Source organism: Dermacentor andersoni, chromosome 2, assembly GCF_023375885.2.
Source record: "Dermacentor andersoni chromosome 2, qqDerAnde1_hic_scaffold, whole genome shotgun sequence".
Classification (NCBI taxonomy): domain Eukaryota; kingdom Metazoa; phylum Arthropoda; class Arachnida; order Ixodida; family Ixodidae; genus Dermacentor; species Dermacentor andersoni.
This window is the reverse complement of record NC_092815.1, coordinates 29,014,755-29,086,367: the sequence shown is the minus strand read 5'-3', so window position 1 is coordinate 29,086,367 and position 71,613 is coordinate 29,014,755. Positions and strand designations below refer to the sequence as shown.

At 43.2% G+C, this 71,613-nt stretch overlaps 4 protein-coding genes across 7 annotated transcripts in view; 1 reads left to right on the top strand and 3 right to left on the bottom strand.

Moving 5' to 3' along the window:
• LOC126542502 (lamin Dm0-like) overlaps positions 1 to 13,934 on the bottom strand; it is a 27,065-nt gene extending 13,131 nt beyond the window's left edge. The window contains exons 1-5 of the mRNA XM_050189602.3: positions 12,749 to 13,934; positions 9,912 to 10,023; positions 8,973 to 9,122; positions 6,812 to 7,108; positions 6,151 to 6,388 (exon numbers count right to left, since the gene is read on the bottom strand). Coding sequence (XP_050045559.2) covers positions 6,151 to 6,388; positions 6,812 to 7,108; positions 8,973 to 9,122; positions 9,912 to 10,023; positions 12,749 to 13,209 — 1,258 coding nt within the window. The 5' untranslated portion in view covers positions 13,210 to 13,934. The remainder of the gene's footprint in view (positions 1 to 6,150; positions 6,389 to 6,811; positions 7,109 to 8,972; positions 9,123 to 9,911; positions 10,024 to 12,748) is intronic.
• Positions 13,935 to 17,489: 3,555 nt separating this feature from the next.
• LOC126542500 (DNA polymerase kappa-like) lies at positions 17,490 to 33,759 on the bottom strand. Of its 3 annotated transcripts, none has more exons than XM_072286373.1 (12): positions 33,656 to 33,759; positions 33,015 to 33,229; positions 32,339 to 32,491; positions 29,028 to 29,159; positions 27,431 to 27,599; positions 27,223 to 27,347; positions 26,873 to 27,039; positions 26,309 to 26,438; positions 26,000 to 26,174; positions 23,759 to 23,975; positions 22,387 to 22,728; positions 17,490 to 18,629 (listed from the first exon to the last, which is right to left on the bottom strand). In XM_072286373.1, the coding sequence occupies exons 2-12, from the start codon at positions 33,069 to 33,071 to the stop codon at positions 18,518 to 18,520; spliced, it is 1,779 nt and encodes a 592-aa protein (XP_072142474.1). In that variant the 5' UTR covers positions 33,072 to 33,229; positions 33,656 to 33,759; the 3' UTR covers positions 17,490 to 18,517. The 3 variants fall into 3 exon arrangements, with proteins under 3 accessions (XP_072142474.1, XP_050045557.1, XP_050045558.1); XM_050189600.3 differs by having other exon boundaries at positions 33,561 to 33,747; XM_050189601.3 differs by having other exon boundaries at positions 33,015 to 33,226; positions 33,561 to 33,747.
• A 109-nt stretch (positions 33,760 to 33,868) lies between these two features.
• Positions 33,869 to 50,835, top strand: LOC126542510 (uncharacterized). 2 transcript variants are annotated; one of them, XM_050189615.3, is made up of 7 exons: positions 33,869 to 33,992; positions 34,485 to 34,612; positions 37,892 to 37,958; positions 41,602 to 41,655; positions 46,022 to 46,248; positions 47,525 to 47,672; positions 49,540 to 50,835. In XM_050189615.3, exons 2-7 carry the CDS (start codon positions 34,511 to 34,513, stop codon positions 49,581 to 49,583), a joined length of 642 nt encoding a protein of 213 aa, XP_050045572.1. In that variant the 5' UTR covers positions 33,869 to 33,992; positions 34,485 to 34,510; the 3' UTR covers positions 49,584 to 50,835. The 2 variants fall into 2 exon arrangements, with proteins under 2 accessions (XP_050045572.1, XP_050045573.1); XM_050189616.3 differs by having other exon boundaries at positions 33,869 to 34,042.
• Positions 50,825 to 54,189, bottom strand: LOC126542513 (U6 snRNA-associated Sm-like protein LSm6). Its single transcript, XM_050189620.2, has 4 exons — positions 54,081 to 54,189; positions 53,839 to 53,948; positions 53,653 to 53,766; positions 50,825 to 51,282 (listed from the first exon to the last, which is right to left on the bottom strand). The coding sequence occupies exons 2-4, from the start codon at positions 53,927 to 53,929 to the stop codon at positions 51,248 to 51,250; spliced, it is 240 nt and encodes a 79-aa protein (XP_050045577.2). The 5' UTR covers positions 53,930 to 53,948; positions 54,081 to 54,189; the 3' UTR covers positions 50,825 to 51,247.
• Positions 54,190 to 71,613: the final 17,424 nt, after the last annotated feature.

Below are 71,613 nucleotides of genomic sequence, written 5' to 3'. Positions count from 1 at the left end.
CTTGTCCTCTGGTCCCGGCAGGCATATGCATTATTTAATGGCATCAAACTCTTGTTCATTTGGCCAAACTTGGAGTGCAGGGAAAGTGAAGTGCTACAAATGTGCGACCCAAAAGAGCAAAAGTGGCACTAATGTCTGACGTAAACTAAGCGGCAGAGTTTGCATCGCCATAGTCATCAGCAGAAAGTGCACAGAAATGACAGGAACACCAGACTGCTTTGTGCCTTTTTGTACCTTTATAATCTTTATTAACGCATTTACCGCTGGGTATAACCTCGCAATGCTCGCATGCTTTCAGAACTGTACAGTTGCGGCAAACAGCATCTTTGTTTTGATACAATGCATGCGTTGGTCACGCGCTTTTAACACTGCGTAGTCGTCATCCATAATCCGGTTGATGTTGTCGTTTCATCTGCAGCAGTTGCGGCACACAGTAGTTATGTTCGGACTCTGTGTGCATGTTGGCCGCTTGTCTTTAAAACTATGTGGTCTCCATCCGCAATCCGGTCAATAGCCCTTTCAGTCATGATGTCTCCATATAGAGAGGCGACTTTCTTCGTTGCATTTTTCATCAAGAAGCTGCACACTGGTGCGACTAATATTCAAGATACAAATAAATGTAATTAGTGCCATATGATATGAAGAGGCAAAACACTAAAGATGTTTCAAGATGGATGCCTCCACGTTTTGCGGGAGCTCTGGTGAGTCGCTGTTCAAGTTTTTCTTTTAACACAGCCTCAATCATTCAGAACAGCTAAAAACCCCTGTCTTATGTGAAAAAAGAGCTAAATTTAAAGAAACAGTTACAGTAAAACCCTGTTAAGCCATATCTGCTTAAACAGTAGTTTCGTTTTAAAAGTAGTAAAGCCAAATTTCTGACTAGCAGCCATTGAATATAATGTGTTTTGTATCCGCGTAAACCGTACCAGCTTATTGCATTCGTATCGGTTAACAAGTAGTGTTTCCACTTTCCATCACGCAAGCACGGCGGCGCGTCGTCTCCATCGGGCAGCTCGGCCGAACAAGCCTCAGAGATCATAACAATGGCCTCCAAGCGCCCTGCGCATTTGCGCGTGAAGCCACATCAACATCATTTTGGTGCCGTGCCAGAGTGTTGTTGGCGTCGTGCAAACAAGGACTCGCATCATGCCAAAGCTCGGATAAAAAAGACGCCAGATGCTCAGCATAAAAGAAAGAAATGCTGTATGCTTTGATTGAGGATAATTAGCGATGCTGTTGACGGCTAAAGCTTAATTTCTTCAATGTTTAGTCTAACATGAGAGTGGCGAGTCAATGTTATATGTTACCTTGCGTGCACCACTTCTGTTTGTATGCGTAGTACACAGAACATACAGGGAGAGGTGTTTGCTTGAAGCGTTGTTGAGCGCCATATTTTATAAATTCTGAGAGGGTTGAGCGTTGTCATTTCCTCACATGGAATATTGCATTATGGCAGAATTACTGAACTTGAATTGGATTATGGGGCTGTACGTGCCAAAACTACACTCGGATTATGAGGCAAGCCGTAGTGGCGAACTCCAGATTAATTTTGACGCTGTGATGTCCTTTAATGTGTCTCAAAATTTAAGTGCATGTGTGTTTTCTATTTCGCCTTCGTCAAAATGCAGCTGCCGTGATTGGGATCCAATCCACGACCTCTAGCAATGCCATAGCCGCTAAGCCAATGTGGCGGGCATGGGCACAGAAGTGTTTATTTGACAATCAACTGCTTCCGTAGTGTCTCCTGGACCCTTCGATGCACTTTAATTAATGCAGCTGTGCTTCTGCATTACTGCGCAAGTTCCCCGCTTGACATATTTGCATGGCGTTTATTTTTCAGAAACACCAGTAATTTACTGTACCGCACCTTGAAGTTAAGCTTATCCTGTTTTCCTGCAACCGCTGTCGTATAGTAGTGGGGTTTCCTTGCCTTTTCACGTCACCTCCCCCAGCTCACTTATATGGGAACTCTCCTTCTCTTCTTCTCTAATGCGGCAAATGTGGTGACCGCCAGGGAGCTCCAGAGGGCACTGTGCACATCCGATGCGGTGGGGTGAAAACGAGTTCCACCCATCGCCTTTCCTCTCCTCTTACTCGCGCCTGTCATCTACATACAGGCTTTGAACCAACGACCCCCCGAAAGCAGCAGCAGCAGTGGGAATGTCGAAGGAAGAAGCAAAGAAAGCTTTGCTTTAAAATTAGACATTGTTCGTGCTATCGAACATGACATGAACAAGTCTGCGCTGGCACGAACAGGGATCTACTGTTGACTACGGTGTGTGGCATTTAGAATGTGAAGTTGCTCGGCAGCTGTGACCGCGAAGCGATGTCGGCTACGAGGTTCGACTTTTCACCATCGTTGCCTCTGTTGTTGCGAAGTGTCAACTAGCGACAGTGATGAGGACGACACAGAAAGCGCCAGAAATGCAGCGTTGTGTATCGCAGCTGAGGACTGTTTCTTACAATATCACAACATGTGCACTCGTTGATGCATCATTCGCACAACCTTGAATAACTAATTTCTCTCCTAGTAAACTGCCAAAGCATAATTGCAAAATAAAAGTTAGTATTGAGTCACGATGTCTCCATATGAGGACGCAACTGAATTTGCATAATTGTCCTAGAGAAGTACATTTTTTCTTCGCACTCTGGACACCTACAACATCAATACCTGCACGCTTTAAATCTTTCCCTGCAAAATATCATAATTAGTGACTGAATGGGATAGTGACCATGGTTTCAGCCACAGCGGTTGCAGCAAACACTAGGTTTTTTTTTTACTCTATCCAATGTACACGCAATGTCGCAAACCCGGCGGAGGCTGTCGAGGAAGAAGGGTGACTCTTCCATAGTCCACACACTGGCATCAAACATGTCAGCTACATTGCGATGGGTGGACGATTTGTTACCGACCAGCTCAGTTGCAAAATATTAAAAATAAATAATAGAGATGTGTACATGGTAGCAAGAAGCTACACAGATAAAGATGCTGGACTTGTGTCACGGCTGCAATGTGAAGGGAGTAGCGAGGCCCTCGCCATTGTGAGCACTAATCAGTCACAAGATGACGAAAATTGCAGCTTTCACATTGACTTTGTGCCAAATAGAAGAAAAGGTTGCAGATTTATTTGGTAAATAAAGGCAAATTGATGTAGTAAGCATTTCTTTGTGGTTATCTTGACACCCTCAATAATTTGACATTCAGTTGATTCAGACATTCTTTTTCAGTCCTGCGAAATTCAAATTAATTTTGTTTTACTGTATATATTAATGTTATGGATGTGAATATGCAACAACTTGTTTATGTACGATATCTAGCTGCTTACGTAGGGTTAAGCCTAGACAAATAAACAAGCAGATGTAGCCATTAGTAGCCCACTTGTTTATGCAGTATTTTGGGGTGGTATTCTAAGGCAATCACCTTCATATAGTTTCACTCTCGCGGAATTTTACAAGACTTGGCACTGCACGCATTTATAATAATACTGTCAACAGCGCTCGTAGCACTGTGCAAAGATAGTGAAATTGGCACAGTGCCAGAAACGCTTTTGGCAGTATACGCAAACATATTCAGTGCCGACTCACATGAAATCTAGCGAAAGTGGAACTGTCCGCCAAAGTGATCGCCCGAGAATACCACCACTGGTTACATTTGATCATGGTGACCACAGGTCATTCAATTATTGTGTAATCGTATGGCATCCTATATTATCATTTTATGAACAGTATAGTACCACACATTTATTCATGTCTACAATGCTTTGTGTACAGTTTGCTTTGCCATTCCCATGCTGTGCACAACATTGAAGTCACTATGCTGTTAGTGGCCAGTTATACTAACGAAAAAAATAAGTGGAAGCACATTTCCTCTCGCATTATTCTCGCAGTGCAGCACCATGCAGTTTCCAACTGCACTTACAAGGATGGTGAGCAGCAGAAATATAATGACATCCCTGCATGTCTCTATCACTACAGAAAAACAGCGTGCAGTATACTAAATCACGAGCAAGTGACAGTATAGTGGAACTTTGCAATAACGAAATTGGTGGGGAGCGTGAAAAAATTCGCTTTTGCAAGAATTTCGTTGTTGCGAAATGGCACAGAACAGATAGGTAATGTGTCGCAGAACAAAACTTTATTGTCAAAATTCCGTTAGCCAACTTTCGCAAGCTTTGCTCGAGGATTTAGAACTGCATTGCCGACAGTACAAAGTGGGCCGCATGCGTCCATCAGTAGTGGCAGCACTGCGATGGACTAGTATTCTCGGTAAATTGCTTTTGGAGTATGATCAATTTTGCGAGATTTTGCGTAACTTTGCACCTGAAGCAGAGCAACAGTGCTCTGTGCATGTAACAGCATTTCTCCAGCGCATGCTGTCACCTGTAGATGCCAACGCATCCCGTGTTGAGCATGAAAGTTGATCGTATCTCATATACCCAAAGGCAACCAATCGAGATTACGGCCCCTTCGCACAAATATATGTTTGGTGCTAGATCCACACACGATGCCTGTCAGTGGCACGTGGCACCAAAACCAGTGTTCTTGAAGCAAGGGATGTGTATTCCCGGATGATTGCCCATTCAAGGCCTGATACGTGCAACTCCATACTGCAACCGCCATTTCAAGTGCCATAAACAATTCCACATCAGTGGCATGTGGATTTCCCTGTTTCTTCTGCATTTTTATCATCAGGCACTGCACTAGGTGTGCAAAAATCATCATCATATGTCGGTAGCAACATGCGTGGCGCTTCAAACGAGTGATCAACAAGCAAGATGGTGGCCATGACATGTTTCCAGTGCACGCAATCACTTCCAGAGCTTGGTTGTTTTTGTAAACAAAAAATGGCTGTGCCTACACAGTGTAATGCGGTGGCATCTCACGCAATTTTGGTTCAAAGCAGTCACAATTTAGCCCATTTTGGAGCCTGCTAGCCTTGTGCAAGTATGTAATAGATAGGGTTACGTTCTGCCAAATTTCGTCGCTGCGGGATCGTAGTACGGTGAAACCTCGTTAAACCATAGTTGGTCGGAGCTCAGAAAAAAGTATGTGCTAAATGGTAGTACTGCTTAACCGAAATAGCGTGAGACAGCCCACTTACCTGTGAAAAAAAAAACAGAACTACGATAGAGTGCAATGAAAGGGCAGAAAACATGCAGTATTTATTCACTTAACATGACAAAAGTATGTTACTTTCATTTGATGCCACGGCGGGCTAGCAGCAACAACGGCGGCCTCAAACTCGCTCAAGCTGCGAGCCAGCTTTTCTGCCAGCCCTTTCGTATCTACAAACACCCGCATAAGGCTGACGTAACGCGCAGCATCTGCCACTTACAGGCCTGAATTGCCTGTGCTGTCACTTTCCATGTCGTCCTCATCACTGTTGTTAGGCGACACTTCAGCAATAACGTAGGCAATGATGGCGAAAAGCCAAACCTTGTAGCCAATGTATTTTCGCAGTTGCAGCAGCATTTCCGACAAACTTCTTCGCATTCCAAATGCCACGCACCGCAGTCAACAGCAGATCCCTCTCGCGTGCCAGCACTGACTTCATGCCACATTCGACAGCACGAACGATGTCTAATTTTTATTCTATGCTGAGCACCCAGTTTTTGTCCTAGCTTGCACGACACCACAACACGGGCCACAACGCTGCGACTCTGGCACGGCGGCGGAATGATGCTGGTGTTGATGTGGCTTCACCCTTCCCAGCACCCTCTGCGTGCTTGGAGGCCATTCCGCTCTCTGAGGCTTGTTGTTCTGCCGTGCCGACGTACTACAGTGATTTTGCGACGAAAAGCTATATGTGTTAATCGATACGTGCGCAATAAGCTGGTACGGTTTATGCAGATACAAAATGCATTATGTTCAATGGCCGCTGAGTCAGAGATTTGGCTTGACTACATTTAAAACGAAACTACTGTGTAAGGGGGTACAGTTTAACGAGGTTGTACTGTACAGCAACATTTCGTTGTTGAGAGGTATGAAATGCATTGAATCCTAAGGCTATTCGCCGGGAATATGAAAATATTTTGTTTCTGTGAGAATTTCGTTGTTGCAGGATTTCGTTATCACAGGTTTTGACTGTATCACCGAAGGTGATCAGTTATGCACGCAGCTTTTAGGGAGAGGAAAACCTGAAGCACTTACTTGGAGTGATGTTGAGGCGTGTCTCTTCTCCCTCAAGCAGCTTACGGTAGGCAGCAATCTCGAGATCGAGTGCTACCTTAATGTCCAGCAGGTCTTGGTACTCAATCAGTTGCTGCTCCATCTCAGCACGCAGGCGGTGGATCTCCTCATCCTTCGCAGTCAGGGCTCGGGTGTGCCAGTCACGCTCTTGCTCCAGGAGCCGCTCCAAGTCCCGCACACGGGACGAGAGAGATTGGTTCTGCACGTGCCAAGTAGAGAACAAAAGTTTAGGAATTTCATTGGAGTGAACTGGTGTTACCATTCCCTACTCTGCAAAAAACATTACACATTTTTCAATTTAAGTTGGTGTAACTGCATTTACACTATCAAATAAGTGGAATGCACTCTGCATTATCAAGAAAAATTTATATATGCTTTGGCTGAACACTTCACACCAAGATGTCACCACTGGCATGACTACTCACCTCTACATCTTTCCCCATACATCTAGGCTATTATGTCAACATCATTCTAAAGCTTCATTGTATGCCAGCAGCAGCCCTTTGTGTGATATTACATGCACAACTCCTACAGCTGCTAGCATGAACAACCAATTGGAAAATTAAATGATAGCTGCCATGTGTGACAGCCGCACTGTGTGAATCCTGCCTCAGTGGCTTACCAGTGATTCGAGCTCCGAGATGCGAGAGTTTACACCTTCCAGGCGAGTCTTGTAGGTGTGCAGCTCATCACGGGTCACAGAGGAGTCGGAAGAGCGTCGGTCCAGCAGTTCCTGAAGGTCATGCATCTTGGTCTCGTAGATGCTCTGCATTTCCTCCCGGTTCAGCCGCATCTGTGATTCGTACTGCTCGCGAAGCTCCTGCAGCGTGTCTGCCAGTTTGCGCTCGTAGTTCTCTTTCAGCCTCCCGTCAATTTCCGTTATCTCAGTCTGCTTCACAATCCGCACTTCTTCCAGCTCCTGGACCAACAAAGTGGGGAAAAAGGGACGAGGCCGAACAAAATAAAGTTAAGCCAGTGCATCACACTCAAGGAAAGAAGTCAGCAGCCTTATCTTACTGGATGAATGTGAACATTACAGTGATTCTTCATAGCATGGCTGTGATTTTTGATGAACATAGGCACTACAGCAAGAAGCACCTGCCTCATGCTCTGCACACTCTTTTGCCACTAAAGGTATGTGTGGCTCAGCGTGCTTGCAATGTTTGTGATAACTGGTTTAGCCACACAAAAATTTGCCACAGGCATGACAATATGAATCTGCAAAAAGCTAGTTCTCCGTCTTTTAAAGCTTACAAAACATATTGCTGTGAAAGCTGCACTAAGTATTACAAGGCGCACATAAAGGAGCACATGCGTTACATGACGAGTGTTGAATTACTAGCGTCATTTTTTGTTCTAAGTCTAATTACAAAATATATCTCACAGCCTGGCTATGGACATTCTTCTGCCGTATGGTTCAGCCTGCTTGCAATATTTTGTAATCACACCTGATTTAGTCACGCTAAGAAAGCAAATGTGTGAAATGCATGCAGCCTGGTAAGACCACATCAAAGGGCCTCTCCCCTTACCAGGTTTGGGCATTGCAGACAAGTGCGGCACAAAGAACATGCAGTGGACATTTCGTCAGCAATGTATCAAACAGCTTCACAGCACTAAAATGTTTAAAATTTCAAGCAGAAGCCAGCGCGCTCTTCCTCTTGAGGGAGCCTTGCTTCCAGCCAGCAAGCCAAGGTTACATGCACAAAGCCTTCTACACAATGTCTTCTTGCAGCATCACTGATCACAGCACATGATTTCGGCAAATAACCCAACATAGAGCCCATGACACACACACTGCTGATGTGTTATGAAAAATTGCCAGGTCATTTTATCATGCCAACTTTTCCCTGGCACACAGTAGTTCTGCTTTAACAAACTGTTGACTTCTGCTAATTTGGCTGCGGTTAACCCAATTTTTTACATTACTTCAACCCCGACACCGAAGGTTCCGGACGGCGCCCATACATTTCTGTGGGCCCAAACTTTAGTTATTTCGATCCTAAAATTGGCCTTCTCCAGATAATTCAAACTTGATCAGTCAGCACACATGCTTCAGATTCCTGTGGTGACCCCAATAGTGAACCCTTAAGTGGCAGTGTCTCAGCAGAGCTTAGGGGACAGTGATTACATTGAACACAAGTAATCTCCTGTCGAAAACGGCTATTTTTGGCCTGCCCTAGGAAGATTTTCAAGCAATAACCATAGCTCACAATATCTGACTATAGGATTTACCTGATTTTAACGTGCACCTATCTTTTCTCTGTTTGCTTTTTTTACAAGAAAATTGTGCCGAAAATTGCTTGCACAGGAAACTGAAACTGCCTTCGAGACATTTATACGCTTCATGACATTGAAAAAATGTGTTACAGCGAAGCGAACTTTAGGAAATCGGCCGCCATTGTACAACACATTACGCCCTTGTCCATTTTTCTTGCTAAAGAATAGTGAGCGTTAAATTTCTACTTTGTTTAGGAGCTCTAATGTCATTTCTAGTTTTCTACTTTAGACTCATAAACAGTGAGCGCATGTTTGATTCGGGGCGTGTTACTCGTGCAAATACTGCCAAATGAATCGGCGGTGTCCTTTGGGCGTTTTTTTTTCTGCATCTTGTCTGATTTGACCTGCCAGATAATCAGATCAATTTCACTGGTCCCGTCATGGTCGAACTAATGGAAGTTGACTGTACCAATTACTCCACCGCATGCAGGCTATGCAGCTCTTGATATGTCACATGTATTCTATGTTTGGCATTCACAATGTTTGACTACAGCAAATGAATGCACCTTTTCATAAAGAGACCTCTGGAAGTCCAGCTGCTCATTCAGTGTTCTGGCTCGGTTGCTGAGTTCTGTGTTACGCAGGATCTGATCTTGCAGTTCTTTCTTGACTCTCTCCAGTTCTTTTGCCAGGGCATCCCGCTCGTTTTCAGCGTCCTGCAAATACATGCACAAGCATCTTTTCAGTATGGCAAGGCAACAGTATAAATGCCTCAATAAAGAGAGGTGTACCTTGAGCAAACGTGCTACTCAATTTTTGTTAAGTAATACCGAAAAGTACACTGAGAAATACTTTATAATGCCTCTTCTTCTCTGTTCCAGGCAACATCAACTGATGGATTCAAGAAGCTTTACAAACCAAGGCAATACCTGGGCCATGTGAGATGCCATGGTAGACAGCTTCAGAGAAATTTTTGCCATCAGGCCTTTTTAACAATCGCAGAGGCCATGGCAAACAATAATTTTCACATTTCATCACCGGGGAAATGTAAAGCATTGTAGAACACCATTTTTATGTTACACCAACAAGGAATGCAATATATGATCATGACAAATTGCCTAGCAGAACATCCTGCTTTCCTAGAAATATTCCTGTAAACATTAATTGCACCACACTGGTAATCTGCTGCTGAATGAAGCACCCCCGGTGACAGAACTGACACTATAGTTATAAAAGAAATTAATATTCTGACAAGCAAGTTAGCTCCTTTCATGGTACTGTAGCTGCTTCTGTTAATCAAAATGTCTATATTAAGAGCTAACTTTTATGCATTTCAAGATCAAAACTCTTTTTCAGCGTATTTTTTTCAAGCTGCCACTACTTTGATTTACATTCGTACATTCTGTTTGCAACTACAGGATTTCCATAACAATTAAACCTTTTGTATGATTTTTATGAAATTACCATGTTACTGAGCCTAAGATAAGACATTCCAGGTTTCTCACCTTAAGTTGTGACAATGCCTGGTTCAGGCGCCCTTGCACATCCACAACTTGAGACTCCAATGACGTTGCACGACGCTCTGCTGCTGACCACTCACGTTCCCGTTTGTTCAGCCTGTACATATAAGAGATTTCACACATTAGTAACGTAGAACTATAGATGTTTGCCAAGCAGTAATATCTTAAGAGTTGAATTAGTACCGTAAGTTGATATCTGCATGTTAAAACAACCCAAGACTACAAGCTGCAATGTTCAAACCAACAAATAGAATGCAAGTTTTACCCTGAACTCCTTATTTTTCTGCAAGGTACACGGTCAATACCCCAGGTCAACATGCTATACACGTCTAACTTCGGCCGCAATGAACCTTCAGTGCACTACACTGTTTGGCAAGCAAAAATATCTACCATAAATAACTAAAGCAACAACCTACTAACTGCTATGCCTTGTATTTATATGGAGTTATTCTGCATTTTTTTTCCCACTTTACCATTTGTGTGCAATGAGACTAAATTAGTCTGAAATGACTATATATTAATAAGCTACAATGCCGCATTCAGAAATACTACTGCGGAGACCCACAAAAGTAATATGCAAAATACTACAAACCTGCTTTACATTATTTGAATGCCTATCTGGAGCAAAAGTTGTCGCCATGCTAATGTCCTCTGTAGTGGCACATGCACCATATCAATAACAACAAAAGCCAGCCAGTCATTGCCTTCAACAGCCAGCTGGCTTTTATGTAGTTGCAGCACGCTGTACAGTGTGTTTTGTGTGCCTCCTGGTTGTTGATAGCACAGTAGAAATGAAAGTTTAAAAGGATGACTTTATGCTGCTTACTCAGAGCACATTCATATTTAATTATGCATCTGAAAAGCAACATGGGCTCAGAGATGCATGTATCATGCGTATAAGGTCAGCTGCACTGACAGGTATACCTTGTGCACATTTTTTGCATCAATGCAGCGAGTGTTTTCCAGTGTTCAAGTAGGAACAGGCTCACATCTACTGGACACTTAAAGGTTAATTCCATCTATCATTCTCTATTGCTCTGACATTGAGAATGCATTGCGTGCCAATTTCACCAACTACAAAGTATTTGTAGTTCTAAGACAATTTTTTGCAAACATCAGTGCAACGCTGCACTTTTTTTTTTCATTATTTATAGCAGGGCAGTTTTGTCTTTCCATGGCACATTTAGATTTGTGAAATCGGAGCTTGCATTCAAGTATTTGACTATCTGCTCCAAATGGACGAGTGGAATTCAGCAAGAGCTGTAGAGTTTTGCCCAATGACAAGCAAAAATTGCATGTGCTTAACAGCAGGCCTGAACCAACTTGTGTTTTCCATGGAAGAGGTATGCTGGTCTCTATCAACACACAGTGCAATATCCTTGATGTAATCCACAAAGCAGCATAAACTGAACCCCATTTATACTACTGAGCCAAATATTGACATCATATGAACCACTTCTAGCTTGTTGCAATTTTGCAATATTTGGGCTACAAACTCCTGAACAAGATGAGATGAATAAGTGAGCAAAAGCTAGTAGTTCAACATTCAAGCCTGTCTCTACCTTTCAATCAGAAAACAAAGCTCCACACATGTAGTACAAGTGTTGAAGCTGAGGAGATACGGTAACAGATCATTTTGTTGTTTACAGTGCCCACATACTAAGGCCTTTGTGTATTGCTATTTCCCTTTGGCTGTCTTTTTTTCCTTAGTATGTGTGCAATGTGAACACCATCGAAATCTACAAATGAGGCTAGCTCGGGCTCAACATTTCAAGCAACTTGTGTGGCTTCAACCATTAAGGTGCATAAGATGAACGCCGATTTGCCTTCCAAGTTAGAATGTCCAAATATAGAACACGTATGAAACCATTCTTTCATGCTAGGCACCTATATTTGTTTCATGAATCTGCAAATTTCACATTGGGACAGAAAAAGCACTTTTCAGTGCAATTCAAATGTTTCAGTTCAGGAAAAAAAAGTGTTATAGAATGTTCAATGCAAGCAGTGCGTTGCACCAAACAAATGTGGTGGTCTTGTCTTGGTGAGCAGAGTTCAATGCATAGAAAGATGTAACTGTTTTCGGCTTAACAAATCATAGAAGCTAGATTTTCTGCATGTGTAATCTTTCATGAACTCTGATATGGTAGCACCTAGAAGTAAACAAAACTAACAGTTTGGCAAGAAACACGTGTTTTCCGCAATTTAACATATTGTTCCACGTCTACTTAGAGCGCCAGGAACGAAAGTTGAAAATTTTTCTGCCTCTGCTCCTGCCTCTACAACAGAAGTGACTAGCTTTTGGCTCTTATCAGTGACAAACCAATCGGGCAAACGATCCGCAGACAGCAGATACGCAATTCTAATGCGTTTTGCCAACTTTGAGTTCGCTATGGATATGATGTGCAACATGCGATTATCGTTACAGTCCGCTGCAGTCAATCCGCTCGTTTCAGATACAAGCAGCGCGCGCTGCTCAAATTTGAAACTCTGCGGCTTCCCCGCAACGCGCGCCGCTCCGGAAGCGACGTCGTTTCATTTCCGGGACGATTTCTGCGGATCCTGCCTGGACGCTCGATCAGCGGCACTAGGAATGCTATAGGAAGCTGGCTCAGCCCCTAAAGGAGTACAAGTTGCCAAACGCCCACGCAACCGTATCTATTTCCAACTAGACTAACAAGCCAGGCCCGACTGCTCAAACAACCAAAATCCTTAAAGATGGCGCAGGAACCGACCTACTTGGATGCCTCCCAAAATAACGGTGAAGCAAAAATACAATAAAGGAGAGGACCACACATGGTCGACGAAAACGGCGGCATACTCACTTGGCCTGCAACGCCTCGGCGTCGGTCTGCCATTTCTTCGCTTCCAACTGAAGCTTCGCCCTTTCGTTGGCTGTATCGTCGACGGCCCGTCGGGCCTCGGCCAGCTCTCTCTCGTATAGATTCTTGACGCTGGTCACTTCACGAGTGCGGGTCTCTTGGCTCGTCTCTATCTGCTGTGTGAGTCGACTATTCTCGGTTTCCAACTCACGCACTCTGTCGATGTATGCAGCGAGCCGGTCGTTGAGGTTTGCCAGTTCATTCTTTTCCTGAATCCGGGTAAAGCGAGACTGACTCAACGGCGAACGTGAGCGCCGGTCGTGCCGCCCGCGCCCACCATCGGCCGGAGTCTGAAACCCGGCCGCCGGGTTCTCCTCGTTGTCGCCGCGATCCTGCGACGACGACGCGCTGTGAGAAGATGACGTGGTGGTGACAATGGTCTTACGAACGCTTCTCGTCGCCATCTTCACTGGCCGGTGTCACGGCTCGAGTGCTCTGCTGCTGTTCACGTTCCCAAAACGTCGACGGTGTACCTTTGCCTCGCCCGAGTACCGGCACCACCAAACACAAGATGGCGAACTGCCGCCACAGGAACGGCTTGTAGCACGCGAAACGTAGCACCCTCTCTCCACTTTCGACGTGACGTCGGTGACGTTAATGATGACGTTTCCTGCCGCGAAATTTGGCTTACCAGCGTGCATAATGCACAGCCAGTAACGTTGATCGAAACGCTTCTGACCTGTTCTAACGATTCTGACCAGATTGTTTCGCCGAGATTCAGGGCCGACGCCACGAGCAAGAGGAGAGTGAACAAATTGATTGAACGTACACCGCCAAAATGTAATAATTGTCTCACATGTGCGTTTGCAGCAGCAGGCTGCTTTCCTCGACGGTTCCGAGATTCAAAGTCTGCCCCGGAACAACTCACATCTATTTTTCCGGCATAAAAACAAAAAAAAAACAAAAAAGAAAAGCACCAATCTCATCAACGCTTTCATTAGCTTCATTGTATGTTGACTTCGTATTTTTAATCATTACTAAAAATCGAACTTGATCCTCAAGTCTACGGTAAGGGAATGAAGTAAAAATTTATCTCCGTTTTCGTTATCTCCGTTTTCGCCAGTAAAGCCTTTGAATAACATTTATTTCTCAGGGGACTTATTCCCCAATTATTCAGACACCTTATTCTCCAGTGCACATGGTTAAAGGCGCCCTCTAGAATCCAAGACAATGTAGGCGCTGAAGCGCGGTGAAATGAACATGACATGACGTTACCGTGTACTAGAAGGCTTTGCTTCTATACGCCCACCCTACGTATAGGGTGGGCGTGTCGCCGCCCGAAGTAGCGAGGAATATCACGTGGCTGCTATCATGGTCCGTTAGTTGCGGGTCGTCTACGACGCGCGCTCTTTTCACCGATATAGAACTACCAAAGTATTAACGACCAGGAAATATAGTTTTCTGTCCGACAGCAGATGCGCCAAAAAGTTTCAATACCTTTGCAAAACCCGAGCCATAGCCCGAACTGTCTGCAGAGACCCCACACACAGCTAGGCTGGGTAGGACGTTTCAGTTTCGCAACTGCGTAGCAACATGAAGCGGATTAAATTTGTAAGGACTTAATTACGGGCGCACAGTGAATGCAGAATTAACAACACGTCCTCTGTAAGAGCCGCAGTTAAATGATCACCGTTTCTTCTTTTTTAAACAGGCACAACTTCGAAAGCAATGAACCGACACATGTGGCCCACTAACCTAGGCCATGCCAGGTGCCCGAATAAATTGCCACTTGACCTTACGCGCCGTCAGTGCTCATGCGAAACCGGTATCTCTCCTTGCAGCAGTAGTCGAGCATTCGGTCGTGGTAGCTAACTTTTGACGCAACAGCTAAAGAAAAAGAATAAAAGAAAAGCAAAATCGAAGAACAAGCCAACTAATGCAGTCACGCCGTCTACCGGTACGTGATGTCATCGCCGTTCGTATGACGTCTCGGGCACGGCGCGCAGAGAGGAGAGGGAGAAATGCGCTTGGAAGAGTAGAAGCGGTAGAAGGCGCGCTAGGAAATGGGGGAAAGAAGTAGGCTCGCCATCGAGCGGGGAAGGTGTGGCACTTCAAGGCTGCGTCGATGGAAGATACAAATAAAAAGGAGTGGAGAGAAGGCTCAGCGCGCGCGCAGACAGCGGAGCCCGGGTTTCGCAAGCGCGCTCGCTGGCAAAAGCCGCCGAGAAAGAATAATTAATAAAGGCAAAAGTTCGTCCGCGCCAACGGCCGGTTCAGTGTTTCAAATCACGCATGCTTTCGCAGTCATTCCTTTCCGCCCTACACAACGCCATGGCAACAAGCATAGGGTGGATAAAAAAATGTAACTTCCTTGGGGTGAACACTTACGCAATGCACATATATCTTCCCGCGGCGCTCAGCGTTTTATATATTGTGTACTTGGTGTCAGCGTAAGAAGCCAAGGTCAAGCAGATGGTAGGGACGCGTGCCGACGGTGCGAGTCCGCTGCACACATTGCGACGAAAGCACCACACCCAGATCGTTGTATGGCGTGCACCAACGTACGTCACGACGCCTTCTTCGTGGTTGCTCCACTTTCGCAGAGCTCTGCAGGCCATTGCACCGGCGTGCGTTCAGTGAACACGCACCGTGCAATGCTGAACACATGCAAAGCGCACGCACGGAAATAAGTGATTGTTACGAGCTTAGCTGCACGCATAATCACCTCTTCATTGACTTTTTTAGGTAATGTCACATGATGGAACACTGCACTGCGAAGCAATACTTTCTATATGCACATAAAGAACTAAGACATTAGACACACATGAAGCGCAGCACTCAAGAAACTGTGCCTCATGTGTGTCGAAGTCTCCTTTACGGCTGTCAAGAGTATTGCTTCGCGACACAATGTTCCATCATGTCACAGTACCAAATGGCCCACTACAAAGCATTATTCGGTAATGTCATTATCATGCAGATGAAATTTGACACATTGATGTCGTATAACTTCAGCACATCTTGTATGGTCTTGAGGCTTCAATTCTTTGAGCACCACTCTAGCTGTACAAATTAACCTGCCTTCAGTTCTTTGGATTTTTCTAAGGTTCCCCAAAAATTTAATCACGCAGTTTAGCAGCTCCTTGTGCAGGACTGTTCCCAGTGCACATCGAAATAAATGGACTGAAATTGTACTGGTACTTCATTGAGACAACAATAGCACTTACATGAAAATTTGCCAGCTGCCCACACTAAGTCCCAGCCTAATTGCAGGAACCAATCGAAGGCTCATTTTAAACTACACATATGTGTGTTGGTGAGCTAGTTTGTACATGACTTGGAAAACAAACAGCACTAAAAATGGGACTAAACGAGAATAAAACTAGAGCACCGTCTTGTGGTGTTCTTGTTTAGTCCCATTTTTAGCGTTATTTGTGGTCCAAGTTAAACTGCACACTTTCAAGGCTGCAAAGTGAATTAAAATTTTATTTCCCTGCCTTACGCATATCATAAACAGGTTGCATATTTACATGCAAGAATGGATTGCATAGGAGTGAAGAAAAATCCACCATGGTGGCATAATGGCTTTGGCATTGCTAAGCCCGAGGGAACGGGATCAAATCGCGTCCGCGGTGGCCATGTTTTGATTGGGTTGAAATGCAATAATGTCCGTGTACCAAGCATTGAGTGTATGCTAAAATAACCTCAGGTGGTCAGAATTAATCCGTAGTCCCCCAATGCGACATGCCTTATAATCATATCATGGTTTTCACACATAAGAACCCAGAATTTAATTATAATTAAGTGAAGAAAACCAGATTTACCATATTGTGTAAAACATAATGACAGTTTATCAAAACCACTCTACTGAAAATCACGAAATATAATTTACAGTGTGAACACCAACATTACCCTTTGCAGGTATGAATGATTATCTCATGATGCTTTTAGCAAACTGAATATAAAGCTGTTATGGAATAATATGACAATACTGAATGCAATCTCACATAATATTTCGTTTTTTTTCTAGATTAATATGGGCCAGCAGTCTCAAACTTGCATCACAAACCACATACATGATACATACCCATATATAAATCTAAGCATTCTCTGAAAAAAAAAAAGGGGAGGGGGGCAGCTTATGAAAATCATGTTTGATTATTTGGCAAGCTGCAAGCATTGATGTGCTTTAACAATTTCTTCAAGCACTGCAAGTACGTTATTACACCACAAGGCTAAGGAAAAAAATGCAGCCGGCAAAAATGACCCATGTCATCGCAAATACACATTGCTGAACATTGTGGATGAAATGGATTACAAGCACATGGAAAACATCCCGGCTAAGCTGATCTCTCAACCTTCAAGACAGTGGTGCAATTCAAAAGAAATGGACCGAACACTGAGAACAGCACATGGTGTAAAAAGAAATGATGCAAATGGCGAGTGAACTTGTGCTATGAGCTTTTGATCTGTAATGCACAATCACCTAAAATATTTGCAACTACCATGGTATAGTTAAAAGTGTACAGTGCTTTAGTTTTGTTCACATTCTGGCTGGTATGCACTCAAGTACTTTTCATTTTTGGACTTTCTGATTTCTGGGTATTAGCTTGTATTCGAGTAAATATGGTGCATCTCTACGACATGATCATGTGACACAATCAGCAGTCTCAGGTCAAGCTAGATTCATAGCGTGTGCGTGCCAACATTCAGTTGACACCATAGACACCAACAGACACTACTGGAATGTCAGCTCAACTCTTTTACTAATCCCACAAAATGAAGCCATTACAAGCAAAGGTGAAATGAGTGATCACTGTAAGAAGACACGTGACAAAGCAAAGCATATTAATTTCCTGTGTGCATTCTACAAGTTATTATGAATTAAACTTTTCAGAGGAAACCTGAAATGTTACCTCGGTCATGCTCTTATATCAAATCTATGTGCTCAAGCAGGCAAACATCAGGCTGAATGCATGGATTTTTAAACGCAGTTGTCTATGACAAACACAATGCATGCAAGCACAAATACACACACTTCTTACCAGCTGACTGATGTTCATCAACAACAGAAAAGTACATAATGAATAAAAGAATGAATACATTAATGCACCGTGATCATGTTACAGGCTAGAATGTCGTAAGTATTTCATAATTCTAAAGACATAGTTGGAGAGTTCCTCGAAACACTAGAAACTTCTAACTACTTTCCTGTAAAGGCATGCACACAAGGGGGCAAAAACAAGCGAGAATGCTAGGATTTGTAGCATATTTTTCATGGTTACAAACATCACTTTAAAGAACAAATGCACGATAATGTTTCACAGGTACAACAATGAGCACAAGCATAGTAAGGTTATTTTCTCTTGTGAAACTAGACTAACATTAGTTAACATCTTCTTTACTATAGGAGCTACATAATGACACCTGCTCCTGAATGTCGCAGCTGTCACCAAAGTCTTAAAAAGCCAGTGAGTAAATGAATAACTAAGTAAATCAATTAATAAATCAGTCAAGCTTTGCAGCATGTGAGGTTCTGCAGGGTGCCAATGCACAACTAACAGCAATGCCCGCCTGAGCTTTGAATCTCGTGGCAACAGCTCTACCCTTCAGGTGGTCGAGCTATACAATGTAATGTTGCACCATTTGTATAAAATACCTTTGAAACAAAGTATAAGAAGTTGGAGTTTCACATATCACAGGCACCCTTCAGTTTTATGTGCAATTTACAGCCTATATATATTTGCAACAAGAAATGAACAGTTGAGGTCAGGCTCAAGATTTTGAACAGGAAGGTGAGAGGTAGTTTGTAATGGAATTTCGCTGCCGTGGCTGACTGAACTTTGGTCGCTTTTGTGACCGTTGACTTTTTGGCGTCTCAATTTTCCTGAAAGAAGAAGAAGAAAAAAAGAGCAAATAAATAATTTCCAATGCAAATATGACCTACAAACATAGGCAGTGGCTCTACTGTCTCTATTGGGCAAATTCAATGTGATATAGTAACATGAATGTTCATTTTGTTGTCTAGACAAACATTTATATTTAAATGAAAGGATAAATGTGTCATGTAAACATATGAACCAGATTGAGAAGGGCTGAGTCCATCAATCTGAAGTTTGGTTCAGTGCCATTAAAAAAGTCAGCACAAATGACCGATGACCGGAGTGGCGAAATTGCGACCAGCGGCACTTTTGTTGCAGAGCGCACCGATAATGAGAGTGCCAGGCACAATCCATGTTTCAAAACAGAGGAGGCCTACAGAAAGCAGCCCATCCTAAAGCCCACATTTTGAATGCTATCTTAATATGATGCATAGGGCAGCATTCAAAATTCGAGCTCGAGGTTATGTTGCAGCTGTATACCATGATATGCATTGTTATGCGTTGATATGCATCTGCATTTTAAGGCAAAAGATTAAAAAGTAAACAGTCAAAAAATGACATTTTTTTTATTTGCACATCTGGATAGGACATCTTTCTGCAGGTTTGAAATATATATAACATGGAGGTTGTAAATTCACAACTTGCATGAAAAAACGGTATAACAAGAACCAGGTTCCATCCATCAAACTTTGTCTACCATTGCGCCGCACCAGAACTATCATCGTAGTCGGCGATATCCGAGTCACTGGATGTGTCTATGGCACTGAAACACTGCCATCTCTTTCAATGCTTCCATGCAGAAGCAAATAATTTTCGTAGGTTGACGATTCAATCAAATAAATGCTGGTCTTTCACGATGGGCGCAGTTACATGTGACTGGCAGAAACTGTTTTTTTTAAATCTTTTAAGTCTGTAGGCCCCCCAGCGGACCCACAGACTACAGACTTTTAGATGCTACTCCTACAATAAAAAAATGGCACTTATTATACTAATATAGTTGTCCTTCATCCTGCTAAAAGCTACAACTACCAGCATCCTTTAGAGCAGTGGTGGTGCAGTCACTTCATCATGACATCGGTCTATTCAAGACACATTCTGGTCGGACATCACAGTGTTTAACACAGTTTGCAAACTCACTGAATGCACTGATGAGGAGTGTTACGAGAAGACACCGCTGCATGTACGGCTGTGTGCTAAGCGATGTGATCCCACCACAGACTACGAGCAATGGGAAGACATTGGGGACCTAAGAAAGGCATTACTCAAGTATTATTGGACAACAAAAAAGACACGGACGTAAGAGAAGAAGACACACGTCCGCGTCTTTTCTGTTGTGCAGTAATACTTGAGTAATGGATTACCAACTTGTCTGGAATGCTGCTCTCACTAAGAAAGGCAACAAATGCACAGCTCAAGCCTCAATGAATGCATGAAGGATTGTGAACATGTCATGCTGAGAAGCAGACATGTGCACATTTTTACTCACACTATTCTTTCACTTCTTATCACATGTGATGAAGTTAATACATTTAAGATGTGTATAAAGAAATTATCGCTTTCCTTTTTGCTGAGACGGCACTATTCTGCACAGCCAGGGACAAAAAATTGAGAGAATACTAATCCACAAGTTTCTTGAATGCAACGTCCAAATTTACATACAGTAGGAAATCTGTAATGGCATATTATACTGAGTAAGTCAATAAATCACTGGCAAAAGCTGACAAAACCATACATAGCAATTACATCTTTTTTAAAAGATGGGTAGGGAGAGACAATCAGAAAGACATAACTCAGGAATGGCAACAATTCTACATGCATACTTTTCTGTCAATGTAATGCAAAATCTACCCACCACAGTAGCTTAGTAGCTATTTGGCATTGTGTTCCTGAGTTCAAAGTTGCGCATCCGACCCCGGACTCAGCGGTCAAATTTTGATGGGGACAAACTGCAACAACACTCATGTACGTTATGTTAAGAGAATCCCAGGTGGTCAAAGTTAAACCGGAGTCCCCCACTAAGGCGTGCATAATACGGTATTTACTCGAATCTAACGTGCACTTTTTCTCCGATAAAATGGGTCCAAAAATTCTGTGCGCATGAGAATTCAGTACGACCCTATATCTGCATTACCATATAACCATCGGCATTTCAAAATGGCCGCCTCGTGCACACTTTGAGCCTAGCTGCTGTAGCTTTCTCCATGTGCTGTAGTACGTGTGCTTAGGCAATGCTTCCTTTGGCTTAGGTTAGTGCACCGTCCGTCTTCTCGTTTTCTGTGTTTGCTTTATCAGCATGGAAGTGCTGACTGCAAAGACATGCCAAGTTCATCATGATGCCGCAATTAAAAGAAAAGGGATCATGTGCGCGGAGACGGATGGAAATCGAGCCGCATCACGGGCGTTCGGAGTTCCCGAAACTTGCGTGCGGGACTACACCGGCGGCTGCTACGTATGGCAGGTATTGAAAGATTGAAAGTGATCTGCGGCGGAGACACTGGCGGCTGCTACGTACGACACAGCCGTGCGGCCCCTATCTTGAAAGCGATCTGCAGCAGAGACAAGAGTCTGCACCGCAGATCACAGCGTACCGCACTGTGCTTTCGTCGCTTAGTCCGCGTTGAAGCGAGAGGCTGCACAAAGGTCAATTCCTTTGCTCCTGCTACTGCACTTCCTGACTTAAGCATTTAAAGAGTTTCTGCGGTCGTTAAGTGAGACGTGTTCATGCTTGTGTGAGCGTGACACCATGCTTGTTAATTTAGTTAGTAAGCGAATGTTTAAAAGTTTATACGGCCGATAAAACTACGATCCTTACTTTTCGTATAGCTGTCTACTAATTTGCTATCGTAATCGATGCTCCGCCTTCTGCATGAAACTGCGACTTCTTTTATTTATCGCGACTTTAGTGCATTGGGTGTAAATTTTTGTTTTTTTCCAAATGAGAGAAAGTTGTATTTCTGTATGAAAGAATGAGGTGCATGGTACTGTAAAGGACTTTTCTTTCTTTAGGTCATGGCAAACGAGTGCACGTTACAATCGAGGCATTTTTTTTTTCATTTTTTTGGTCACGAGGAACAGCTGCGCATTACAATCGAGGGCGCATTAGAATCGAGTAATAACAGTAATCAGATCACAGTTTTGGCACACAAGGCCTCATAATTTAATTCATTATTACAATGGATCTGTCACAGCTGAAGCACACAACAGGCCCATTTAGCTGACCATTTATGACTCACTCCACTCAACAGCATGCATTGCTTTTGTCTATGCTGAAACGCAATGGGAGTCTTACTGATGCATGGCCAGTGTTAAACCAGGAAGAGCCAGAATAATGGACTGATTGTTGGCATGTGCAATGTCAAACAGGATCCCCTTAGTTCCCTACTATTTGACAGCCACGATAACTGTGCTCTGCTCACACTTCAGCAGCAAGCACATAGTAAAAACATGAAATCAAAGCAGTTCTTTAGAAATGAAGTTGGCATTTACCGAACATAGTTTTGAAGCTACAAAGGAATCTTTTCGCAACTTCTTATGATCCCTGAAGTTTTTTCTGTAGCCTTTTGTAACCATTTAGACATATTATAACTCTCCCATTTTGTGAATCTCCTTCCACTTTGAAGATTTACGCAAACCTCATTCAGCTAAGCAGTTCTCTGCCATGTTTTCCACTGAGGTCAAAATGAAATCACAATGCCTGCTGACAAGTACAGTCACTGCTACCATGCTACTGTGAGCTGTTCACGGTACGAGCAATGTACCTACCGCTTTTCAGGCATGGGGCTGCTGGTGAAATCCTGTGAGGAAAGCATTTCCCGAATCATAGGCTTGTTGAGGCAGGTGTCAATGTGTTCATTCACTTTAGACCAGTTTGTCTCCCAAATGACCTGACCACACACTGGGCACTCCATTGATGCTGGATCCTCCTCCGGCTCACTAGCCTGTTCCTTGAATGACATAGACTTGGCACCGTCGCTAGTCCTTATCATATTGCACTTCAGGTCTTTGTCCACGAGGTTGACACAGGGTGTTTCAGGGGTTGAGCCAAGTTGCAACACATCAGGTGTACCTGAAGTCTTCCGATTCTTATTGTAGTTTGACTTATGACTGTTGAAGAAAGACAGCAGGAAAAGTTTTCAGATTGGCTAAAAACATTTCATATTAAACTAGTGAAATGGCACTATGAACTTAGATTAAACTTGCAGAAGGGCACTATGAACAGGATGCAAGTAAAGGAACAAGTGTGACAAACATGGCCATGCTTGCAGTACAATTAAACCTCCATACAATGAAGTAGGTAAATTCGGCAATTTGCTTCGTTATATCAAACTTTCATTGTATTGAAATTTGACCTTTTATGCGAGTAACTACAGTCGCCGATCGATTTTTCTTAGAAGGAAAGGGGCTGCAGAATTTTCAGAATTATCAGGCAATTGAAGAAAGCAAATTTGAATGAGAAAACAATTTATTTTGATGAATTTTGGAGTTAGCGAGAATGATATGGTTTCATGCCGAGTGGACAATATCTTATTTCGTTATACTGAAATCGCATACAAACACGCTTTGTTATATTGAGGTTCTAAATGCATGGTGTTCTATAGAGAAGTTATGAAAAGTTTAATACTTCATTATATCGAGGTTTAACTGTACGTGTTCCTCTCTTTACTTGCATTCTGTCTGCAGGGTGCTTTTGGAAATTCAATGCAAATTAACAGCTCACCTGAGCTCACACCCTGTTAACAACACTTTAATAAGCTTGTGAGCCTTATCCTTGTAACTGAATGAAGTGCGTCCATGCCAGCTCTAAGCTACTATCGATAATGTCAAGCTAATTTAACACTACTTATTTTCCAACAACCCGGTATCACACAATTTTGCAGTTCTTGACAATCTGGCCTAATTTAATCAAACATAGTCTTTCACTTAACTTTAAATGTTCAAAACTGCTATATTAGCTATTATTTCATAGAATCCTATTTCCATGTGCATTGCCATGGAAGCAGTAAGGTTAAACAAATACCTACTGATTAGTCAAGCTCTAACTTAACAGATAGTGGACAGTAGTATTTGCTGCCCAAATAATAAAAGATCCACAGCAGCTAACGATCAAGAATAGAGAAAGGATGAATTATCTTACAGGTCAGTTCCATCTGAGGCACTCTGTTGCACTTCGCCTGGCTCCTGTTCACCCAGGCACGTATCCACATGTGCGTTCACAAATTCAGGGGAGCTGCTTTCCAATGTCTTCTGGCATATAGGGCACTGGGCTGTTCTTCTGGCAGACAAGAATGCTGATAACGTTGGCTGAGATGAGGATAAAGGCCCACCGTCATCTAAGCCAGACAGCCGGACACCTGAAGAAAATAAAACTAAGCCTGCATACAGCAAACTGACAAAGACAGGGTAGAAGGTATACCGTATCATTCACTTTACTATGGGGTAAAGATAAATATTGAGAAACTTGAAATAATTTAGCATAGCTGCAATTATTATCCCAACACAAATTTTGCAATTTCATTTGGTAACTTGTCCAATAAAAGAACCAAGCTATAAAAAAATTTAAAGAAACCAGAAATAAAAAGAAAGCTTGTTGGGTGAAAAAGAGAAGGAAATGTACAAATATGCCACATATTTAATTAAGAGCCACTGCCAAATAACTTTGTAAGTTACTTTACAATATATTTGCACAGTAAAACCTTGCTACACATATGGAAGTTGAAGGGGCTGTGGCACTTCGTTATAACAGTTGTCAGTTATGTATAATTAGTTTTAACCCATTTCTTAATTGTGAATTTTGACTGTATAGGTTTGTTGTATTTACGCATGACACATTAGTCACTGCCTGCAATCACTGTTGCAGCAGTTCCTAAAAAAAAGGTCTGCATAGGCCTCACAATGCTCTTGCTCATGAGTGAACACCCCTGCTTTCTTTCCATTTCATTTTCTTACTAACAGCCTTACACAATTAAGTGAGTATCTGAGGCAGGGCTGCACAACTCAACACTAGCAAGGGCCATAGCTTAATGAGAAAGGCTTCAGCTCTTGCTAGCAGAAAGGTGTTTGGTGTCAACTGGTTGCTGTCATGAGCACTTGTGCGTAATGTTGCAATGGTCAAGGGTGGTTACTCTGCCATCTTCAAATAACTTGAAACACCATTGCAACTGTTTTAAAAGGCATTTGACATGTTCTGAAGATTCAGTGTTTTGTTTTCTTCTCCACGTGAATAATGTTCATCTTTGAATTGTAAAACACAATCTGATGCTACAAATTATTAAAAAAGACAATGTTTCCTTTGCAGCTTTCGTTTTTCGGTATGAGATGGACCGAAAAAGTTCCGGCTTTTGCTAATAGTTATGGTGAGAATTTGATATGGCTGTAATCAAATACTACCAATATGGTAAGCTGGACTATCAGCATGTCAAGAAATTGACCAGCCAAGCCTTGGTCACTTCATTACAAGTTTCTGGAAATGTGCCTTTGAAATGTGACATGTTTTTTGTGTTTTCCTCTGTATAGTATATAAAACCACAAATGAAGTCATGGGCTCCATTGTTACTAGAGCTAAAAAAACATGATCGATGATTACTCTCAATGCATTGCCACATGAGCAAATATTTGTGAATGGTGAAAAGTCAGACGAGCATGCAAAAACATCAATTTGCAGGTGCTGCTACTCGTGGTCACTTATTCGAAACATACTGCAAAAAGTGCCTGTTTCATTTAGTTATGAACACCATGCCAATAATTTTGTTTTGCTGTAGGTAACTTAATGCATGTTTGGTGGTTGTGTGCCTTTCCTATCTGCTCCTAACAAAAGATCCCACGCTCCTGCATCATTTTTGTTTTAATGTAGTCGACGGCACTTGTGGTTAATGTAGTGTAGCGTGTTTGTCGGCAAAATCCGGCAATCTTTTCTCAACAGATGGCAATGCACAGGTTACAGTGTGACCTCGGCCTTGGGGTGCCAAAATTCCCCTCATGGGCCGTATGTTGCACAGCCCTGGTTTGAAGATTAGAAACGAAACAGTGTTCAAGCTTAGTGTCAAGGATGAAATACATTAATCTTTTGGGACAGCTGCAAGTGGGTCCAATCATGCTTGGAGAGGAAACATAATTTTGACAAGGTGTGAAATGTACAACAGCGTGGGAAAGGTGTGAAATGTACAACAGGGGATCTGCAGCATAGTGATGACTGGAAAACACTGCTTCAGTACAAGAGCTCACAAATTTCACCACCATAAGCCAACAGCATCTGTGCTAGAAGTAAGGCTTTTTCTAGTTTCGTGTGCCTCATGGTGTATTCAAATATGTTTCGCATGGTTTCACATCTAAACTTCGATGACAAACTATACAAGATGATGATGATAATGCAACAAACCCATTAGACGTAATCGAAGGGGCTGGCCAGGCTTGGCAGCAGCAATTTCTTGCTGCAGAAGTCGCAAGGCTGCTTGTTTGATGGTCTCCAACTTGCAAGTTGCATTTTCCAAGGTAATGCTGCGCGTCATCACATCAAACATGACAGTCTTCATCTTCACTGTCACCACTCTGCCCTGTTTTGAAAAGAGCAAAAGGATGCAAGGAATGCCACTTGAAATATTATTTGCAGATACTTCTTGAGTTACATTTATTTGGTTGGTGCACAAACAACCAAAAATGTCAATATAGATGTGCAGATGATGCTCACAGATATTCCTTCTTCTTGGATTTGTTGGTGCAGCTCTTCACAAAGTTCCTCACACTTTGAGATGAGGTTTTGAGGATTGCTTATTTCCGCAAATGTTTCCTCCACACTTTTTGACTTCCGATTTGAGTCACTGCAAGGTAGTGTTTGCATTAGATATCTTTTACTGATTTATCACTCTTAATATATTTTTTTAAAGAAAGCCCTTTAACCACAATGCATTCAGTCAACTGTGTAAACACTTCAATGCCTTATGTCTATCTACTCTACTTTTTCATCTTTTATTTTTTCTTGTGAACCCATGATTCATAAGCTGTCAGCACTTGCCAACGCAACATCATGGCCTCAAGTTACTTGCTTTGCTGTAACTGAGAAGAGGAACAAATGGCAGTTAAAACATCCCCAGGAGGTTCAAGAAACATGTTCATTTAACAAATACATTAATACTGCTGTGCAAAACAATTTCTTTCTCAATTACTGCTGCCATTTGCAATAGAAGGTGCATCTAAGTCACTCGGTGGGCACTCGTATCATGGAACACAATATGGTGTAATGGCTGAGACATACCATTTGACTTCAGTGCAACCTAAGCCAAGTGCTGCACGAAGGTAAAATCGTGCTGTAACCTCCCCAAAGAGATGACCGATTTCAGCCCGCCTGATCCAGATGTCATGACATGTGTGCACGCCAAGGGCCATCAACAGCTGTTCTTGCACACCACCTATACCTGGTACCTAAGCAAAAAAATTCAATACTTCATGCTAACATAAAAACATTGAGGTGTTGCCATAAAAATAAATTGACCTTACTTTGTATTTACTAATATTGCTAGCCTTCTACATGGACACTTTAACACACTTGAGAAAGTTGCATTCAGAATGAAGCAAGCTCTGGAAACAATGCAACCATGTGCTTACTTTGCGGATTGGAAGAGAGGACACAAACTTGCGGATAGAATCAACATCATTAGGAAGCCTGAACTGGTTGTTTGGTTTGCGTATGTCAGAACAGACCTTCGCCAAAAACATGTTGGCGGCAATGCCTGAAATGAGGAAACCACTGGCACTTGCAGAATCAGACATACACATATATGTGAACCCACATTTCACCAATGCCCCCAATTACCTGCGCTTGCTGTCAATTGTGTTGCATCAAAGATCTTCTGTCTCATTTCTTGAACAACATCTTCAGCTTCAACATTATGGTTGACCATATATTCAGTGATGTCCAGGTATGCTTCGTCTAGACCAACTTGTGTGAAGTCTTCATCATATTGTACAAGCACTTGTCGAACCTATTGATGAAATCAGGCACGAATGTAAGCGATTCTCTAAGCATTCAACTCATTTTCCACTCTGTAAACAATAACAAAGTAAACTGACAGCATGCCTTCAATTGTACCCATAATGTAGTATGCCAGGGACCAAGTGCGCCCATGCAGAAGGAGTATAAGCCAATAGCATTAAGTTCAATATTAAAGTAAGAGATTGTATGTATTGATGTAATTATCCCGCTGCAAAGAAGGCTTGAACCACTAATTTCTAATTTATTTAAGGTAAAAACAGGCTCCCTTTCAAGACCCCTCCTAGACACAAGTTATATATCAATGCTTCATGCAATAAAAATGGCTAATTCAGAGATATATGCACTAATGAATGCTGCAGCAAAAACATGTGATGACTTTCTGTGCATTGCAGAAATAAAATGCTCCTATTTTTTTAAAGGAACAATTTCTACTGCTTTCAGTTTCACTTTTACACATTCTAGCCATGAAACACATTAATGCTTGTTTGTCTTCTATGGCTCTTCCAGTGAAGCTGTGCCTATTTTGCCTAACTACTTTGCTTTTCTAGTGGGAAGGGTATTAAATGTTAGCAATTAATACATATAGTTGACATCTGCTATCTTAATACAGTAACATTTATTTTCCTTCTATCATTTTATACCTACATTCCATATTTGCTGATGCTTATAAAACTAAAAATTAGCCCCACCGTTCCAGTATCCTAAAGCTTTCTGTCCTGCCAATAATCTGTCTGTAAAGGCAATGGAAAATATAGTGCACAAGAAAGGTCATCAGATGCAGAATGGGTTTTTATGGCAGCAGCTACCATCTTATTCAAATTAATCCCAATTCTACAGCAACATGAGCATGACTGTTTCTTGAAGGTGCATCAGGTGAAATGACTGGCTCAACTTATTTAAACAATAATGTTCTTACTAATTTACTCAATGTGCAACCTCAAATTTAAGAAAACCTTCTATGTGAAATGAATGTGAATGAAAATTAAATTCTGGGGTTCTAAGCAAAAAAAAAAAAAAGAAGAATATAATAATGAGGCACGTCGTAGCAGGGGACTCCAGAATAGATCTGACCACCTGGCGTTCTTTAACATGCACCCAATGCCCAGTACACAGGCTCTTTTGCATTTCGCCCCCATTGAAACGTGGCTACCATGACTGAGGTTTGACCTTGTGCCCTCAGGCATAGCAAAGCAACTACACCACCATGGCGGGTCATGCGAAATGAACGAGTTGCCTCCTGTGGATGAAAACACTACTGGCTTACTCGACACTGAATGATTGCTATGAAAATTTTGAACAGTGGCTTGAAGAGCACAACAGCAGCTTGTACCCTCAAACACTCTTCTAATACATCATGGCATTTACTTCTAAAATAAAACATCTGATTCAAGAGTGGGTAACAAAAGAGATGGTATACCTTTCTACTGAATGCAGTGTATTTGTCAAAATTTGGACGAACAATTATTAATGATGGGCACAGCTTCTTGCCAATGAATCCAGGCATTGCTGCACGTACACCAAATTTCCTGGCCTCGTAGTTTGATGTTGACTGCAATTGGACATACATATTACTTCAATGTTTTGGAGAGCAACACTTCACCTTCAAATATTTACAAGGAGTGTAGGTCATTCCATCCTTTTTCTATTTAAAAAATGAAAGCAACGTATTGGTTAAAACTGCAAAACAATTTCACTGAGAAGTGTTGACAGGCATACTTCCAACAGCCCACAAAAGTGCTATTTCTTTGTGTCTGGAGTCTGTTGAATACAATACTGCAGCAGTCAGAGCAATAAGGTGCCTGTAGTAGCAAGGCTATCAGAGTGAAAATTATACCAGCACAGGTTATTTTTAATATGCTATAAAGTACTTTCAATGGTCAACCACATGTTTGTTACATAACTGATTTGAGTCACACAAAGATGCTGCTAGACAAAAACACAGGGAAAGTATGCATCCAGTGTGGCACTAAATATTAATGCCTCTGAATGGATTCATGTGGTGGCATACAAACAGAATCATAAGCCAATGCGTTAGGTAATTAATCCTGTTAAATTCACCCATGTGGCAAGGGTAAAGCCACTCCATGCAAGGGTTATCCATTTTCACCTGCACAAGACAGGTCTGTACATTCAACATCAATAGCTTTTTTGAGTGCAGCGGAAACGTGTGACACGAGTATATCCATTTTACGTTAACATAAACGACATTATGTGTGGAGAACAACACTGACCAACACTGTTTACCCCCTTCACTACTCTTTTGTATTATTTCTTACAGCAATAAATTCATCTTATAGTTTAACAATCATCAATCAACAAGTGATCCTAACAAGGTTTGGAGACACCTTTGCACTAATAATTCCACGGTGTCGCACACGGGCCCCGAGGAAAGAGAGGAAAAAGCTAATGCATACAACAATCTTTTTCGCTCAGTTTTCACCACAGATAACGGTATCATCCCTCCCATTTTATCCTTTGGTCCATCAAGCATTGATTGTCTTGGAAGTCACAGATGCAGGAATACTCAACTTACTGCTTAACTTCGATCCTAAAAAATCCAGTGGCCCAGACAATATTCGAAACGAGTTCCTTAGAAAGCATGCGGAATGGTGTAGCAAGTATCTTGGGCCAATTTTCTGCAAATCACTTACTTTGTTTCAACTGCCAGACAACTGGAAAATTGCAAAAATAATACCCATTCACAAATTTGGAGACAATTCTTCAGCACCAAATTACCGTCCGATATCGCTTGCTAGCACTTCGTGTAAGTTAGTCGAACACATTACCTTAAAACACATAGCCATTTTTTTTTAGAAACTAAATTTCTTGTCTTCTCATCAGCATGGATTTCGTACAATTTGTCCACTATTACTCAGCTAACCGAGGTAGTTCATGACCTCGCACTTAACGTCGATGCTCTTGGCCAAATGGACATGATTTTACTTGATTTATCAAAGGTCTTTGATTGCGTATGTCACAGTAAATCAATCGCAAAACTAAGAAGTAAACTAAGAAATGTAATCGGAGAGAGAGCAAATAAAATATTTTTTAACAAATCGCTCACAGTTTGTGCTTTTTGAAGGTCTTAAATCAGAAACAGTCCCTGTAACTTGAGGAGTTTCTTTTAATTACTTTTAATCTTTATAAATGATATTACAGAAAACATTAACTATAGTATCAAGCTCTTCGCAGACGACTGCATTATTTATACAGAAATTCACAGCATCACAGACCACCTTAAACTCAATGCATCCCTTGATAAGTTAATAGACTGGTGCACTAAATGGTAAATGTTCATTAATGTAAAAAAGATCCGTAACCATTGCAGTAACACGTAAACAGAACCCGTCCCAATTGATGTACACTATTAATGATAAACCACCAGCGAATGTGGAATAACATACGTATTTAGGCCTAACGTTGACGTCAGAGCTCAGATGGGACACACACGTTGCCAACATTACAGCAGCTCCACTATGCAAGCTGTTCTATGTAAAAAGATGTTTAAGAATGGCACCCGCATCTGCAAAGCTACTGGCATACATTACATTCCTAAGACCAGTGTTAGAATATGCTAACACAATTTGGTTCTCTCATTCCCTAACTAGTATAACAAAATTGGAATCTGTACAGCGCAAACCCATAAGATTTGTGTATAATAAGTATAAACGCATGGACTCTCCCACTAACTTTCTGGCTTCTTCTGACATCAGGACACTATCCACAAGGGCAAAGCAGGCACGTCTAAAGTTTTTGTGCCAAATGCTCCATGACATCTATAAGATAGATGTGTCTATGTCGCATCTTCACAGTCGCGCCCGACTCGTCATAAGCATAAATACACATTAGCTGAACATTCTTTCAACAATGACTCGTTTGGGCAATCATTTTTTCCACTTATGATATGCAAATGGAATCCGTTAAGTCCAGATGTCACGGACGCCAAAACAGTATCCACTTTCACTGCAAAGTTAGAACATACGTTTAACCTCCAGTATCATCGCCATTGCTACACACTCTCTCATTTGAACGCTAGTTCCATTTTCTTAGATTCCTGGACTTATACAATGTATTTCCTTTCCTAATACTTGCTGGTGATGGCCGATGAAATTTGTGCCGGTTGTCTTGGTGAAAGAGATTGCTTATGCTATTGCACATAACTTTGTTCTTGTACTATCACTTAATTGCATGCTTCTTGATTCCATTGCCATTTTTGTAACAGATTGCAATCCTGTGCCTGGTTGTGCTTCGCTTTTTTATTTTCAATATTATTTCGTGGTTGCACATTACGTGCATGTTTTCGAAATGTTAATTTGAATTTGTGGGTGATCCTTGCTTTAAATGCTCTGTATTGAATCTTGCTTTCTGTTTTTTTTTAAACATGATTGTCTTTGTAATGCCCACCTGCTGTGCTCTCAACTGAGAGTGGCAGAATCGAAAAAAAAAAAAAGAAGACAGTGAATAGTGATTTGAACACGGAATATCGAGAGAAATGAGTCAGCACTTGTCTGTGTGTCCTCTGTCCAAGATGCTATACACTCATTTAGTAGTATGCAAAACAAACTCACCTAAAACTACATCAAATTTAATCTTCTATATCCATAGTCCTAATTATGTTGCTCTTTCTTTTCTGGTAATTATTCAATAAAATCAGACTGCTTCATTACCCATGCACCCCTGAATTTGACAAACTGAATGCAATAATTGTAAGGTTGAAAACAGGGTTACCAGCATTCCCATAGAACCAACTGCCATTGGTTTGTCTCGCAATGATGGGTTTTCAAGCATTTCTACAGCTGCATAAAAGGCATCCATGTCAACATGCACGATGACTCTGTTCAAGTCACGTGTGTACTCCATCCTCTCAGCAATGGCATCCATCTGCAAAGATAAAGGAAGGCCTTGCACAATAGTTATTTCACACAGGAATTATTTTTCACGACAGCTTGAACCTTGCACCAAAAATGACGCTCACGAAAATCCATGCACGTGAAATGAATGCAAGATTGCCAAAACATTTTGTGTGTGCTCGTGTGTCTGGCAGTTTACAAAAGGAAATAACGAACATTAGTTTGTTCGCGATGCTCGATGATTAGCCCATCTAAGGCTAGCCAATTAAATGGTCTACCCACAATTGGGAATGAGGGCGGCACAGTATTGTCAGGCGTCCTAATAGTCACATAACCTTCTCAGCAACACATCGCAGACATCATGTGAATTGCAATTTTCTTGACACCTCTCCATTACATTTTTTTTAACTTTGCAACCATGTGAACAGAGCAAATGTGGCGTCAGAGCGATGACCACTAATATGTGTTGTACTACCGACAAACGAAATTTGAGCAAGGCCTCCAGCCTGAGGAATGCACTCACATAATGAGAAAGCGCGTGCTGCCATACAAACCTGGCACTGAGAGGCTTGCAGCTGCGCGGGGCTCAAGGTCTTCAGTTCGGCAAGCATGGCCTCAATCTTCACATTTATACGTCGCTGACGCTTCCGCTGGTGCTCGTAATAAGGCGTTCCTTTCGACGCTTCTTGGATAATCCTGTTCACATGATCCTTGTCGACTCCTTGAAGACCCGCCTTGCTGGCGTTTAGTTCCAATATCTTTACATCTGCTATAAAATGTCAGACAATTACCAACCTGAAAAGATTCCACGTGGTGCGAAATTTGACAGAAGGGCAACATCTTTTATTATGAAATGTGGTTAACAGTATAGTGAGAAAAAAGATACACAGGCAAGGAATGCAGCTCTCTTCTTCACACTGTTCAGGAGAATACCGAACAAGTGAGCATAGAGAATGATCTGAGTCTCTACAAAGCAAACAGAATAATTGCGGGCGATGAATTTTAACCTTCTCACAGTGTTAACGCGGTGACGAGGTTACAATACATCGCGATTCTGCCACGCAAGATCACCACGGCGCGACAATTTATTGTGCACTCACCGCGCGCCTCCATATCGTTCACGGAGTGACCGGATTACTGAAGCAGCCGAAGATTGGCAACGAACGCATTCATATGCGTCTTAGAAAGTTCTCACCGGAGGATCATATAAGCTGTCTACTGAAATTTGTCGGTTTGTTTCAGAGAAAGCGCCTAAGCGCGCTCAGATACGTCACGAAACCAAACAAACGCGCCATGCCATGCATGCGGCAGCAATAACCGGAAGTACCGCCTGCTGCAGGAAGTTATTTCCGCGCCCCCTACATGAAAGGAGAAATAAAGGCTCTCCGACCGTCAACAGCTGTAGCACTGGCTGTAGCTGCTGTAGCTGTGGCAAGCACTCACACATGGAGCCATGCATGGAGCAAAGTAGCAATCTGCGGCAGCTGATGCGAAGCTGAAGAATATAAATGAGAAGCACACCACTGGTCCGAGTATGACAGCTGTGATTTTCTATTTAATGGTACACAAAAGGAGTGAGCAAGTAAGTGATAAGAGCGTTAAAGTAACTCCACAGCAAGTGCGTCAGACGCATCAAATTATCACATTAGCGTTGTAGCTAGCCTTAATATTGGCACTCTTTTTACATGGTGCGCTGCGATCCTATATACTGTCATAAATGGTAGGCTTTTGAACATTTGCACTGCCGTTTCCATGTCATGTTGTTGGGCTCTTGTTTTGCTCACTACATTAGGTGAGCGGCTCTTTGACATTTAAATGCGGCGGGTGAACACGGGAGGTGTTTATTCTCTCTTTATTCATTGTGAGGGTCGGTTTTCGATAGCGCGCGAAAGCAACGAATCGTGAAGTTATACGAGCTGGTCTTTAGGAATTGTGTGGCAAAGAAATCTGTTTCAACCAACGAATCTTGACTGCTCTGAGAGTACGGTGTCCACAGATAACGAGATTGTGCGCATTGTTTGCAGCTGAAAGAAATTCCCTGAAGGGTATCATGCCTCATGTATGTGCGGAGACCCTCATCGAGCAGTCAAGGCCTGAAGGCAGCTCTGCTCTTCAGGGAGACACTAACAGAAGTGCTTTCACACCATACAAGGTGAGCTCACGGTTGTCTGGCCTCATGACGGACCGCAGAAACGTTAAAACACGAGAGTTGCGGAGTGACAACTCCGGAGTAGGAATGTTTTCGGAATCATTGAATATTTTCAATCACCCGGAAAGGAATTGGAATGGTATATATATGGCACAGTTGTCTGACTGATGGAATGGGAATGGAATGAGAGCTCGAGATTCCGGAATGGGCACATAGTCTCAGAGCGCTAAATGCTGATTTTAAATAGTAAATTTGCTGATTAGACTAAACTATACTTGGCCAATTTATTATATTTCTCAATTTTTACTCAATATGGCTCTTTCACTATGTACCTATAGGCGACTGCCTCTGCCATGGTAATTATAAACATCATGGTATTCTACATATATTCTACATTTCTGAAGGCCTGGAAACCTTTCTTCATTACAATGTTGAAGTGTGTTTAAAAACGGCAAGGGTTGAAGACTGGGCATGTTGGTATAGCATACTATATGTTGGATTGCATAACATTTTGCGGGACACACAGAAGATAGACACACACAACGGAGTGCAAATGTATTCCCTTGTCAGCAGAATAAATACTGAAACTTACTCCAAGGGGAAAAACAACAAATACAAAAGATACAGAAAGGATCATCCACCAGTTCCAAGCCTGCTTTGTCACGTAATCATTTGGCTGAACTCTACATCACAAGAAAAAAAAAAAAAAAACGAGGGTACAAAATTTCTTTTCCTTTCAGATTAGGGCATGAGGAAATAAATTTCTTTTGCACTAAGGGAAGCAGATGGCATGCTTATGCACATACTTCCTATGCATGCAATCTGGCGGTTTCGATAATGTCCCGCATCATTTGGCTGTCATATTTGCTCACTGTTGTGCAGTTCTCAAAGATTGGCTGACATCCGCAATGTCTACAATAAACCCCAAGGTGTTCGGCGACTGCTCTTGAAACGTTATACTCGCGCTCCTTTAATCTTTTGTTCAGACAGCACCCAGTCTGATATACTTTGTGCCACACGAAGGTGCACCCGACGATCTTCTTTCTATGTTGTTTTTCACAGCCTCGTTTCTGTGTGGCACCACGATTTACCTTTGCACACATGCTGAGTAGTCTTTCCGGAGTCTAAAAAACACCTTTACATTACACCGTTTACCAATTTTCTTTACAGAAACACGATTGAATGGATGTATAGCATCACCACTATTCTTTCACGTCTCCTTGGGCTACAGGGCTCCTGCCCAGATAGTGGTTGGCTGGTTCCGATTTCCTTTAGCAATTATTATTTCACAGATACCAATACACGGGAAGGATAGCCTACTGCCATAAGCCTGCGTGTTTGCTCCTGGAAGCTGTTGGCAGTGCTATGATGGAATGAGTTTTTTAACGGATTGTTGTAGCAAGACCTAACTAAGGCTTTTTTTACGACCTTAGAATCGGAGGTTCAAATGGCCAAAGAGGCTTATTTGCATGCAGTTCATATTGCCAGCAAACCCATTGTGCGATATGCAAACTCTGGACTGGTGGTGATTGTGCGCTTACTTCATAGGCCACAGCAGGCTATACTGTAGCAAGTGAAGAAAATCACCAAGAAGTTGTTCTTGACAAGATGGTGGTGGCCACTGTGACATGTTGCTGCTGTTGCCATAAACGAGTTCATAGTCATGGGAGCTGCTGAAATTTTTTTTAAAGCAAAGCTTTCTTTATTTCTTCCTTCGACTTTCCCACTGCTGCTGCTGCTACTGTTGTGGCTGCTGCTGTCTGGCACACAGCGTTGGGAGGTGGTTCAGAGCGTGTGTATACATGACAGGAGTGAGTCGGGAGAGGAAAGGCGATGCGAGAAACTCTTTTGGACCCCACCACATCGAATGTGCATAATGCCCTCTGGAGCTCCCTGGATGTTGCCACAGTAGCCTCTTGACAGTAATTATCTGTGACCCCCTCAAAAGCATTGCAGAAACTGCAGCGCTTCCCTTTCTACTAATGTGCAAGTCCAGAGGGGACATAGAACTGTAGAGAGGAGGGAGAAGAAGAGGCAGTTCCCGTACAGGGGGTAGGGGGGAGGTGACGTGAGAAGGCAAGGAAACCCTACTACTACACGACAGCAGTTGCGAGGAAACTGGACAAGGTTAAGTTCAAGGGATGGTACAGTACGTTCTTGCTATTTCTGAAAAATGAACACCATGCAGATATGTCAAGCAAACAAATTAAGGGCATGCAGAAGCAGAGCACCTATAATTAAAGTGCACCGCAAGGTCCAGGCGACACTATGGAAGCAGTCGACCATCAAATCAACACTTCTGTGCCCGCTGCAGTAGCTTTGCGGCTATGCCACTGCAAGAGGTAGCGCATTTGATCCCGACCGTGGCAGCTGCATTGCGGCGGGGGCGAGATAGGAAATGCACGTGCACTTAGATTTTGGGACACGTTAAAGACGGTCACAGTCTCAAAATTAATCCGGAGTCCACCACTACGACGTGCCTTATAATCCGATTGTGATTTTGGCACGTACAGCCCCATAATCGTATTCAAGTTTAATACTTCTACCACAATGCGATGTGCCATGTGAGGCACTGACAATGCTCAACCCTCTAAGAGGTTATGAAATATGGCAAACGACGACGACTCAAGCAAACACCTCTCCCCTTTGTGTTTTCTGTACTATGCAGACAAACAGCAGTGGTGCATGCAAGGTAACGTTTAACATCAATTCACCACTCTCGTGTCGGACAAAATGCCGAATTAAACATTTGTTGTCAACATCACCACTAATTATCGTCAATCAAAGCAACCAGCACAGAAAGCTTCGCTTACATCAATTCCCACAGTGTGTGGGATCTGCACAATTTCTTCGCTGTCTTGTTCCATAAGCATCAAGTGCAAAAACTAGTATGTATGGCCTTATTCCAAAGCTCTGTCACTTCTGTGTCTGTCCAATGAGGCTCATAAGGTTTGAGCCCTCTATTCAAAAACTCCCCGTTACAGCAGGCACTGTGTGTTTCCTAATGGACAGCTTGGTGCTATATTATTCTGAGCACAGAAATGTGTGTTAAAGTGTGTTATGTCTGGTGGAACTGGTTTTCTCTGTTGAATGAAATGCCTACAAATGGAAACATTGATGCAAGGCCTTGCTTGCTAGCTAACTTTGGAACTAATTTCTTTATTGCTATTATGAGCTATAAGTGGAACTTGCAAACTAATGTCTTGATTGCTGTTTGAGATAGTACAATGCTCAGCTTACTATTGTAAGTGTGTCTTCATTCACAATTTATGCTTTTTGCAGTCATCAACTGTCCTGACCAACCTTCAACGTGGAAATGTGCCTACCCAGACACAAGCTGTCCCTCTCAGTGAGTGCCAGGGACTCATTTATTCATTCATAGGTGCTGATGTATGACAGTGTATTTGTGGTGTAAACGACACAGCCAAGAGGGTGGGCCCGAATGATACAACAAATAACACTGCCAGCCAGGCGCCACGGAGACAAGCAGATGCAGTTGCAGAGCATGGAAAGAATGTTTAATAACCTGTGGTCATATATTACCAATATATTACTCAATTAACCAATGGCCCTCAGTCCCCAGCAGCTGCGGAGCACCTGACCAAGGTGGTGGTCAGACCTGTAACGCAGCAGAGGGTACTAAGAATCTCTGGATCCGGACAGGTTGCCAATGGAAACTGACCCTTGCAACGTTTAACAACCGAACCTTCTCGAGTGAGGCTAGCTTAGCAGGACTCTTTGAGGAACTATCAGATACTGTTTGGAATATCATCGCCCTTAGTGAGACTAGAAGAACTCGTGAGGCTTGTTGAATAATGGACATGTCCTCTGCTATAGAGGTCTCCTAGATAAGAAGCAATACGGGTAGGATTCCTAATCAGTAAGGACATAGCGGGCAACACTGACGAATTCTACAGCATTGATGAGAGGGTAGCTGTAGTCATAACCAAACTTAATAAGAGGTATAGATTAAAGGTAGTACAAGCCTATGCTCCAACATCCAGTAACAATGATGAGGAAGTAGATAAGTTTTATGAAGATATTGAATTAGTGATGAGAAAAGTGAGACTTCAATGCAAAAGTGGGGGAAAAGCAGGCTGGTGAACAAGCAATTGGCAACTACGGCATCGATTCTAGGAATGCTAGAGGAGAGATGCTGGTAGAATTCGCAGCAAGGAATAAGCTTCGAATAATGAACACCTTTTTTGGGAAGCGTAGCAACAGAAAGTGGACTTGGAAAAGCCCTAATGGTGAAATGAGAAATGAAATTGACTTCATACTTTCTGCTGATCCCAGCATAGTGCAGGATGTAGAAGTGATAGGCAGGGTAAAGTGCAGTGATCATAGGTTAGTGAGGGCTAGGATTCACCTCAATTTGAAGAGAGAAAGAGCAAAATTGGTTAAGAAAAAACAGGTCAACTTAGAGGCAGTAAGGGTAACAGCAGACAAATTTAGGCTGGTACTTGCAAACAAATATGCAGCCTTAGAACAGAGATGATGATAATGACATAGAGGTAATGAATGGAACTGTAACGAGGCTGGCTTCAGAGGCAGCAATTGAAGTAATGGGCAAGGAACCAAGGCAACCAGTAGGCAAGCTCGCCCAAGTAATAAAGGACCTAATAAAGAAATGACAAAGAATGAAAGTGTCCAACTCAAGAGATAGATAGAATTTGCGTAACTGTCAAAACTGATCAACAAAGCGAAAATAAGTGTTATTCGAAATTATAACGTGAGAAAGACTGACGAAGCTATAAAATATGGACGCAGCCTGAAATCAGCGAAAAGGAAACTTGTCATAGGACAAACCAAGGTTTATGCACTGAAAGATAAGCAGGGTAATATCATCAGCAATCTTGAAGGTATAATAAGAGCAGCGGAATAAATCTATACTGACCTGTACAGTACCCAGAGGACACAGGAGAACTCTATTCGAAACAATAATCAACAGTATACAGAAACTCCTCCTATAACTAGCAGGGAGGTCAGAAGGGCCTTGCAAGACATGAAACAAGGCAGGAGAAGATGGAATAACAGTCGATTTAAGCAACGATGGAGGAGACATAATGCTTGAAAAACTAGTGGCCTTTTATACGAACTGTCTGTAGACTTCAAGGGTGCCGGAGAACTGAAAGAATGCTAACATTATACTAATCCACAAAAAGGGAGACGTTAAGGAATTGAAAAATTATAGGCACATTAGCTTACTCCCAGTATTATATAAAATATTCACCAAGATAATCTCCAATAGATTAAGGGCGACACTGCACATTAGTCAGTCGAGGGAAAAGGCAGGTTTCAGGAAGGAATACTCTACAGTGGATCACATCCATGTCATCAGTCAGGTAATCGAGAAATCCGCAGAGTAAAATCAGCCTCTCTATTTGGGTTTCATGGATTACGAAAATGCATTTGATTCAGTAGAGCTACCAGCAGCCATAGAGGCATTACGTAATCAAGGAGTACAGAACGCTTGCGTAAATACCTTGGAAAATATCTACAGAGGTTCTACAGCTACCTTAATTCTACACAAGAAAAGCAGGAAGATACCTATAAAGAAAGGGGTCAGACAGGGAGACACAATCTCTCCAATGCTATTCACTGCGTGCTTGCGAGAAGTATTCAAGCTATTAAACTGGGAAGGCTTAGGAGTAAAGATCGACGGCGAATATCTCAGCAACCTTCGGTTTGCCGATGACATTGTTCTATTCAGCAACAATGCAGACAAGTTACAGCAAATGATTGAGGACCTTAACAGAGAGAGTGTAAGAATGGGGTTGAAGATGAATATGCAGAAGACAAAGATAATGATGAATAGCCGGGCAACGGAACAAGAGTTCAGGATCGCCAGCCGGCCTACGTTTACCTAGGTCAATTAATCACAGGGAACCCTGATCATGAGAAGGAAATTCACAGAAGAATAAAAATGGGTTGGATCGCATACGGCGGACATTGCCTGCTCCTGACTGGAAGCTTACCATTATCATTGAAAAGGAGGTGTACAATCAGTGCATTTTACCAGTGCTGACATATGGGGCAGAGACTTGGAGACTAACAAAGGAGCTTGAGAATAAGTTAAGGACCGCGCAAAGACCGATGGATTTTATGTGTGCGTGAACATGTCAGATTTTAAATGCGCTGCTTCACTATCAAGCACTCATAATTGGCGGGTAGCCAGAGGCATCAGGTGTTCACAGAACTTGGGAGGATGAGGGTGCAAGAGAGAGTTCACTTGCCCGTCATTGAGTTGCATGGCTGAGTACCTCTGCCTATTGCATATTGAAGTTAGAAAGAGCAACTCCTTGCCCTTACCTTCCCTCTTCTTAAACCGCTGTTGTCAACAGCAAAAAAAAAAATTAATGTGCTCTTATGGCTCGTTCACACTGAGACATTCGGCATCTGGAGAGGCATGGAATCTCCTGCTGCCAAAATGCAGCATCGTTTACATTGCTCGTCCTTCGCACCGCTGAAGCTGCTGCCAGCTTTCGCAATACTGTGAAAACAAAGAGAGAGCACAGTATTCTTCTACTAGCATGATCTGCCGAGTATGCATTAACTTAAGCGCTCCCCGCTTTTTTTGTTTTTCTTCAGTTCACCCCTTTTGCATTCAAGGTTGGGCGCTTTTATTTTTCATTAAAACAATCAGCGCAGAGGGTCTTTCCGGCGGTACCCGCCGTCGCCGAATTGTATTCCAAGCCACTCTAGACGCCGATTATCTGAGTGTGAATGAGCCTTTATGGCCCTCCAGAACTGTCTGTGAGTGCGTGTGCTCTTGTTCGATGTGCGGCTAGACAAGGCACATTATTTTTTGAAAAACTTTTGAAGATGTTCTGTGATGCTCTTCTGAATAGTGTTGTCATGGATTGTAACTTGCCACCTGTAGGCAACTGTGCATGTAAAAAAGGCCACTTAATTGAGCCATCATATTCTTTGCCCCTGAGGCTTATGCATTTAATGTGAATATATTTGGTTATATTTTTTTTTGTTTTCAGGGCGTTGCATCCATCAACTGTCTGCACAGGGAGAGATCTCACCAGATCAGATAAGTATGTGACACGTTGAAGTTGGTCTTGTAAACTGTCTATTTTAATATAAAGGAGACCTGTGCATTTAGATTTCAATTTTTGCAGTGTTTATGGAAAATCACATACGTATCTAACATTTACTAGCTGCAAAAATTCTCATATCACTCCTTATTGTCAAATATGAAGCTTCAGCCTACATATGAAAAAGTTGGCAAATTAGTTCTTTGCCAATCTGCGAGGTCGAGGAAGTTTCACAAAAGAGAGAACTGTCATCCACCTGAAAGTAACACAAAGCTACAAAGGAAATCCATGCAGGTTTCTTAGAAAGGTAGCATCGCAGTTGGAAAATTACTCCTGGTCCGAAAATTGAACCTAAGACCAACGCTTCTCTGGGGTGGTTTTTCTACGATATGAACTAACCAGGAAGCTAGTAGATCGCAAAGTGATGCCAAATTAATCTGCAACTCGACATGCATGGACTCGGAGTATTGCAAATCGGTTATTTTATGGAAGCCTGCAAAGTAGACGAATGAAAGGAAAAGCTGTTACCCACCCGGCTATAGCATGAAGCCACAAAGGCAACCTATACAACTTTCTCAGGAAGAAACCTGTCCACGAGAAAAAACGCATGTGGGTTTCCCTTGCAAGTTCATGTTGCTCTCGGGTGGATAACAATTTTCTCTTTCATAAAACTTCCTCCACCTTGCAGATTTCTGCAAAATTGATTTGCCATGTTTGGTGTCTCTGCCCATCGAGTTCTCGATTCATTCTCCTTTGCCCTGCAAGCTGCTAGCCTGCTGGTTGATAGATTGACTGCCCTGGAAAATTGTTGATCCTAGTTTCCATCCCCAGAGCAGAAGGAATTTTTTTTTCGACTACGAAGCTTTCTTTCAGACAAATCCATATGGGTTTCCATTGTAGCTTCATGTTACTGTCAGGCCGATGAAATTCTTTTTTCTTACGTGAAGAAGATGCACGGTTTAAGCGATACAACGCAGTGCAGTCGATATTTGTGTGTAACAATGTGCAGATAAGTACAGAAAAAAGCTGCCAATCACATAGTGGTGGCATGCTGGCACAAGTGGACACTTTTAACTGGTCCTATTCATGTAGGGCATATTGAGCTTTATTAGTTTTGTTGTTTATCTGGCAGGAATCAATAGATAGAGAAAGGAAAGAGAGAAGACAGGGATGTTAACCAGAAAAGCGTCTGGTTGACTAGCCTATGCTTGAGGAGGGAAAAAGGTAAATAAAGAGATGAAAGAGAGAGAGGAAGGTGGTGGATGGTGTGAATGTGCATGGACAAGCGCCACACAGTCAAAGGCGCTCACTGCTGTCACTTACCAAAGCGAGTTCATCGTGCAGAGTGAATTAACATTGCTACCTGCCCGAGGGGCCCATCTGCTGCTAACTTTGGTGTTCTTGTTTGCATTGAAAAGCAAGTTGCTCAGATGAGTGAGATCTGCTCCTCTCATGCACTCTTGTGCAAGGAAAGAGTGCACTCTCATGGACTGTTTGCCAAGCCTTTGCAGGTCCTATTGAAGATGAAAGAGTGTACTCAACCAACATCATGACAGTGCTGTTTTCATTCTTGCTCTTGCTGTGGAGATGCTCTTCATTCCTAAATGCCACACTTCCATGAGCCAGCTGACCTAACCTTTGCTACCAGTGGCAGAGTGCTTTTCACCAGACCTGTCAGCCGCTACCATGTCAGATGATTTGCTGCTACTCATTGAAAGGAGGCCACGCACCATATGAAGTGATAACTGAACTTTCATCATATTTTACAATCTTCAGTGCATTGGGAAGTCTGGAAAAATTAAACTGACATGAGGTATTGTAGAATGTAGCCTCCAGTGCTCTTAGCTTTTCTCTAATCAAATAATGCAGAATTTGCACTTTGGCAGATTCGGCAACATTACTTTTATATGAAAGCAGCCGTAAAGACAGTACCTTCTGTCAAATTGCCTAATTTTCCGATCCAATATCTACATTGCTTTAACAATGTCTCAAACTTCAGTACTTGCTCAGGAGTGCAGCTGGTTTTAATGATTGTGTTCGACCAACATCCAGTGTAACATTACGTTTCTTGCTGTGGGTTGCTTTTATCCATCATTTTGACAGCCTATGCGCAACATATTACAAGTAATATTTCTCGTCGTGTGGAGCTTTCACTCATATAAGAGCATATAGTCAATTTCAGACCCGCCTATGGCAGAAGCTTGACTAGCAGTCTAATCTCTTACTTTTTGCACACTGTCTGTGCAAATGCCCTTATGTACAACACTGTGCAGCACTCTACATTACTGTACAAGTTCTGCACAAAGCATTTGAAGGTGCACGATAACCAGATTGCTTGAACAGAAAAGCCGATCGAACACAATAATTACCATATTTACTATAATCTAGGCCGGCTCCGCATCTAGGCAGACCCCCAAATGTCCGAAGCCAGAAATAATCAAAAAACTTACCTCGAATGTAGGCCGAACAAAAAAAGTGAGGACAGCGTTCACAAAATGATAACAGCATTTATTTAATATGCACATGCCGAGCTCACTCTACATCGTCATCACCATCCCTATAGCCCAAACCACACATCTGCGCGCCAATGCATGCGCAGATAGTGCGACATCGCACACATCGAAAAGCGCCACGATCTCGGTGAACAGCTCCTCTCTGTTATTGTGCGCTTATCTTCCTTATCGCTGTCATCTCCTCGTTGCAGCATATGCAAAAGTGTCTCCCGTTGCCCTTTACGATGACGAACATTTTTCTAATCGATACTGAAGTCTCACCTGGCTTACTATGCCCCTGCGGCTAGCACAACGTTTCATTTGAAAGCGGCACTATAGTGTCCCGTTACGATAATGCCGCGCTGCATGCTGACACCATAGAACCAGCTCCGATACGACACGGGTCAAAGCGACATCGCTCGTTTACTTCAATTGGCTACTGGTCCGGCTAGTAGTGGCTGCAATACTGACTTTTCTAGATGGGTGCTAGCTGTGGACCATATTTACCATTTTCAGTTACAAACTGGCGCATTTTTAAAGATCCTCAAATCTAAGGCAACCCTAGAGTTTTGTATGTGATTATTTGGAAAGAACTATCAGCCTAGAATAAATACGGTAAGTATAAGCAGTCTTGTGCATCCTCCCCAGCCTCGCTCTTAGATGTTTGCTGCAGTGAGTAAAAATGAATGCCCCCTGAACCAATTTTCACATTTTCGAAGTCACGGCTTTCCCCTATAGCGTGGGCATAACTATGGCTTATATCTATGTAAACAAATTTGCATATTTTTCTTGTGTAGTCTAATTTACAGAAGTATAGAAATAAAAGCAAGGTCCACATTTTGTATATCTGATATATTTTTTTACTCTAATACTTATACGAAAAATATCAAATTACTGTTACTTTCGGTCATGCTTCTACAAGACCGGCAAACAGCAGTTCCTTAATACCTCGCATAAGGTGACGCACCTTCTTTGTCTCCGTCATACCGGGGTCAGCTCGGCGAAACAGACGGGCCATCTCTTCCGCATGCATGGCCACGGTTTTGTTGGGTTTCTGTACCTGAGCCTCAATAAGTTGTTGCGCGTAATCTCGCCGGTCCGAGCTCGAGAATGTATCAAGGAGCTGACGACGAAAATTGTCCCACGTTTGGAAGCCCACTTCTCTGTTCGCGTACCATGTATGACTGCTGTTTTCTAGCACGAAATAAGCATGTGCGAGTTTTTGTTGTTCGTTCCAGCGATTTACCAGAGCAACGTGTTCTTATGGTCAATCCAGTCCTCGACATCTTCAAAAGCATCGCCACGGAATATTTCAGTGACGCAAGGGTGTTCAAGAGTCATCTGGGAAAGGCTAGGTGCTGCGTGTGAAGGAGGGACAAGCGCCGATGATGTGGTCGTGCTGGTGGGAGCCGCGACGGGTGGGAAGTCCGGACTCTGGCCGAGCAGGCGCCGACTGAAACGGTGCACTCGAGTCATTACGAGAGGTGGAGCATCGGGACCGGGTGTACGACTCCAAATAGGGGTTGCCCGCATTGGGGTAGCAGGCTCCAGCACCTCCACCAGTGTTACAATGTAAAAACAGGGGTCTTAGAGCACTATTCAGAAGGCACAGCAGCAGGTCGCCTTTTTAATAGAGCGCAACCGTGACTTCATCACCGTGCCTTGACAAAAATGCTCATGCACACTCGCGTTGTCCTTTTCTTCATCGGAGTACAGGCACGGCAATATGTTGCGACTAATACATCTTCAAATAAAGTGTTAAAACATAAAAGCACCAAAAATGAGCACATTTCTAGCTGTAAGGAAATTGTTAAGAGCTCTGAGCTGGGGGTATGTTGCAACAACCAGTTCAACGTCTTGGCCTAATTATGCAGCGCCTGAGCGCCTGGACCTGCGTGACGAGGCGGGCCTGACACCACTGCTCTGGGCCAGCGCACATGGGCAGTTGTCAACAGTGCGCCACTTGCTTGCCAAGGGGGCACAGGTTGGTGCACAGGGCCTGAGGGGCGAGACTGCTCTGCTACTTGCTGCTGCTCAGGGGCACTCGCACGTTGTACGCTATCTGCTACAGCACGGTGCCAGCCCTAACCAGGCAGATCAGGTGAGCAGAGTAACTACGCAAAGTCAGAGTAACAATTTCTTAAAATCATTTGGAACAAGACAGGAATATATAAGATGATGTGCACACATATGCTACTCCAACTGTGGAGCAGGACAAAGAAATACTGTCCATGTGGGTTGCTGTTCCTGAATCTCTGTTCCATTCTAAACTGCCCTAAACTTTGTAAGCACACATTTTTGGAGGCACAGAAATGCTATGCATGTAGTTAAAAGACCTGAAAAAGAAAAAGAAATTGTACATTTCTGAATTTAGTGCTGCATGTAGTGCACCCAGTCATGATCGCATTGGCTGAATATGAATGCTTGCATTTTGGCAGTGCAAGCAGTTTTCTCAGTCAATGCCACCGATGTCAGTGATGATTCTCTTACCTCAAGGTGCCAGCAGCTAATAATGGCACTGATTCGGTTACAAGCATCTTGAAGCAAAATGTGTAGTCCCCATGTAGCAAAGACAGAACAAGGAATTCCGTCGTTATGGAGGGCTCCGACACCAGCTCACATTACTTTGTAGGCCTTCTGGTCATGAGCATGAAGCAGTTCTATTGCTTCAAAACAATTGCTGTACCTTTTCAAAAAGCATTTGCAAGATATTCCTTCCACAATATGCTGTAAATCGAAGGTAAAAAATGAGAGACCTAATGGCCTAATGTAGACTATGAGTGTTCAACCCTTTAAGGCACTGTGTACACAATAGTGTACAAGATTAGTGCATCAACAGCAAAAGCATCTATCAAAGTAATGATATTTAAAATGTGTTGCGTACATCTTGCAACGCTTCCAAATAAAATGGTGCTGCAAGTTTAAATAATGTGTGCAAGGTGTTTTGTAATATGAGTGGGAAGGCTGGGTGTTCTTGCTCGATGCGGTAATGTTGTTTTACATAGCTGGTTCACAGTTTTCATTGTTTTTCAAGTGTTGCACCAGGCATAATCTTCAAGTGGCTGGATAGGGGCGTTTCAACCCCACTAGACATGAGATAGTTAGTATTTTCATAACTGATGTTCAAGCAGAGAATTTTCACATGAAGTCCGCATTCTGTAAGCTTGACAAAACTCACTAAAGAATTGAAAATTCTTAGTGTATTCTGCAGCTGCATGCTTTTTATCATTCTGATGGCGTAAGAAATGCAATAAACCTAAGATCTTAATCAACAGAAATATTTATTGCTTGAAAGGGTTAATAAACATAAAATACGAAAGCATAGCCAAGCCAAGCTATGCCAAGCCTCAATGCTTGCATTCTTACATGTGTCCTAGGAAGGAAACACTGCCCTAATGTATGCTGCCCTTGGCAACCATGCTGCCACGGCTCAAGAACTACTGTCAAGCGGAGCCGACATGTGTGCTCAGAACAATGTCTTTGACACTGCTTACGGCCTCTCAGTGACAATGAGTGCACGACAGGGTAAGGCTGCGACTGCGTTGTGCACATCTGCACTTTGCATGGTGCCATAATGTGGTCTGAAAGCCTCCTCATTTTTTTTTGGGGTGGCTACTTATAGTGTGCAGCTATGTCAGCTAAAACCTGCAAAGTACAGTTGATTCACGATAATTTACTAAGGCAAAAGCCTTAAGTGGCTCGTTGTAATGCCTCATACTCTAAAAAAAGTGGCATCTAGTCTAGTGATGCAAAAAATATCAGGAACGGCTCCTACCCACATAAGCAAGCAAAGATGCAATGACTGAATATGAATGAAGAAACGAAAGAACCTTTAGGTAGTGCATTAGGTGCTCGCATGCGTCGTTGAGGAGGTCGACCTGCAGTGCCATACGTTTACTTCACACTGCGGCTCGTTAGGTCTTGCACGTACGTGGTCAGACTCCTTCAATCTTATACCACATGTGCAGCAGGCTTTCGCCTTCATGTGTTACAGGAGCATAACATGCTGCCGAACTTTTTCAAAGTTGGATTTGGAATTCAGCGTAATCTGTAGAAATGTTCCAGTTTTGCTTGGTTTATGATCTTTGAAATGCACTCTGAAGAAATTTAAATCAAACAAGGCTCTTAGTTAAACCCAGAAAGCTCGGACACCTTTCCACATCAAGGAAAGTACATTTGCACCACAATTAGTAAAGTAATTACTTTACTAATGAATTAATTAGTACTAAATTTGTTGAGCTATCCACATCTAACTTTGGTTCAGCATACAAAAGAATGCTACTAGTATAAGCTTTGAATTAAGTTTTCCATGCTTAAAATGTCGAACTATCAAGCTCAGCGTATCAAAGAAGATATACTGGGCTTTCTGGATTAATTTGGACCAACAGCTTCTCATTATCGCAACTAGGCCTCTATGTCCAGAAATGGCCATAGAGGCACATCAATCTTTTGCATGCTATGGAAGGGGCTCTCACCTTAGTGTATTATTGAATTTCTCAGTGGAAAGTTTCACCTTTTCAGAAATTCTGCCCCACCTCTTAGGAATGACAAACGAGTAGCAGCCATTTCCTATGTGCAGTTGCTAATAGTGTGGCACACACACAAGATGGCATTAAGTGTCAGAAACAGATAAATGTAATGTTGGTGTCATCAGTGACAATGAAATGGTCTGGCATTCACGAGTAAAAATTGTAGCAACCAGCCAAGTTTGTTGCAACAACAAATTTTCATACTTCTACGGATATAAACATCACCCTATCAACATATCATTTGGAAAGGTATTGATAGAGCCATGTTTGAAGCCTTCTTACGAAAAAAATACTGTGGAAGGCTTCAGTGAATCGTTATGTGAAGTGAAAGCTAGTTCAGATGATAGCTTGAGATTGCAGTTTAAGCTTATTGATTTTTCACTATTGGACATGGTTGGAAAGGAACAGGTTATCACCCAAGCAATAGAAGACAGTGAAAGCATGTTTAATGCAAGCTGTTTTTTCACAGATATTAATGCCTTCTAGTTATTAACTTAATTCCAAAAATCATGGTTGTGCAAAAAAAAGAAGAAACAACGGAATAGAAGTAGTTGATAGTGCAGTATCTAATCACAATATTGCCTGTATTGGAAGCGGCTTCTAAAAATCGTGTGTAGAAATGCACTCACCTGCTAAATATTGAATGGCGCACTGCAATTCATCAGACATTTGGTTTAGGGAATGAATTGCAGTACCATGAAGCTGTCTGTCTAATCGAGCATGCCAGAATAAACAGTCGGCAGCAGTACTCTTCAACAGTATATAGAGCGATTTTCCCTTGTCTAATCATCACTGAAAGTGTCACTGCCTCTTTGCCGGAGAAACACATTTACAATAATTGCATTTCTATGTTTTTCTTCCAGTGCAGCAAATCCTGGAGAATTATATTCTGAAGCTGCTTCAGTGAGGTCTGGCTCAGGATCACTATTGCACCAGAGGCTATTGATTGCTTTTGGGCTTCTGCAGTGAACATATTTGTGCTTGTGAGCTGCACAACTGGACACTTGCAAAAATGACCTGCTCATTTTGTCCGTGCAAGACTTTGGCATATAATGCCTTTAGACTGCATGAGGTGCGATATAAGGCTAAACCCCATGAGCGCGATTTTGTCCGCGACAGTGACGGCTTCGAGCGACGGATCAGGCCGTCCCGTGAACAGATCGCTCGGTCGCTCGGTTCTGCAAATCTAGAATTCGTCGCTCGGAAGTGCTATGAGCGACTAGCCAATAGCGCAACTGGACGTACATAACTCAAGTACTTCCGATTGTCGCAGCGAACGAGCAAACGATTGAATTTTTATACGTGCAAAGAACCTACTGCAAGACTTTCAGAAATATTTTATGCTGCTTTTTACAGTAAAACACATCAACTTAAGGTAATAAAGCATGCGTCACGCTAGTTTCGGTGCCTATATTGCTGCCCTCATACCAGCAACACTGGGGAGACGTCAATCGAAGTCATCGCTCACATGGGGTGCAACTTGTAGGCGACGAGCGAACGCGACAGCCATCGCGTCGCTTGTCGCTGTCGCGTGCAAGATCGCTTGCATGGGGTTTATACTATAAAGTTTTTGAGATGGGTGCTGCCTAATGAACAGCAGTTGTAGTAGTGCGATGCATCAGCAGATGGCACATTTAGATCTGGTAAATTCCTCAATAGTCATCACACGGCGTCAGTGCTGAAAAATTTGAATGCCACTTCGTCTGCTGTATGACTTATTACATTAATGATGTATTATAGGAGCTAGTCAGTGTTTTGCATGTTTTTCTCCTTGTTTGACTGTTGCAGCATTTGCAAGATAACATTGTGCTTGTATATGTGTGTAGCTGTGCAACTTGAGCGTCTGACAATGATGGTTGTGGCCAGGCCAGAACATAGTATACAGTCACGGCTTTCACGACAAATGCAGATTTCTGCTCTGTTAAGCAGTAGTGGTTCTAATTTAATGGATCACAGTGTAGTTCGCAAGAACTGCTACGGATCAAAGCTTTTAATTAGAAGCTACGTGCACAGGCTTCGCAGAAATTTGGCTCTTTCACAAACCCCACATCTCAAACTTTTGTGGGTGACTGTACCGTCTGTCTACAACAGTAAATTGCCTCCTTTTGTACTAGTTTTTCAGATTCAGACACAAGAGAATAAAACAAATGTGACTGAAACTGCTTTACTTGCACCTCAGTACATAGTGCTCATGTCAAATTTTAATTCAACAGCTATTCAGCAAAAAACACAAAACAATGGTCATGTTGAAAGTGTAACAATTACCTTGCAGTGGGGAGGAAAAAAAAAAGGAAAAAAAAAGCATTCTGGTAAACAGTCCTCATGAAATGGCAGGCTGCAATTTCCAGCTGTATCAATTACTGCAGTTATAACATATTATAACGGTGCGCTGGCAACTTGCAGATGAAGTCTTCCCTCCTTTCTGTATTGTCTTATCATAGGTTGTAAGCTGCAATCATGCATGGACCAGCTACGAAAAAAAAAATTGTTGGCATGGATGAATATTTGCACATTGTACAGCAAATGCCATAAATCAGCAAATGCAGGCTTCTTGGACCATGATTGTCATCTTTATATCCTCCTTTTCTGTGTGCTGATGTACAGAACTGAAAAAAAAAAAAAAAAGAATTCTGTGAATCTTCGTGAATAGTATTCTGAAAAGCTAGTCAAACCATCTTAAAAGCTTAGAAGTAAATATTGTGTGTCGTTTTCATTTAAAAACAAAGGCATGTTTATCATAAGTTTTGTTTGAATGAAGGGTGTGGCAGGCATTTGAGGTCAAACAGTCTACTACTCTTTTAGAAGAGCCAATGTACTTGAACCAGGAGTGGGATAATGTAACAATTCTAGCAATTCTTTCTCTTTTCATGCTTTGGTGTTTGAGCAGTACTGTGTTCTCACCACAACCGGCTGATTGCGAGTGGTGGCCGATAAAGAAAGCCATAGAATCGAGCGGAGTGAAAGGAATGCTACATTATACCAGCCCCAATTTGATAGAGGTCATTAGCCTTAATCCCAGCCTCAATTTGGCTACAAGAGCATCTAATGGCCTTAATAAGATGCTCCATATGAATGGTGACTCTCGTGTCTGCAATGACAGCCTTTAAGGAGTCTTCGGTTCTGCTGGACTCCATTTCACTACCTTATACTATTTATTATATAATAGTCTGGAGAGTTAGGAGGCCACATGTTTGGAGTGATGTGGTTGTGAAATTTTCCAGACAGCTACTTTTGCATTATTGAAGCCATGTGTGCTGGCTCAGAGTTTAGTTCTTAGATGTGTGGTTGTTCCTGGGCAACTTCCTCAGTCCAAGGCCATTTCCAACACTTTAACAAATGCAGCAGCGTTGACTCTGAGGCCTTGGAAGAAGTAATTGGATGGCATTACATGACCCTTGCTGGCAATCCCCAACACTGTGAAAGACTATGGAAACTTGGCGTGCATGACGTTGAGAACATCTGTAGGGTTACTGCAAAGCCACCTGTCATTTGTCACATTTAGGAACAATTGCATTTTTTAACTTGCTGCTGTTAGTGGCAGGAGGAGCACAGCATTCTACTTCATTTCTGGCATAAGGCCAGAAGCCGCCATTTTGACGCAAATAGTACATAGGTAACAAACAAGCACTCTTGAAGTGCGGCCAGGAGTAAAAGACAAATGCCTTCATTTCACGAGGAGCTATAGCATGATAATTGCATGTTCTCGGACACCTGCTACACCCTTTAGATGATGCCCCTCACTGGAGAAAGAAAGCCTTGAAGCATCACTTCCACTCTTTGCACAAGAACTTGTTGAATTTCCAGTTGATATACATTTGCCTTTGCTTGCATGACAATTTTAGTAACACAATGTTTACAACAGGCATTTCTGAAACACATTCTTAACTTTGATGAAAGCACGAAAGCACACCTTGAAAATATTTGAGATTGCAATGCAAATCTAAACATGAGTTACAATAGATAAGTCGATTCACTGTAGAGAAAATGTGCATGCTGCTGGCAAACTGCATTTCCAGCGAAGTGTTTAACGTTCAAGGTCTGTGTGATCATTACATAAAGTCTGCATGACTTCTAAGTGTGTAAAAGTTTACAAAGCACTCGACCTGCTCTACGATTTCTTCTTGCACTGCACAAATAATGTAAAATATGTTCCATCATTAAATTTGAAAATTTGAAGCACGCTTAAGCTTCGTTTAACTTTAAGAGTGGAATGTGATAGCATTCAAAGACCCTCGACTGCTTCTTACACTTCCCGGCAACTGCAGCTTATGCAACCGTGATGTTTGCCGAGAAACCCTGGCGGCAAACACTATGCTTGGTGTATGCACAAAGCTTCAGAGAGGGGCCGCACTGAGTTCCTGCAAGAGTGACAGCTGCTGCAAGCAACCGTATCGCCGACGTCACTCTGCCAGATTTGTTAGTTTTTCCGTAACAGAATTATGATTTCCCATACATACAAATTACAATCCAACACTATCATGCCTGTAGGTTGTGTGCAAGGCGCATTTTACAATTTTACTACATATTTTATCCTAAGAAATTCAATTGGTTCAGTACTTCCTTACACTACATGGAAGGCCTGTGTGGTTGGGTATGTGTGGTTCAATATTCTTTTTTTGCCGAAACGACGTCCGACGCGGAACGCCGACGCCAGATCTTCTGCGGCACGGAGCGCTTAACGTTACCGCATCAGGAACATGCTGCAGCATCTGGACACCTAAATTAGTGCGACAATCATACACAGTAGCCACACACACACAAAAAAAGCTCAGTCATGCAATCTACACACTAGCCACGTCAAAAATTCACACTAGCATGCCGATTAATTTGGCTCAGCAACTAATTTCGCGTCAATCATGATGCTGAACCAACCTATTGGACCGATAAATACCGGTAACTATCAAAGATATCTGAATAACTATGACATAAGTGTACAACTGTCAAGTAAAAAAAGCTAACAGGTTTCGCTAGCTTACCGTTGTTCCCTCGAATGAAAGCGTCGCCGTACTTGTTTTTCAGCTGACCATTGACATATTCTTCGGTCTGCTCAAGAGCAATGTTCATATAGCCATCAAGACACGCGAGAACACCTAGGGGAAAAGAAAGAAGTCACAAGTATACACAACCTCATCTAATAAGCAGCGCTCACTAAGAAGCCTTACCTCGGTAGTCCAAACCAGAGTTTAACTTGACGACAACAGGTCGTCCAATAATTTGCTTCAAAAATTCGCTGGGCGTTTGGCGTCGACTCATCGTTGAGCTCGGCAGTAACCTGCGTAAATGCATTCAACACTGAACACCGTGGCTGAAAACTGCAATATGGTCAGTAAGTAAGCGAAAACTCATTGTAACATATCTGCTAGTGTTAATCACAAGATGCAGACACCAACGGGAAAGTACTCGCCTAATACAAAAGCGCGTAATATCGTGGCAGCCCCGGCAAGAAAGTTTGCGCTACGGTTTGAGTGGCGAAAACAAACGCTTCGTGTGGATTGAAATGACTAGTGTTGGCTTTCCTCGCCCATTGTTGCATACTCACATTTCGCCTAAGACTAGAGAACAATGTCCGTTACGGCGCAGTTCAAAAGACGGAATGTATCCTTTCAGTGTACATTTATAGTACATTAAACTTGGTTACAGAAAATAAGCGTGTATCGTTGAAGGCGGCTTTATATAAATGTGAATGATAATTATTCTTTAATGTCATGCTCACCGTGGTCATGTTTTTGTGCAAGTACAGCGGCTGTAGTGAAAGCCCACGATGCGGCGGCCAGGCTCGGCCTGCCCGTCCCAACTTGGGAGCGGCCCGTTGCGCGATAATCGTATCTCAGGACTCGCAATAAAGTTTTTCCATCCACCCATCCATCCATGCTTTTGCCAACGTTTGCAGATGGCGAGAAACAACTAGCGACACCATGACCGCTATTTTTAAATGAAGGAGCACTTTGCGTACTCCTACTTGCTTTCCTGAGCGTGAATCTTAACGACGTAATGTCCCTAGAATATAGGCTAGTCTGCCGTCCGCCGACGGGAGTGACGTCTGTTTTCGAATGACTGTGGCGGTGGCGCTGCTAGCAGTCCTCATGTAGGGACATCGGGACATTTCCTGGGCGGACACTGGGTTCTGTCATGGAGCGAGCACAAGAAAAGCTCGCGGAAAATGCCCACGTTCGCAACCTTGTCCTAGTAGCAGGTGGGCTAAATGACGTCCTAAACAGGAAAGGGACAGGACTAGCCCAGCGCTTGGCGAAGGGGGTGGACGATTTGCGCGAGCTACCCCCTCGGGTGCAGATCGTGGTGTGCACGGTTCCGGAGGTGCCTGTACGTGACAGTCAGGTACAAAGAGCCGTTGTGGCTGCTAACGAGGCGATATGGAAAATGAGCCGAGAGAAAGGCTTCGAGGTTGTCGAAGTAAACAGGGAAGTGAGAAGGTGTGGGGATATTAAACGAGACGGGATCCACTTCAATGACAGGCTGGCACGAGAAGTGGGCGGGCGACTTGGTGGTCGCGCTGTTGCTTCTTAAGGGGGCCCACGGGCGCTCAGGAGGCCAGAGTAGGTAGTGATGAAGAAGGTCCTCTAGGGGAACCTCGGAAGAGCATCGCCGTCGATAACAGAAAAATGAGGAAAGCAAGAAAGAGAGCTAGCCATGCAATAGGCTAATAAACATGCAGGGCGGCAGAAAAAAAGGAAAAGTGGGCAAAGATTGAAGAGCAGTTAAATAGAGAACAAAAGGGAGTGTATGCGGTCACAGAAACGCACCTTGGAGACTCAGAAGAGCCGACAGTGATTGAGAATTATGCTTGGGAAGGGTGCAACAGAACTAAGTCGGAAAGAAAGGGAGGGGTCGGAATGCTCATCCATCAGGGCGCCAAATGGAAAAGAGTAAATTCAAAATGTCAAGAGCATCTTTGGTTATCAGGTACAATGAGCCGGGAAAAAAAAAAAAAAAAAAACTTGGCTGGGCGTTACGTATTTCTGGACCGGAAATAATTGCACAGAGAATAACAAGGAGTTAGTGGAATGCATAAGCGCTGATATTAAAGGTTTCGGGAATGGTGCTGAAATTATCCTATTAGGTGACATGAATGCCCACATACAGGATTTAGATGGCTATACCGGCAACAACGGGAAGTCAATGCTAGACCTTTGTGAGCAACATAACCTCGTTATCGTGAATACAGGGCCTAAGTGTGAAGGGCAGATCACGTGGGAAGTGGGAAACCGGAAATCAACCATTGATTACTGTCTGATGACAGAAGGAATTAATGATAACTTGAGAGAAATGGTCATTGATGAGGAAGGGTATAGCAGCAAAGGGAGTGACCATAAACGCATCATTTTGAAAATGGGATATGTAGTTGGGAAAGAGAGCAAGGAGTGCGAAATGCCAGTACGAATTTGAACGCTAAACAAATAACAAATATAGTCACTAGAGTCTAGGAAGAACTTGGAAAATGGTCAAATAAAGAGTGGGAATATAGTGAGATTCTAAGTGTAGTAACGACAGAAATACGAAAAGAGAAACAACATGTTCGTTGGAAAGGAAAAAAGGAACTAAAAAGCTGGTGGAACAGGGAGAGAAGCGATCGCCGAACGACAGAAAGCATCCCAAGAGCATAGGCAGGCAAAGAAGGCGCAGTTGCCACAGGATGAAGTAGCCAGTAAATGGGAAATATACCGAGAGAAAAAGTCTATGGTTCAAATACTGGTGCAAGCAAAATTAAAAGGTGAAAGTGAACGTTGGTTGTCAGAAATACGTGAGAAAAAGAAGGCCGCACCTACAATATTTTGGAACCACATAAAATTATTAGGCAGGAAGTCAACAACAATACAGCAACATATCCTAGACGAAGATGAAAACAGACTGGAAGCAGAAGCGACAATAAATTACATTCGTAAAATAACAGCCGAATCTTTCCAAGGCAATGCAGAGGTTGTATTTGAAGAAAAAAAAAGAGCATGAAAGAGACCCAGGTGGAAAAGGAGCTGGTGCTGACAAATTTCAACTGGAAGAAAGCCGAAAAGAAAATTCCTAAGCGCACAGCCACAGGGCTAGACGAGGTTCCAGTTTGGCTGATTAATGAACTAGGACCAATAAGTAAGGAAACTCTGGTGAAATCAGTGGAAAAAACTTTAAAAGATGGACGAATACCAGACAGTTGACGACAAAGTAGAATGAATTTAATTTATAAAGTTAAGGAGGAGAGAGATAGAATTCACTCGTATAGACCGTTGACCATTAAATTGGTAATATACAGGCTAGCAATGCAGGCAATCAAATTAAAGCTTCAGGCATGGACAGAGAATAATGGCATTTTGGGAGAACTTCAGAATGGCTTCAGAATAGGTAGGCGTTTTGATTGTAACTTATTTGTTCTTACTCAGTGTATTGAAATATCAAAAGTAGAAAGCAGACGGTTATATGTGGCCTTTTTAGACATTACAGGAGCCTATGACAACGTAGACCGCAACATTTTGTGGGATATTGTGGAAGCGGAAGGCTTAGGTGACGATTGTCTACAGCTTTTGAGAGAGATTTACCTAAAAAATACCGTTTGCGTTGAATGGGAAGGGATGAGGAGCGACGAGAAAGTTCATATCAACAAGGGACTGAGGCAGGGGTGCCCTTTATCCCCACTGCTGTTTATGATGTACATGGTGAGGATGGAGATGGCGCTAGAAGGAAGTAATATCGGTTTTAATCTCTCATACAAACAGGCGGGTAGAGTATAGTAGAGCAGCAGCTTCCAGGTTTATTTTATGCGGATGATATTGTGTTGCTAGCTAACAAGCAAAGCAATTTACAAAGTCTGGCTAATATCTGTGGACAGAAAGGCAACAATTTAGGTTTGAAATTTAGTGTTCGAAAATCGCGTGTTATGGTATTCATTGAAAACAGTGAACAGACAGTGGCAAGAGAGGGCCAGGAAATACTTCGGGTAACAGAATATAAATACCTTGGTATATGGATAAACGAAGGCAATAGATATATGGAAACACAGGAAAAAAACAATAACAGTGAAGGGGAAGATAAATGCAGCCATAATGAAGCACAGAGCGCAATGGGGATACATTAGGTACGAGGTGCTCCGAGGTATGTGGAAAGGTGTAATGGTTCCAGGACTTACTTTTGAAAATGCGGTTGTTTGCTTTAAATCAGGGGTACAATCAGGACTCGATGGGAACCAAAGGTCAGTGGGTCGCCTCGCATTGGGCGCTCACGGGAAGACTACAAATGAAGCTGTGCAGGGTGATATGGGCTGGACTAGTTTTGAAGTGAGGGAAGCTCGCAGTAAAATTGAGTTAAAGAACGACTGAGGAATATGGAAGAAAGTAGGTGGGCTGGGAGAGTGTTGAGGTATCTGTACAGGAAAAACATTGATTCACAGTGGAGGAAGAGAACTAGGAAGCTTACCAGCAAGTATGCGGCTTGTAGGGTGGGCAACACAACAACAAAGAACGCCAAGCGGAAAGTCAGAGAGGCCGAAATAATCTCATGGGTGGCGGCAATGGAAAAGAAACCTGCCATGAGCAACTATTTAAGAGGAAAAAACGAAATCAGGAAAGAAACAATTTATGATAACTCAAAGGGAAGCTCATTACTTTTCGAAGCGAGATCGGCATGCCTTAGAACACGCACCTAAAAGCGAGATATAAGACGGAAGAAGAAGCATGTGCTTGCTGCGGTAAAGCTAGGGAGACTATGGAGCATGTTTTATTAGAATGTGAAGACGTCTACCCAGCGGTCGATTTAGGCACCACTGGCCTCCTTGAAGCCCTTGAGTTCAGCGAGAGCAGTGGATAAGTAAACATGTCCGCAATAGGGATTAGTAAGAGGCGATTGGAGAATTGGTGGAATAAAAGTAGGGAAATGACAAAAAACGGAGACGTACAAAAGCACAGTTCGCAATAGGGGATCAGAAAATTTGGTTGTGGGAGTTCCTAGTGTTTTTTTTTTTTCTTCTTTTTTTATTGTTTAACCTAGGTAGGACGTTAGGCAGTATAATAGCAAGAGCTTGGTGGCGCAACCCACCGCCCCGTTCCAAAGAGGACGCTCATAATATCCATCCATCCATCAATCAATCAATCAATCAATCAATCAATCAATCAATCAATCAATCAATCAATCAATCAATCAATCAATCAATCAATCAATCAATCAATCAATCAATCGATCGATCGATCAATCAATCAATCAATCAATCAATCAATCAATCAATCAATCAATCAATCAATCAATCAATCAATCAATCATCAGCAGCAGCAGCATTTATCCATCCATCCATCCATCCATCCATCCATCCATCCATCCATGTATCCTCATGCTACGGTGCGGCGCTCGGCCGCCCGGCCGTGTGTTGGCGAAGCGCGCGCGCGTTCGGAGCCGTTTATTGTTATTTTTTAATGCTTTCCTGCCGCCGCATTAGAGCAGTATTTGTTACGGGTTTGATGAGAGGTTTTAGCTGCGTAAAGTGATATTCGTTCGCGAAGTTTTTTTTTTTTTTTTTTTTTCTGAGCCGTATGAAGCATGCCTGTGGAGTGGGGATACGACTCAGAACACAAAGCGATTGCGCAGCGTGGAATAGCTTGAGCACTGAATTTATTTATTCATGCACTACTGCTGCTCTTTGGCAGCCAAGGCTGCAGTGGTTAAAAGTGAAACAATAAACTTTAAGGGGCCCTTGGTTATCCCAATGCGAAAGCATTGCGACCACCTCGCGATGCCTATGCACTTTCAGTCGTCTTAATTTAACTTCGCCTTAATTAACACCAAGGGTCGTGGGTTGGACTCCCACCAAAGGTCGAGGTTTCGGCTCCCAACAAAGGCTGTGGGTTCGAGTGTCTTAACTCTACTTTAATTAACTTCGCCTTAATTAATACCAAAGTTCGTGGGCTCGACTCCCACTAAAGGTCATGAGTTCGAACGCCTTAATGGTCATCTTAATTGCCTGTACTTCATTTAATTTCGCCTTAACACCAAAGACCGTGGGTTCGACGCTTACCAATGGTGTGATATTGAGTGCCGTTGTGAATTCTAGCTTAATTAAACCTGCCTTAATTCGCTCTGCTTTAGCTGAATCTACCTTAATTGGCATTGCTTTAATTGACTTTGGATTAATGGACGTCATCAACCGCCTCGATTGTCCCACTTGACTTTTTGGGCCATCAGTGTCATGCCAACACCGACAACGCCGTATTTTCCGCCTCATGAGCCATAAATTGCTTCCGCATTAATAACCAACATGAGCTACAGCTAGGTGTGCGATGTGGCATAGTAGAGGGTAAAAATCAAAATCAAACCCAAGCTCGTTCAAGACATATACAAGACAAAAAGAAAGCACTTAATTTCAGTTAAGGGTGAGCAAGAACAGTGAGAGCAAATGTCAACACATAATAATAGATCAAATTGCAAACGGCAAACGTAAACAAAACGAAAAAGATATCGTCATTTGCGAAGCATGCGCCGCCGATGTGATGTAAGGAAATGACGCGACATGTAAAGTTGATATTGCCCATTCTCACGGAAAGCACCCGAATATGTTTTGACTATAGATAAAATTGTGGAAGCACGTACCACTGCGCGATAATCCCGCGCAAGTAATCAAGCACGCAGTCAAAACAAATTATAAAGGTAAGAATAATGAACCTTTAGAAAACAGTGTAAACAAATGATAGCACACAACATCCGATGAAATGGCAAGAGGATCGTGAATAAGAAGGAAAATTATAAAAAAAGAACAATTACAAGGCCGCTGAGCGTGAGTCCCCGATGTGACGCAATTGGCGAAATGCAAATATTTTCGTCTTCAAATGTTCTAGCTTTTCTTTCTCTGCTGTCCTTTCATTATTAAGAGGCTTCGCGAAAAACCGGAGACGTAGAAGAGGTTATAAACCCACCCGCGCCAACCCGCCGCGGTGCATGCAGGCAGCCAAGCAGACGACAGCGAAGGGTGTAGTAGTATAGGACAGTTCGCGACTCATTTGCATAGTTCTACCAATACTACTTATACAAATACGATTGCATTGAAAATAATATATATTTTAAAAGTGTTAGCAACTTCTTGCTTACTCCCATCCGCTTACCTGACTCTGACGAGCTATTTGACCTCGGAGCAGTGAAATAATATTCATTTAAACATTCTAGGCATTAATTGTGTTACAACCAAAAACCCCAGGACCGTTATACGGATGCTCTACCACATTGCATTATCTGCAAAAGAAGATAAGAGACAGGAAAAGGTAGCGCTGTAATTTATATACTCTAGTTGTTCACAGAATGAAATATTAAATTCCTTCTTTCGTGGTTTAAATTAAAACTCAGAGTTAATACCGACAGCAAGGACAGTAGATACGTACTTATTTTTTTATCGGGCAAGTACAACCTGCGGAATAATTCAGGTAAAAATATAAAAGCTTGTTTCCTGGATAAACTCTAAGAGCGGCCGGTACAAAAGCCGGTTTGTTGGCCCAAGCTTTGTGCGTGGCGCAGACGGGCGGAAATGTACTTGTTGACATACTGACAAGATATATATATACAACATTTGAAATTGGCAGCATATCTTCAGTAGAGTTTGCTGTTGGGCTAGTCGGTACGTAATGTTTTGGAACCAAAATAGCGGGGAAAAAGAGACAAACACACAAATACATGTCACTCGTACTTTAGTATGCACTGTCCTCGCTGTCATATGGGCAGTGAATCATATTTGGAGAATCAGAATAATCGCCGTAAGCGTCATTATCTAGCCGCAATAAACATACATAAAAACTTATAAATTGTCTCATAATGCATCGTAACGCTGAATTACTATCACCATTCTCACGGATAATCATCGCACATAACTTCTGCAGCATTTTGCACACTGTCTTCTATGCTGCAGGCCGGTGGATGTGTCTTGATAGAGGAATCGTTGCTCAGACTATTGTGATGAGTAAGTTTCTTATTCCATGACTATTACTATTATTAATTATTAATTATTATTATTATTATTATTATTATTATTATTATTATTATTATTATTATTATTATTATTATTATTATTATTATTATTTTATATTATAATTAGCAGTCCACCCATCCCTTGGAGATGATTAGCGACATTAATTCGATTGGCAATTTATGATGGGTGCGTAGTTCGTGATATGTTTTCTATGCTATGATGATCATTATGATAATTGTTGCAATGCAAGTGACGAGGCAGAGTTGTCTTATGTAGAAATGCAGAATGTTTATTAAAGGGCTTGATGAGGCGCGTGGTGTGGCCACGTACTCCCGTCTCGCGCTTCGATGATAATGATGTTTATTGGCCTCACCTTTGACAGAGGACGGAGACAAAAGGTCGACAAGCCTACTTTAGTTATTCATATTTTACTGTATTTAATGCCATCTAGCCTTTTACCTATCTGATCTTGATCTTAATTTTCGTACGTAAAACTTCTATCGCTCTATTGTACCATTACCTACGCTTGCAATGACTCCGGTTCTACCAACTCTTTCCTGCTTTTTTTTTTTGTCCCCAAATACTCTAATCGTCGCTTACATATTTCGACCAGTTGATCCAGACAATGATCAGTTAATCCGTCCATCTTTTTTGAATCTCAACGCTGCGGGTCTTGATGAGTCGATATCTTGGCGTTGTACCGAGTCATTCCCAGGCTTTTAATGCGATAGCGTTAAGGACGCAAAAAAAAAAAAAAAAAACGATAGTGGCGTTGGACATCGCTTGTCGAAAAATCATTCCGGACCACAACCACGCAGGCCTTCAGCATGGCGCAGATGTCTTACTGAACTACTTGAACTCCTCAAAGTAAAATACGTAAGAAAAATCGTAAAGTACGACCTCAACACAACCTACAGACATGATAGCGTCGGAGTTTAATTTGAATGTGCCAGAAAACATAATTCTGTTACACCGAAACACAAACCCATTTTCCGAGCGGCGCGGCCCGCTCGGTTCCTTGCAGCAACACATCGCGCTCGCCTCCACGCAACCGCAAGAAACCTGCGGCTTCCAGGAAGCCTGACATGGTGTCAGGGATCTTTCAAATCTATCGCGTTCCACTCTTAAAGGCGAAGCTTAAGCGTGCTCGACATTTTTTTGAAGCACACACATGCCTCATCCTGTGGCTCAAATTTGCTCCGGTATGTTTTTGACCTCGGACAGCCAACCTAGGCCTCATATAGGACGATAAGTCCTATATGAGCCCTCCACGTGGCCTCCAAGATTTCACCGGTGGCGTGCCGGTGTGTATGAGCCGTGTACTGCGGCCGGACTCCTCTCTCGCGCTTCCCTATGGACATGCTGCGCCGTCTAGCGGTGCCGACAGAAAGTCCACACATGGCCTCCGAGATGCGTGGCGCGTTGAGGAATTCGTGTGGCGCAGGTTCTATTCAGCCCAGCACCGAAACAATTTTAAGTGTTCTTTTTTAAACAGTGTGGCACATATCCATTCTGGGTGATTGGCCAGGAGTGGCACCATTACGTAATGGCAGATACCTGGTGCTTTCTTCAAGCGAACCAAGTTATTGTCCATTCGGGCACAGTACCTGCGTACTTTACAACTGGAAAACATCCCAAAATTCGGATGTGCATTCTATCACGATGATATCACTCTATGTGCAACCAAGGGTTCATACGGCGGCGACAGAGAAAACACATTACTCACAGCTATCGGACACATCGAGTCATATCTAACCACAGCAGGAATGAGATGTGCCCCATGCACACAAGTCGGAGTACCTTCAAGTCCGGCCTAAGCAAGCTAAGAAACATCGAGCCCCAGCAATACATCTCGAGATTGCCGAGCAATCTATAAAGCGCGTCCCGACAGCACACTTACTAGGTATACACGTCCAGGAGAACAACGGCATAAAGGTAGCCTCAGAGAAATTAAATCACGTTATAAGAAACATCGCATCACTCATCGCCAGAGTAGCGCGCAGCAACGATGGTTTCACAGAGGACGAAACCTTAAGACTGGTACTAGCCCTCGTCATCAGCCGTGTCACGTACGCACTCCCGTATCAAGTCAAGCGCAAAAGCGAGACAGAGCGCATGGACACTCTTATAAGAACGGCGTACAAAACGGTCTTACAGCTACCGTCAAGCACAAGCACAAAGAAATTACTAGCGCTAGGGGTATACAACACCTCTGAGGAGCTAGCAAGTGCCACGCTCATAGCGCAGAGAGTGCCTCAACAAGACACAACAGGGAAGGGACCTTCTTCAACGGCTAGGGTACCCGCTGACACCCCAGTACTGCGAAGAAGAAACACAACTCCTGCCTAAGTACATTGGAGAGAGCGTTGTAGTAGACCCTATCTCCAAGAACATGCACCCCACCCACAATCAAGAGAGAAGAGCAGCGCGTGCCCGCATGTTGCGCAAACGCTGTTTCAGAGACCCAGATACATATTACACGATCGCTAGCCCGTATCCCTTGTCACCACGTCGTGGGCATAAATACACAATCACCATCGTCAATCAGGGGAACCTGGTAGCCTCTGCCTCCATCCGCGCCACATGCAGCGCAGCAGCAGAAGCAGCAGCGATCGCTCTCGCATTTCGCGACGCCGAGAGCAAGGGAAAATCCGCCCGCGTCCTTACGGACTTACAAGTGGCGTGTCGTTTATACATGAATGGAACACTCCCTATACAAGCCATTCGAATCCTGGGCCGCTCACTAGAATGGACCCACGGTATCGTCTGGTGACCCGGGCACGAAGGCCTGCGAGGCAACGAAGAGGCGGACTGCGCAGCTTGAGGTCTCACTAGCAGAGCGGCATACCACACCGTTCTTCAGCCCCCGACAGACTGACGAGCGATCCACGAGTTATTAATCATAAGTCGACGAATACTATAGGACCAGCGTCCCGAAAGAACACAATACGCTCCCTCACACAAAGCTCTCAATAAACTCTAGGCAAGGGAATGGCGCCGCCTACAAACGAACACCTATCCACACTTGTCTCGTCTACACGCAATCTCCCCAGATATACGTCCCGGACATTTTCCTGGTGTAGCAACCACACAGCGACACTCGCGCACATAACACACGAATGCACCGACCGTCCGGGCGACGCAATTTCGCCACGAGTCACAGCACACACACCCACTACGTGGTCTTGGGAGGCGAGACTCGCCGAACTGGACCTGGGAAAGCCAACTCGACCCTCGACCAGGCCCGGCGAGCCGCGATCGCCAGTTCAGGCCTGTAAGAGGGAACCACCCAGGAATAAACCACGCAATGGTTTCTGCTATAATAAAGTTCCATCCTCCTCCTCCACCTGTGGCGCATAGCCAGCGGTCCAAGTTGATGTCTGTCTGGGGACATACCGACCGAGTGGCGCACGCCCAGTGACCCAATTTGGAGCAAAAGAGGTTACATACGGACATCATACCACAAAGTGAGCGATATTCCCAAAAAGCTCAAGTCGCAATAAAGGCGAGTTCGTGGGTAAATAGAAAAGGTTCAGCAGTAAACAACGAAGACCTCGCTTTCGGACACGCATTTAAATGGCGGAGGAGACGCTAAGACTCGAGTGCTGGATTCAAACGCGCCCACAAAGCATCTAAGAAATGGTTGCAGTAGATAGATGGGACGATGAATAGATGCTCGCACACAAATGAACCGTCGCGGACACGGCACAGCCTGAATAACGTCGCGCCACCAGATCTCGGAGAGGCCGTGCACAAGCACACGCACCCGTTTGAACACGCACCCGCAATTGAACATTCTAATTTCTCGTAGAAATAATGGCCGCCTCATCGAGTAATTTATATGAAGGGTTAAAATTGTGATATCTGCCATTGAATTGAATTGAATTGAATTATGGGGTTTTACGTGCCAAAACCACTTTCTGATTATGAGACACGCCGTAGTGGAGGACTGCGGAAATTTCGACCACCTGGGGTTCTTTAACGTGCACCTAAATCTAAGTACACGGGTGTTTTCGCATTTCGCCCCCATCGAAATGCGGCCGCCGTGGCCGGGATTCGATCCCGCGACCTTGTGCTCAGCAGCCTAACACGCCGCAGTCCGCCACTGAGCAACCACGGCGGGTTATCTGCCACAGGCAATCTTTAAAAAACAAGGCGCAGCTTAAAAAAAAAAAGAAACACACCCTTTATATGAATCTGGGCGCTCTTTATGTGCGTTTTCCATCGCAGTACATGGTATTAACTAACTATACACAACCAAACAAGAAATGCTTGGCAGCCATAGAAAACGAATGTGGGCGCCATATGTGCACTATAGGCGCCACTGGTCTATGGAAGCACGCGCTATTGGATGCGGCACTTCCACTCGCTTCTGAGGAAAGAAAATACTGCACGCCTTCCGCGTCGTGAAACGGTGTTCGCCGTTTCGTTATATGGTCCCAAGTGATACAGTTCACAGCACACTCCTCACTGCAATAAACGTATGTCTCCCCTGAGGAGTGAGATTCGAAATATTTTCGAGTACATTCGCAGTTGACTACATGCATGGTCAGGCGATATGACAGTTACACATTCCTTACGACGGCATCACCTCAGTTTCGGTGACTGACGACAATTTCCACACTGTTTGATTTGGCGTGAGGCGGTCGGTGTCGTGCGCAATATCATGGTCATCATCATCATCAGCCTGGTTACGCCCACTGCAGGGCAAAGGCCTCTCCCATACTTCTCCAACTATCCTGGTCATGTGCTAATTGTGGCCATGTTGTCCCTGAAAACTTCTTAATCTCATCCGTCCACCTAATTTTCTGCCGCCCCCTGCTACCATCCCTTCTCTTATAATCCAGTCTGTAACCCTTAATGACCATCGGTTACCTTCCCTCCTCATTACATGTCCTGCCCATGCTCATTTCTTTTTCTTGATTTCAAGTAAGATCTCATTAATTCGCGTTTGTTCATTCACCCAATCTGCTCTTTTCGTATCCCTTAACGTTACACCCATAATTCTTCTTTCCACAGCTTTTCCATATATATGTATATATCAATAAATATGGCAAATCAGTCCTGCAGAATCCCGCAAGGTGTAGGAAGGTTCATGAAATGAAAAAAAAAAAAAAAGAAGAATGTTATCCACCCAAATGCAACACGAAGCCACAAAAGAAGAAAAAGAAGATATACGGATTTCTCAGAACAAATGCTTGGCAGTTGATAAAAAAATTGGACCTGGTCCGGAACGACTTTTTCCTGATCTTCGAAGCTTTCTGAGCAACCCGTATTGGTTTCCTTTGTAGCTTCATGCTACATTCGAGTCGATGACAATTCTTCTTTTCAATATTACCAGCTAGTGTACATCGAAAGAACCTCCGAAAGAGTGTTCCGCTATGAATTTCTTTAACTGCAATAAAACAACTATTCTTTATATCTGTATTAGAGTGAGTATTTGTACGTGTAAATATAATAATTAACGTATTGAATTAAAGTTCATCAACAGTGCTATGTCGTACCAGTTAAAGATATATAAGTAAGGCCTACATATGCTCTAATTGGAGGTGCCAACCTTTTTCGCTCTTCTATGTATAACTTATACAGGGTGTCCCAACTATCATGCACCAAGATTTAAAAATATGCAGATGCCACGTATATAGCTGGACAGAACTAAGGTAATGTTATTTGCAGTCGCTTGGAGATACTCAGATTATTTTTTGCATTCCGTCTAATTACATAATTAGTCTTAACTTATTTATTTATTTATTTATTTAGACCAGGCAGGTATAACGGTGTCTTCAGAAACGCCGCTTCAGTCTTCAGAAAGGGTCCCTGTGGTCAGTGATAATATCGCCCGAAAACTGAAACAGCTCGATTTCGGCGCGGGCGCAGTCAATGATCGCATGATGTGTGGAGAGAAAGTCCCAACCTAATATGACATCGTGTGAACATGATGGCAACACGATGAATTCTGTGATATAGAGGACCTCCTGAATGACGACATGAGCGGTGCAGGCGCCGGATGGCTCGACGTGCTACGCGTTGGAAGTCCGAAGGGACAATCCAGAAAGCGTCGTCGTCACTTTTCCTATCTTGAGGCAAATGCGGGCATCTATCGCTGAAAGTGGATCGCCGGTGTCGACAAGTGCTAGCGTTAATGTTCCTTCTATTGCGACTTCAATAACGTTTTTCGGGGAAGTGTGAGGCCTTATACATTTCGCAGGCACCGCAGTTCTCGGCTCCTGAACTGCGATTTTTAGTTTTCCTGACGCAGAGGGCTCCGCCGACGGTGCATGAGGGAAAGGGAGCGGCTGCGAGGAGAAGGTGAACGGCGAGCGGAGAATGCGGTTTCGACGGCAGGAGGAGATTCAAAGTTGTCCGGATAGTTGCGGCGTTGTTGGAAACGTGGCGCATATGGACGCACATTGTTGGGGACGTTCGGTGTAAGGAGGCGACAGTGAAATGCTACGTGTCCAGCACGACCACAATAAAAACAAATTGGACGATTGTCTTCCGCGTGCCAATGGTCTTGAGGTCGTGCATACTGTACCAATGGCCGAACTGGAGCGGATACGGGCGGGCGCAAAGGCGGGCGAAGGGGACCGTAGGTCTGTGGTGCAGGCCTCGTAGCGACTTCGTCGTACGTCAGGGGAGCGGCAATCGGAGCCTGCTGGAGAGAAGGTGGAAGGTGGTCGGCTACCTCCTCCTTGATGACAGATTGGAGAGCGGGCGCCAACGGAGAACTCGACTGGCCGTGTGTAAGTGGAATCAGAGAAAGCTGACGAGCCACCTCTTCACGGACGAACTCCTTGATCTGTAGCAGCAGCGACGTGTTATCCGGGGCAACAGCCAAGCACGACATTGAAGTCGCCTGAGGAGGAGATTGGCGGGTGGCTATGCGCTGTTTGCGGAGTTCGTCGAGCTTTGACAGAGACTGACGAGTTCAGAGACTGTCGCCGGATTTTTCGCCAACAGCATCTGGAAGGCGTCGTCTTCAATGCCTTTTAAGATATGGCGGATCTTCTCAGCATCAGCCATTGTGACGTCAACGCGGTTACAGAGATAGACAACATCTTCTATTTAGCTGGTAAATGTCTCCCCGCACTGTTGCGCACGACCGCGCAAACGTTGCTCGGTGCGAAGCTTGCGAACGGTGGGGCGCCCGAATACCTCCATCACGTGAGTTTTGAAGGCCGTCCACGTCGTGAAATCACGTTCGTGGTTGCGGTGCCACACGCTGGCGACACCGCTCAAATAAAACGACACGTAATTCAGTTTTTTGGTGTCGTCCCAGTGGTTGTGGATGTTCACCCGGTCGTAGTCAGCGAGCCAGTCTTCTACGTCATGGTCTTCGGTACCGCTGAAGATGGGGTGGGTTGCGTTGACGCAACGGGCCGGGGCAGACCCCGGTAGTCACCGGGGCCGCGGTTTGTGGTTGCGGTGGTCCTTCTTCCGGCATAATGAAGACAGGCTGCAGTGTCCGGTTGCGAAGTTCCAGAATTCCTGTTGTACCCGGGGTTTATTCGGGTCGTAGAGAAGCAGCGACCAACGCAGCAACAGCAGGTACGGCGCAGCCAGAGAGCGAACTGGGTATGAGCCACGTGATGGCAACGGGGCTTTTTTATTATATTATAATTACAGTAATTATAAATATTATAATTACAGAAAGAGTGTCAGTAAGAAAATCGCAGAGCAACATGACAAATTCGGTAGCATGTTGCATTCCTGTAACACGTGAAGGCGAAAGCCTGCTGCACACTCTTTAATGCGCCGTCTCGCATCGTCGCGCTGCTGCTTTCGCAGTTCGGCTTCTTCGGCTCGTTTTCGACGCTTAGCTGCGGCTTCGCGGGCTCGTATGGCGTTGGTCAGACTCGCCCCAACGACGTTTATCTTCGAATTTACGTTGCATCCTTTCAGCAGGGGATTGAAACGTGTTCTGTGCTGTGTCTTGTATGGGTGTTTTCAATGAATGCATGCACTGTTCGCTTCACTTTGCTGAGCGCTTGTAACCTCAGCCTTAGCCATTGCATCTTTCCTTATTTATTTTTTCTTGCTTACTGGAGTACGAGCCATTGAGAAGGTCACGTGCTTTTTTTTTTTTTGTAACGCTCGACTAGACTCCGCGTTTCTGTACACTGTATGCGTGACTCCATTGAATATATGCACTGTACGCTTCACTTTGATGAGTGCTTGTAGCCTCTGCATTCCGAGAGGGATGATCCATTGCATTTTTTGCTTGCTTAGGGGGGTATGAGCCATTGCGGATGATGACAGTTTTTGTACCATTGGACCGGACGACGTGCTTTCTTCAAGACCATCGGGGGTATGAGCCACTTAAGGCTTTCGCCTTAAAACTCCCGATACAGCTTTCTGTTGCTCAACACGTGCTACATAAAAGTGTTTTTTTCCGAGCGTGAGAGAAGCACACGAATACGCGCAAAATTGCCGCGCGACTGGCCGCTCGAGGCACTTTGCGTGTATTCGAGGGCTTTTTTCACGCTCGGAAAAACACTTTTATGTAGCACGTATTGAGCAAACTGTATCAGGAGTTTTTCATGTTGCTATATAATTTTCTTATGAAAACTTTTCGTCTAATTAAAATTTTTAAAAAGTTGTTTAATTAATTCAGACTAATTATATACTTAGGCGGAATGCAAAAATTATAATCTGACTATATCCAAGCGACAGAAAACAACATTACCTTGGTTCTGTCCAGCTACGTGGCATCTGCATATTTTTAAGTCTTGGTGCATGATGGTTGGGGCATCCTGTACGTACAGTGTACGGCACTTTGTTTCATCTGTATTTTTTTCTTTTTTGTCTTTCGCACGGATGCGGATGCTCTAAGATGGGTGTTGCTGACTGTCAACGTAAGAAAAGAAACAAGCACAATGAAAAAAAGAAAAATCTCCAGTCTAATTTTGACCTTTGAAAGACTTTAATATGTATAAAAATTTCGACGCAAGGACGTCATTCCGCCCTGGTCAACCGAGTACACACGTGCAAACTCGTGTAAACACGTGAACCCACCTACAAACAAGCGCAACCCTATCATCTTCCCCCAACACACGCGCACGCACACACGCACGTACGCATATCTCTTCTCTGTACACACGCATATACATACAAATAGTCGAAAATACTTTGAAGTCTGCGAAATAAACTGGACCACACAGCGCCGCAGTTTGGACGAAAGGTTAAAAAAAAGAAGATCTGCGGGAACCGTTAATCAGTACATATTTATAGCGGTACCGGAGCCCTTTCCAGCAGCCACCACAGGGGGAGAGGGTGGCGGGAGCAGAGGGGGGTGGCTCCTTCCTGAACCACGCCGTATAAACCTGCAGATGCCCCAACGCTCTCGCGCGACAGCATGTGCAGGCAGGCTCGGCTATTCGCTTACGCGCACAACTCTATATGATCAGAGAAAATTTTACTCACCCGTAGGCACGCGTGCAACTGTGGTATGTATATGAATACCGGCACACTGAGTAGAATATAACGTATCGCACATTCAATACATTGTACTTGATCGATATAAGCAAGTAGCAAACTAGATGATATTACAATTGAATGTGTTCAGCGGAGCCAAGGTCTACCTCCGCATTGTCATTCCATTGCCTATATTCACAACCTACGGAATAGTTCTGGATGTTTAATAAAATTTGAAGAAATATTTATTTTACCGTCGCAAATGCCATATTTATAACTCATAGAATTGTGCGAACTACGTTCTCATCAGTGGCTTTTTAATAAGCTATATTTACTGCTGGTGTTCGGCGTCGAACGCGCCTCGCAGTTCGGTTGCGCGAGGACAGATTCATTTTGTATCGGCGATGAAACAACCACCGACAGCGTACCACCGTCTGCCTACAGCTTACCAGCGACCACGAAAACGGGCGAGAGAACAAAAGAAATCTATTCGCTTTATTCCTTATTGGGTCTGTAAAGAGCATCATGCCGAGGTAATTGTACATAATTCAGTACTTTAGTGGGTAGGGTGCCATAATAGTTA

Bases quoted from the DNA above. Each gene is read 5' to 3' on its own strand.
- LOC126542513 (XM_050189620.2), bottom strand. From the start codon at position 53,929: ATGAGTCGACGCCAAACGCCCAGCGAATTTTTGAAGCAAATTATTGGA. The intron at 53,767-53,838 runs GTAAGGCTTCTT...CTTTTCCCCTAG, and splicing joins CTCTGGTTTGGACTACCGAG to GTGTTCTCGCGTGTCTTGAT. The intron at 51,283-53,652 runs GTAAGCTAGCGA...TTTTTTTTTCAG, and splicing joins TTTCATTCGAGGGAACAACG to TTCTGTACATCAGCACACAG.
- LOC126542500 (XM_050189600.3), bottom strand. The intron at 27,040-27,222 runs GTAAGCACATGG...TTTTTTGCTTAG, and splicing joins CCTCTCTTCCAATCCGCAAA to GTACCAGGTATAGGTGGTGT. The intron at 18,630-22,386 runs GTAGGTACATTG...TTCTTCTTTCAG, and splicing joins AGCCCCATGCCTGAAAAGCG to GAAAATTGAGACGCCAAAAA.
- LOC126542510 (XM_050189615.3), top strand. From the start codon at position 34,511: ATGCCTCATGTATGTGCGGAGACCCTCATCGAGCAGTCAAGGCCTGAA. The intron at 46,249-47,524 runs GTGAGCAGAGTA...CATGTGTCCTAG, and splicing joins GCCCTAACCAGGCAGATCAG to GAAGGAAACACTGCCCTAAT. The intron at 47,673-49,539 runs GTAAGGCTGCGA...TTTTTCTTCCAG, and splicing joins GACAATGAGTGCACGACAGG to TGCAGCAAATCCTGGAGAAT.